Below are 72,089 nucleotides of genomic sequence, written 5' to 3' on the forward strand. Positions count from 1 at the left end.
TGTTCCCTGCCCAGTTTCATCAGGAGCCAGAGCGCAGTGGAGAGAGCTGAAGGATCACCCTGCAGGTTTACGGTATGTGCCCCATGCTTTCTGCATGCTGTCTGTATGCTGCCCAATTTTACTTTATGTGTTCCATGCTGTATGTATGTTGCCAAGTTTTACTTTTTTGTGCCCCATGCTGTGTGTATGCTGCCCAGGATTACCCAATGTTCCCCATGCTGTCTGTATGCTGCCCAGGAGAACCCAATGTGCCCCATGCGGTCTGTATGCTGCCCAGGAGTACCCAATGTGCCCCATGCTGTCTGTATGCTGCCCAGGATTACCTAATGTGCCCCATGCTTTCTGTATGCTCAGGATTACTTAATGCGGCCCATGCTGTCTGTATGCTGCCCAGGAGTACCCAATGTGCCCCATGCTGTCTGTATGCTGCCCAGGATTACCTAATGTGCCCCATGCTGTCTGTATGCTCCTCAGGATTACTTAATGTGCCCCATACTCTCCATATACTGCTCAGGATTACTTAATGTGCCCCATGCTCTCCTTATACTGCTCTGGATTACTTTATGTGCCCCATGCTTTCTGTATGCTCAGAATTACTTAATGTGGCCCATGCTCTCTGTATACTGCTCAGGAATACTGTATGTGGCCCACGCTCTCTGTATACTGCTCAGGAATACTGTATGTGGCCCACGCTCTCTGTATACAGCCAATGTTGGTCCTCAAACCTGCACACACGCAGATCCCCACAAATGCACTGCAGTATCTTGATCCACAAATAGCTTTGATTTTACTCCTGTCCTAATATATAGGACAGGAATAAAATCAATGCTATTTGTGGCTGATACAGCTGTGCACTTGTATGAGTCTGCATGCCAGGGGAGACTTCTGCTACAATACTTGTTTACTTTTTCATTTCAAAATTGGGGCTGTTGCAGCCTGAAGTATGTGGATTGGTGTTGGTCTGCCACTCATTGCTGCTAATCTGAGGTCTGCTGTGCATTGGTGGTGGTCTGAGGTCTGGTAAAAGGTTTGAGGCTGACGTGAGGTCTTTTGGTGATGCTGTAGGCCTGTTAGAAATTATTTTCTGTAAGTAATAATTATTTTGTATTTCTTCCAGTCTACCAGAAGAAAATACCTGCCAGTAACCTACAGTCAGAAGTCTACAGCTTGAACGCCTACAGCCCACACGCCTCCGGTCTTTTGTCTCAGCTCTCCATCAGGTAAGTAAAAACCCTGTGTTTTATGAAGGTGCAGTGTTTAGGGCTGATCTGAGGTCTTTTTGTAATGTGGAATAGAATTTCTCACTGCCTTAAAGGAGAACTATGAGGTGAGTGCTTTTCACTCACCTCATAGTTCTAGCCGACCTGTGACAATGAGACTGTCACAGGTCGGCTCAGTAGATCGGGAGGTGAGCTAACACATGCACATAGCTGTAGCTCGCGTTATACTGAGCTTAGGGTGATGGGAGGAAGTCTCCCCTGGCATGCAGACTCATACGCCAATGTTGGTCCTCAAACCTGCACACACGCAGATCCCCACAAATGCACAGCTGTATCAGCCACAAATAGCATTGATTTTATTCCGGTCCTATATAAGGACAGGAATAAAATCAAAGCTATTTGTGGATCAAGATACTGCAGTGCATTTGTGGGGATCTGCGTGTGTGCAGGTTTGAGGACCAACATTGGCTGTATACAGAGAGCATGGGCCACATAAAGCAATTCCTAATCTTTTCCTAACTCTTCCAGGCTCCGGAAGTCCTGACATAACCAGCTAGCCAGAACCTTAATACAGTACAAAAATGGCAGCCCAGTGCAGCAGTCGTTCTTTTCAAACTGCGTGGACAAATGACTTTGGTTTTGTTAAGAGGAGATCGAGCCATATGTTCTCTATGTTGTGAACATGTTGTGTGGCGAACATCGAGTGTGCGGCGTCACTTTGAAACAAAGCATGAGAAAAAGTTCAAAGATGAAGCAGACAGAGCAGAAAGTATCAGGAGAGCTGTGGCAAAATATGAAAAGCAAAGTGTTTTGTTTAAAGGCCTAAGCAACACTAGAACTCTGGCTACACAAGCCAGCTTTAAACCTTCTGAATGTATTGCCAAACATGGAAAACCATTTACAGATGGAGAGTACTTGAAAGATACCTTCCAAAGCAGTGCAGACATTTTATTTGATGGGTTACCAAACAAAGAGACAATTATTTCAAGAATTAAAGATTTGCCAGCTTCAGCAAGAACTGTAGAACGAAGGATTTCACTAATGGCAGAAAATATCTGTTCCCAGCAATCTGATGGACTGACAGATGCACCGGTGTTCAGTGTGGCTGTGGATGAAAGTGTTGACATCAATGACATCCCACGGTTAGCTGTTGTTGCACGATACTGTGGTGGAAACAGAATGCGAGAGGAACTCTTCTGCCTTAGGCCCATGTATGACACTACAAGAGGAGAAGATGTGGCAAGAGCATTTACTGACCATTTTAACAACAAAAAATATAGACATGAAGAAAATCTTTGCCATCACAACAGATGGTGCCCCTTCTATGGTGGGGAAGCAAAAGGGGTTTGTGAGTTAAATTGAAAGTCAGATCGGTCACCCAGTCATGAAATTTCATTGCATTATTCACCAAGAAAATTTATGTGCCAAAATATCTCATTCTGATTTGAGTGCTGTTATGAACACAGTAGTTAAAATTGTTAACCATCTTATTGCTCACTCATCATTAGTACACCGACAGTTTCGAACACTACTGGAGGAAATGGAGAGTGTTTATAAAGATTTGCCTCTACATTGCCCTGCAAGATGGCTCAGTGGCGGGAAGGTTTTGGAGCGGTTTGTAGAGTGTTTTGATGCGATCCACACATTTTTAATTCGGAGGCGTGTGTGCAGCTGAAAGTAACATCCTACAGGCCAGACATAGCACAACTGAGCCGTGAAATACAAGCACAGGGATCACACTAAAACTAAGTCCTGTTTACTTTTCAGCACATGTAAAAATGAACATGTTTTGTGTGTGCACCAGTTATTCAATTTTTTCACTTATAGCTGTGCTGCTAATGGCAAGGTAAACACCTTTAATTAATTAGTGAGTTTAACTTACTATTAGCAGTACAACTATGTACTTGTACTGTATAAAAATGAAAATCTAACTAACACTATGGAGCGCTGTTGTTCACTGGCACCCGGTTGTCTGATGGTTTCAAAAATGGCACTGTGTGTAAAAGGTTGCTGACCCCTGGTGTAGTTGGATGTTTTTCTCTTCCCCTAATAGGGCTTTTTAGGGAGTGTTAACAGGGTGAGGTTTCGGACGGAGGTTCAGGGCGATGACTCCGTATTAGGAGGTCATTAGGGCAAAATAGACCTGATAGGGCATTACACCGACAGGATACGTGCATTGTATCATACCCTTCTTCTCTGGCTACCCACCCCGCTGGTGTCAAGTACCTGACTATCTGGACACCAACCCAGCTAACAGCAGTGTCATCTATCTGGTTATCTGTATACCCACTAAATTAGCAGCATAATGGCAAGACCGTTCTATTATTTAGTGTGCTTTTTGATCCATTTTAAATTGAGTTTTACATTTTCAATTACCCCCTCATTTTTGGTGATATTTAGTTTCCAGGGAGTAGTACGAGTGATAAATTCATATGTTGTCTCATACATTGACACACAATTTTGAGTTAGGTTCTTGTCAAACTCACCTAAATCTTCACAATTGTCCATTTTTCCTGTTTCCAAAACATCGACGTCAAGAACTGTTCACTTGTTGCCTTATCTATACCACTCCATGGTGCCATTGTAAAATGATGATAGGAGGCGGTACTTTTATAGCCTTGTGTTAGGCACATGAGAAGGCACGCAAAATAAGATTATTACCTGTACGTCCTACTGTGTAGTGTTATGGATATTCCTAAACCACAGCGCATAAGGAGAAAGTATACATATAGATAACGCTCAAAAGAATTAGAACTCAAATTTAGTTTAACACTTTATTAAGAAATTCTATTATAGAATGTATCTTGTAGAAAATGAATCTTGCTGGTCTCCCTCCAAAGGATATTTCAGTGTATATTCAACTACCCTATTGTAGTTGAATATACACTGGATACTAATATACACCCGGTCTAGATGCATTTACCCTCACACTGACCATGCAGACAAGTAGACTACAGCTGCCACACTCTCCCATATGTCTCCAAAACATCAAAAGTGGAAACGTATCCATCTGGAATTGTGGGATTTCCATGGACCAACTCCAGTTTATTGATTTTCCAATGCCTTCCTCCGGGATGGTGATGCATCAGTGTTGAATACAATGTAGCTCGGACATGGCTGCTCTGCGTACCAGGACAATGAAGAGAACATGAATTGGTGTTGAACATGTCAATAAGCCACAGGGCTTGGCTACTGTAAGGCCCCCTTTGTAAGGGATTCTGGTGGTCTTTGTTTAGTAAATCCCATTCTATAAACAAGAATTGAGAGCAAATTTCACACGACTGATCTACGGCCATCGCTCTGCCTGCTCTGAAAATAATACAAATGCCCTAATGTGGCACATATAAAAGAATTGCCAGAAGGTTTGCACTACTGGTTAATGGCTGAGCCGGCACCTCGCCGCGTGGCTACCAGACAACTGTGCACGCCATTTTATGGAAGCTATGCAAGGACACCTTTTTCACATTAGCGTCACCTGATTGTACATGAGTGCTCTCTGCTCTGGGACATGTAGGAACGGTCAGGAGATTACAGCAAGTTGAAGTGAAATAATCCACAAGGCTTTGTTATTGAATTACTTGGGGCCCACCCATCATTCAGGTTCCACACAAAGGCTCCATTCACGGGTCCGCAAGTGTGCGACCCATTCATTCTCTATGGGGACTGAATGGATACGAAGAGCACCGCAAGAAAATAGACCATGTCCTGTAAGACACCTTCTTGCTGTAGAGCAGAGTTCATGTTTGTTTCAGTGATTTTATTTTAGCCAGGAACTTTTTAAACTCATCTGCATTGTTGTTCACAAAATCCCTTGTTCTTTGCCGGATTTTCTGTATTTCTTCACTTTGTTTTGTAGATTCAGCATCCTGAAAGGGAGAAATATAACAACTTAACAGAACCCTTAAAAAGTGAGACTGAAGGCCCGCTATCTGCATTTCACCCAAATATCAACAGCAGGAGGTGCAGTAACAGACAGGGCGGTCCGCCTGCCAGGTATACCTGGGATGTGAAGTCAGTGTGATAAAATAGTCAGAACTTGGGCTTGCAGACAGTCCTGACGTACACACTAATTGTGGAACATTTTGTCATATTTAGCTTAGTAAGTGTCCCAAGCAGACAGACCACTACTGATGTGAATGTATGGCTGCATTCTTCTTACCTCAAGAGGGACCTATAGTTATCTGCTTTCCGCCAATCCGTGGCTCCCAGCCCGTCTTCATTGCCCTTCAAATCCTCACATGTAAACACTGCGGACACATCACTGAAGCAGTGGCACCCTTAGGCCCTTTGCAGACGAGCGTTGGTCATGCAGCGAGTCAGCATTGCAGCACCCGGCCTGAACTCCTTGCATTGCCAGGGGTCACATAGCATTATATTGATTTATGATGCTATGTAACCCTTCTGGAATGTATTGGATAACACTGACAGAAAATACGTTTGTGTGCATGAGGCCTAAACAGCATGTACTGTGCTGTATTATTGAAATATCTAAAGTCCCATGGTGGGACAAAAAATAAAAAATAAAAAAATCTGCAAAAATGAGCCCCCACAAGACCATCAGCAGAAAAAAAAAAAAAAAAAAAAAAAATTTAATATGTCTCTCAGATGGAAATACATAGTGTCTGAAAACCGCCAACTGTGTGTGTGTGCGCGCGCGCGAGAGAGAAGGGAGGTCGTGCAGGTGTGCCGTGTCTGAGACTGGTGGTAGTGACACTGACTATCATCCACGGCAGTTTAAATTTTTTTATCTGCAACGCTAGTGTGAAAGTACCCTAATACAGTGTGTATTACTCACAGCTTTCTGCCTGTGAGATCCAGGGGGCTGGATCTCACAGGCTCTCGCCCGGAAGGCGGCCACGATGCCTAAGAAAGGCATCACGCTGCCATCTGGTTGGCATCACAGCAGCACGAGGACCCTGCACTTGCCCTGCACCCACCCGATCAGAGCGCCGTACATGTGCGGCGCCAGGCGTTAAGGGGATAAAGAAATACATTTTAGTTGGGCTTTGTGCCATTAAAAAAATAAAAATGTGAGCAAGGTTTTTTCCATTCAAAGAGTACCTGTCACCGCTCCTGACATGCCTGTTTTAATAGCGACATGCATTCCCCAAGTAATAACTGGAGCATCTATTCTTATAACTGTATGTTGTGCCATGCCTTTATTATTTCTACTAGAGGTTATGAATGAATTGCTAGCAGTCTGCAGTAAGGGTATAGAGGGGAGGAAATAAGTTGGGGGGTGTACCTGCACAAAGTTACTCTATCAAGTTAGAACTTCCATTCTCAGACTGTGCAGAGACACACACCCCCCCCCCCCCCCCCAACTGTACCCTTACTGCAGACTGCTAGCAATTCATTCTTAACTTCTAGTAGAAATAATAAAGTAATGGCACAACATACAGTTATAAGAATAGAACCGTTATCACAGGGGGAATGCAAGTAGCTATTAAAAACAGGCATGTCAGGAGCGGTGAAAGGTCCCCTTTAAATTTTAGAAAGGACAAAAATAGCATCACAAAAAAAAGGCACCAAAATGTACAAAACCGATGAGAATTAGAGTTACATCCTACCTCATCACTGGATTCAGAATACAGATACGATGCATAAACTTTCATCTTGCCGCATTCTACAAATTCTTTTAGGCTTTTTGCAATTAACTTCAGCTCTTCATTCCAATAAGCATAGACACATCCATCTTCTCCCACCAGTATGACCCACTGCTCACTGGGGCAGGGAGAAATGTCCACATAGTCCACCTCCAGAGTGCCAAACACCTCCATTCTTGTTATTTTTGGAAGATATGACTCTTCCCAGCCTTCTTTCAGATATGTCTGCCCCATGTAGATAGTGCCATTAAGATCATGAACAGTTATCTGTACTTGTGTGAACTTTATCAACTCGCCGTAATGTTTTTGGACAAATTCTGACACGGCTTTAAGGTTCTTTGCTGGTATGGAAAGAAAGAAAAAAAAGAGAAATTAAAATTCTATTTCTAAAGTGACTTCCCGTGAACGACTACAGGCTACTATAAAACTGAATTTGATATCATACACAGGAGAAACCCACCAAAGTTATAAAAAAAAAAAAAAAAAAAAAAAAAAAAAAAATCACCAGCTCCCGGTGATAGCAACACAAAAACACGCTCATGTACGGCTATGTCACACTGATCATATGCACATTACTTACCATTCATCTGCACAACCAATTCAGATAAGCTTGCTTTGGAACAAAGCTTCTGGTTTTCAAGAGCAGAGGGGACTCTTCCATGTACAGATGCACATGAGTGCAGGTGTGAGCTGAAAAGAAAATACATATACTTTAAATATAAAAAGATGTATACACACACACACTTTTTTTTACCCCTGGCCGAAAACCAGAAACTTGACACATCCCATTTTAGGGTTGTCGCGATGCCAAACTTTTGATTTGATTTCGATACCATAAAAAAGTACTGCTATACTCAATACCATGCAAAATAAATAAACCACTAAAAAAGCTGTGTGCAATCCACATTTTATGGGACGTCCGGCCCAAAACAGAACAGTCCTATTCTATTTTTGGGGGGACACTGACTAAAAATGGCGAATTGCGCCATTTTTATATATTTTTCTCTCTTACAGCGTTCATTGCATAGGAGATTTTATTTATATTTTAATAGTTCACACTTTTTCAGACATGAGGATACCCAATATGTTTTTTTCTGTTTGTTTTTTATATGTAAAATTGGCTCAGCAGGCATAGTGTCATCTGTCTCCTATAGGAGAAATATACATATCTATGAGAGAGGACACTATGCCCAGTGGCATCCCTTGGGAGGTATAAGCCAGGAAATCAAGACACTGCTTCCTAAGAACTGGAAACAGCAGGGCACGAGGCAGTCATCTTGCTCTTACCTTGGCATATCGTCCAATGGAGAGCAGAGAAAAGATTTTGTTACGGTGGTGCAAGACATCATTCCTCAGGGGTGGTTACACCACAATGTCTTTATCCACCTCTGTTAAAAGACAAAACAAATAAGTCAATTACTACACCGACTGGTATGGCCGTATTCCTCACAATGCTGGATGTCTGAGAACAATTTTTATAAGGATCTGTTCATGTCTCGTTTGGCCCCATGTTCTCGTTGGCTCCTGGCCTACATGCTCAAAGAGGACCTTTCACCTTTCCTGACATGCCTGTTTTGATAGCTACATGCATTCCCCCTGTAATAACTGTTCTGGAGCATATGTTCTTATGACTATGCTGTGCCATTCCTTTATTACTTCTACTAGAAGTTATGAATGAATTGCTAGCAGTCTGCAGTAAGGGTACAGAGGGGTGGTAACCAGTTGGGAGGTGTACCTGCACAGACTCACTATCCATTCAGTAGACTGTGCAGGTACACCCCCCCACAGAATTGGTATTACATGGGGGATGCAGTCAGGAGCGGTGACAGGTCTTATTTATAGAAGCAATACCTCATACCGTAGTCCATGTTCAGGACACGCCATCTCGCAGCGCCACCATGCAGTACTTGGCCATGTAAATTGGGTCATAGCCAAACTCGCCTTTAGCCATCAAGTATATATTAAAGCAACCAATCAGAAGCAGAACGGAAGAACACATGTGCGCAGAGACATGACTCCGGATACGGTCTATATTTCACAATGTCCGAGTACTTCCCTATGTGCCGTGTCTGAACAGGAGAAAACCAGACTAATGTCTTGATTCAACTCACAATCCGTCCTCTTTACAGATGTTATATTAGCCACAGACATTTAGGTATAAAACTTAAAAATGGAGAATACTTGACAATTAAGTACAATTAGCACAATTCATGTTCATTAACCACTTTATTTCTTTCACCTTTTCCTCCTCATGAACATAATTAGCTAATTGTCTGAAGAGAGTTTCCTCATTGAATACATTCAGGTTAAACTAGGGCCTATGGGCCATTCATCACCTGAGGCCCACGAGAGCCCCCTCTCCCTCCCAAATGCTGCTACTGCTCAACAGAGAGTCATACCTCGTCTGCCCATAAGGTGGCAGCACATGGTTTCCAACTTGTTCACCTTTCTTGAGAGGTTTTATTTTGTTTGTTTTTTCAAAAAAAAACACTGCGTTCCTCGTCCCAACCACCCTGGATTTCGGTGGCTGTCATGTGACAGCTGTGGCATGTCTCACTGTCAACTGTCTCTGCATCCTAAGGATCAACGCTCCATGCTTCAATGTTCAGCTGCCGGCACTCTACTGTGTGCGGGGAGGGGGGGCTCCCAACTAAAGGGGGGCACTCTACTGTGTGCAGGGAGGGGGAGCACTACTGTGTGTGCAGGTGCCACACTAAAGGGGGCATTTTACTGTGTGCAGGCGACCTAGAGGAAAATTATACCCCAATCTGCGGTTTTGTGTCTGGTCACCGAAACAAACCAGATCTATCACTAAATACATTGTAAGTCAATGGGGCCAGATCTGTTTCTTTTCTTCCAGATCCGTTACCATCTGACTTGCATTGTTTTAAGCGATGGATCTGGTTTGTTCCACTTCAATGCAACACAACCGACTCCTAACGGAACGGTTGTGTCTGCGTCTCCGCACCCTAAAAAAGTAAGGCATGCGGACCGTTGTCAAGTGAATGGGTCCGTGTCCGCAGGCAGAGGGTCAGTATATTAGGGCTGGTATTAAGAGGGGTTGCCCGGGTTCAGAGCTGAACCCCACATATCCCCGTTTTCACCCAGACTGCCCCCCTAATATGAGCACCATGCTCCGATGCTCTCCTTTTTTTCCTGCGTGATTCAGCATTTTCAGGAGAAGAGGTGACGCACCGGGCTCTCCACAGGTAAGGCCGGGAAGTGTTCCCGGTGATGTCACCGGCACTGATGGGTGGGCTTTAGCGCTGCACTGGCAGATTTACAGGCTAGGTCAGCGATAAAGCCCACCCATTAGTGCCGGTGACATACCGAGCTCTCCGTGGGGACTGCTAGGCGACTTCACCGGATCTCCATTAAATGCAGGGCAAAGGAGAGCACATGAAATCTCTGCTGCTCATATGGGGGCTGTCTGGGGGAAAATGGGGTTCAGCTCTGAACTCAGACAACCCCTTCAATACCAGAATATGTGAAACCAGTGACAAGTATACAGCGGAGGAGCAGGCTGCTGCTTTTATTATCACATTTAGGACAGGAAAACCGTTTTTACTTAAATACTAAAGTTAAGTTTGATAATAACTATTCCCCCTCCCCACGTCAGTGCCTGCCTCACTACCATCTATCTGCCTCAGTGTCAGGCGGCGCCGCCATCTTAGAGCTCTGAAGAAGGACAATAACAGCGTCACTCACCTCACTGAAGGGTGGCGGCTTTTCCAGCTGTAGTCCTGAAATACAAGGCCGTGCGTAAACGATATACTTGGGGGGAGAAAAGAACGAAGTGGGTAACCTCTGTGTACGCGTCCTCCGCAGCTACCGCTCCCTTTACTACTGGGGAGATATCTAAGATGGCGCCCGAAGCGATGTGCACCAATCACGTGACCCGGCCTGACACGAATAGTTTCGTTTCCCAGTTGTGACGCAGACGATATAAGTCTGAGGGCGGGCTGCGTGAGGGGAAGGAGCCATTACTGCCTGTGTGCTGTGGTAGTTCTAAGTGTCTGCAGTCACTGAGAGTCAGCCAGACGTGGCAACTCTCACTCTGCTTCTATACAGTGTGTTGGTGGGGGTCTGACTCCTGGCAGCCCCTGGAAACACACAGGCCATGTCCTCCATCTAGAGGCCATGTCAGCTCACACTGTACAGTGGACAGACCAGCCAGGTACATAAAGATCTGATGCTCTCAGCATTAGGGCCCATTCACAAGGCCGTATGAACGGGTCCGCACCCGTTCCACAGAGGGGCCACAAAAGATGCGGATCCTGTTCCGTTCTGCGGCCCCACAAAAAATATAGAGCATGCCCTATTCATGTCCGCAATTGCGGACAAGAATAGCCATGTTCTGTGAGAGCGGCAGCCGTGTGCGGTTCCCAAATTGTGGACCGTAAAACACATACCGCCGTCTGAATGAGCCCTTAAAGGGGTATTCCCATCTCAGCCAATGGGTGCATGTCGCTAGGATATGGCCCCATTGTCTGATGGTTGCGGGTCCCACCTGCCGCACCTATCTCAAAAACCGAGCCAGCAAAGTGAAGGAGGACGCACTGCGCTTGCGCAGCTACCGCTTCCATTCACTTCAAATCTGTAGACGTGCGTAGACTGGTGCCGACAGACATAGCCAGCACCAGTCTACGCAGTGTGCCCTCCTTCACTTTGCTGGCTTAGTTTATGAGATCGGTGCGGACTTGCACCTATCAGACAATGGGGGCATATTCTAGCAATAGGCCCCCATTGTCTGAGATGGGAATACCCCTTTAATTAATGTAGGAGCATCTGGCCAGCGTGCATAGGTGCCCTCCTGAAATCAACTGTATTGCTGTCCTCAGGATGATGACACGGTTTCCCACTAGAGCAGCAGTATTTTCTTCTGTACTACAGTATTGCTGGCCCCGCCTACTTCTGTTGCTCCACCTTCTGTCAATTTGGACCCACCTACAACATGGGGCCAATTTTTTATTTATGTTTTCCATGTCCACTTTAATTTCTCAGTCCGCTCCTGCCAATAACAGACAGAAAACAGCTGATCAGCCCAAAAATTTTATGTTGCATTCGCATAGCCGTGTGAGGACTTGTTTTTGGCCTATCCTCAGCATACGTCATCAATATGAGATCGGTGGAGGTCTGACTTCTGGCACCCCCTCCAATTAGCTGCTTATCCTTGCAGCTTACCAAGCACAGCGCCATACATCGTTTAGTGGCTGTGCTTGGAATTGCAGCTCAGCCCCATTGACTTGAATGACGTCACATAGCCACTGAATAAGCACTGACGGAGTTGGACTCCTGCCTATCTCATATTGATGACCTATCTATTCCTGAGCACAGTCCATTAATATGAAAATCACGGAAAACCCCTTTAATATAGAAGGCCTGAATATATTTAGCCATGTTCTTTTATATAAGCCATGTTCTTTAAAATAGATACTGCTATTTTACGCCAACCTGTTGGTAAAGGGTCACCCTATGGGGGTCTGATTTGAGGTGTGATATGGGGTTCTGATTTGAGGTCTGATATAGGGGGTGTGATATGGGGTTCTGATTTGAGGTCTGATATAGGGGGTCTGATTTGAGGTGTGATATGGGGTTCTGATCTGGGGTCTGATTTGAGGTGTGATATGGGGTTCTGATTTGAGGTCTGATATAGGGGGTCTGATTTGAGGTGTGATATGGGGTTCTGATTTGAGGTCTGATATAGGGGGTCTGTTTTGAGGTCTGCTATGGGGTTCTAATTTGAGTTCTGATATGGGGGGTCTGATCTGAGATGTGATATAGAGTTTTAATTTTAGGTCTGATATTGGGGTCTGATATGAAAGGTAAGAGGGTATTTTTTTGACCTGACGTACATTATGATAATGAGGATGAGGTGGGAGGATGATCAAAAAGTAGGAAACTAAGATGTCTGTTTGCAGGGTCGGGTCGAGGTATTTCGGTGACCTAGACGGAGCAGGCAAATTGCATTATCCCCCCCCCCCAATAAATTAAGAGTTACATTACTTCCTAATAAATATATTAAAACACATTTAAAAGAAGCAGTGAAGGGCAGACCCACTGACTTACAGGTGACATCTCCATGGATTTGAGTTCTTCACTTTCCTTTTCTTTTCCATTTGGTCCAGACCATAACAGGCAGGAGTCTTTGGTCAGGGGTGTGCAGCCCCCTCTGCCACATAAAAGTAAGAAGACACCTGTATTAGGCCTCATGCACACGGTCGTTGCCAGCTGTGGCCCATATTGCGGGCCGCAAACAGCGGGTCCGCAATATGCGTGCATCGGCCATGTGCTCCCCGCACATTCACTTGAATGGGTCCGCATCCGGCGCTGCGGCTCTGCACCACAATAGAACTTAGTGCGGTGCGGACGGATCACAGACCCATTCAAGTTGAATGGGTTTGGATCCATTGCGGCAGCCACACGGATGGTGGCCATGCACTGGGGACTGCAAATTGCGGTCCCCAATGCATGGAACGGCTGAACAACTGCCGCGTGCAAGAGGCATTACTATATGGTAGATGGGGGACTACTACAGATTTTGCCAATCAGCCTGCAAATTTATACAGACCACAAATAAGCCCCTATTTTTATACAGGCCACTATGATCCTGCTGCTACTCCCAATACTGTGCCCGCTGTGCTCCCACAAACACTATACTGTCAGAAATAACAGTGCCATACAGATTCCCCCATAGTAAGGCTACGTTGCGGATCCGCAAAACACGGATATCGGCCCATGTGCGTTCCGTTGAAACCACTTGATCTTACCGGATCTAACGAAGGCCTATTAGCCTGCATAAAATTTTACCTGAAAATTGCATTATGGGGGGCTAGCCCCCCTAACGTAATACCAAATATCCATTATATCTCTGTAATTATGAGATCTAACGTTGAAACCACTTGATCTTACCGGATCTAACGAAGGCCTATTAGCCTGAATCAAATTTTACCTGAAAATTGCATGTGGGGGGGCTAGCCCCCCCTCATTAATCACTTAATAAGTCTGTAATTATGTGAGATCTAACAAAACAACTAGTTGATCATACCTGATCTAACAAATATCTTCCAAAATAGCTAATTGTTTGGTAAATTTTTTGATAAGGGGGGGCTGATGACGGGTTAGCCCCCCCTGCAAATAACTGTTAATATCTCTACTTCTGTGTGAGATCTAACGCAAACAACAATTGATCTAACCTGATCTAACAAAGATCTAACCAATTGCATATGTTCTGTTAAAAAAATTTGATATGGGGGGCTAACACTGCTGAGGTCTTATACTCCTCTAAAGAGAGAGTACTAGCTAGTTAGAACCAGTTGAGTTTAGGCCCTCCATCTTGGAGAGAGGTCATGTTCCAGTCCCTCTCTGCTGGGAGAAGGAAACAAGCCAGCAGAGCACCCTTGGCTCTGCAGGATTTTGAGGCTAAAGCCTAGAGTCTCATTAGGCAGGAAGGAGTTGCCCTGGATTTACAGATAAAGAGACAGACTTACAAAGATAGAAGTTACAGCATCAAGCAGACAGGACAAATCCTATTTAATATTGCCAGCATAGCAGAGCTGACAGAGTACAGAGAGTTACAGCAGAGAGACGTTTGTCGCAGAAGTTGTTGCCTGCCACAGTATTAATGGCAAAACCTGCTGTAAACCAAGATAAAGTTTGGAAACTGATTGGATTATCGTTTATGCAAAGTAAAGCTGCAGTTGACCTCGATACAAGGTCTGAACTCAATTTCTTCACTATCCAAGTTAATTACCCCTTTTCATTGCTTCGGATGACATCGCCTGGGGATCCAAGGTATCCAGGTAGGAGCACCGTGACACTTGCAACACAACATCTCCAGGGACATTTAGGCTATCCTACACCACTCTGGCAGGCCTACATCTGGGTATCACGATAAAAACTAAAAGGGGACTCCATGTCCTTGTTGCTAGAATGCAACTGGCGTCACGACAAACAACAATTATAACCATCTTAAAACTGATTCCCTGGCCGTGTGTACGGTCTGTTGCAGTTTGTTCATTAGGCGGCTGAAGAAAACTGCTCATCATAGACTCCAGCTGCATATGGAGCTGGTTCTGCTCCTGCCCCCCCTCCCCTCCCCAGTTATGGCAGTGGAGCGTCACCACAGAGGATCCAGGCAATGTTGAGGAAAAGCATTTTGCCTTTGCAGTAAATCGCTGTACTGGTCCCAAAAGGCTATTCAATAACAACATGGTGCTTGTAACAAAATCCATCAAAATCTGCGCTGCAAAAGCCAAAAGATGGTCTTTCCCTTCTGAACCCTGCAGCACAGTCCGCTGTGAATAAATTTCTGCAAAATGTGGCATCAAAATGCTCACTTCAACCTATAGTATCTTGAGGGATGGAGTTTTCAAAATGGGGTCACTTCTCAGGGGTTTCATTTATTATTTCACACCAAAGCCTCTACAGTTGTCAACACAAGATTTGTAAATCACTATATTGGGCCTCAAATGCGCATGGTTCTCCTATTCCTGAGCCCTGCTGCATGTCCAGGCAAAAGATAAGGGCGACATGTAGGGTAATAAGGGGGCTAACTTTTCAGACTGGTACACGGTGGGCACAACATATTGGGAACTGAAATGGCAGGTCTGTAAAAATTGAAATTGTACCATCTGTTGTGAATGAATTTTTGCAAAACACCGCTGGGGTCAAAATGCTCACAACACCCCTTGGTTAATTCTTTGAGTAGTGTGATTTAAATAATGGGGTTTCTTTTTTTTTTAATTTCACCTCATAACCTCTTCATGTTGTCGGCCAGTGCTGTATAAATCACCAAACTAGGTGCAGGGTGTTCTTTCTCTTGTGAACCCTGCAGTGTGCCCAAACAGTAGTTTATGACCAGACAGTACTGCTGTACTTGGCGAAAAAAATATGTGAAAAAATTTGGGGTGCTTTTTCTCCTGTTACCCCTGGCGAAAATAAAAAAAATAAAAAAACAGGTCTAAAGCAACATTTTATTGGTAAAAAATGTCATTTTACATTTTTACAAAAAACTCGGTTTCCACGGGGTACCTTAGGGTCTCTTCAAATGTGATATGGCACCTGAAAACTATTCCAGCAAAATCTGCCCTCCAAAAGCCATATTGCGCTCCTTCTCTTCTGAGCCCTGTGGTGTGCCCATACTGCAGTTTACAACTCCAATTTTTCAACAGATATGGCTTTTCAGTGCCCAGTATGCTGTGCCCAGCTGGTGCTATCTGAGACTCATACCCACTCACCCACACTACTTGAATTGTTAGGCAGGTTCTACTGGGTACAGAAATTCTTTATGGGAACACAGGAGGGCTCCAAAGGGAAGGAGTGCCATTTGGCATTAGGAGCACACATTTTCCTGGAATGCAGTACATGAGTGTATTCCTATGGATTAGGGGGGTTATAGTTATATTTAATACCGGCATATAAGACTACACCCGGCGAATAAGACGACCCCCGACTTTTGAGAAGATTTTTATGTGTTAATTTGCATATGTATCAAATCGTTTTTTTGACAGCTGACCCACTGGGAGCAGAAACACTGGTCCAGGGCTCTGAAGGGTCAGACAAAATCGTAGTCAGGTATCAGGCCGAGTTCAGGACAGGCAGAGTACAAGCTATACAGTAAATGGTCCAAGGTCAGGGCAGGCAGCAAAGAGTCAATATGAAGATTGGGCACAGGTCAGGCAGCAGAGGGTCAGAATCCAGTAATCTGCCACAAAGTCAGTACATGAGCAGTCGGGAGATAAGGAGCCAGCCATGGAATGATGGTGACCGAACCCAGAGGTGGGGACCAGCTAAGTATGATCATCACCACCAGGGCCGTCTTTGCCGCAGGGCAAAAGGGGCAGCTGCCCCGGGCCCAGTTGCTCCTGGGGGCCCATGGGAGCTCCGTTTCCCGACTCCCATTCACTAGTGACTAGGTTGGGGCGTCGCTAGGTTAAAACATTCGGGGCCTGGGCCCCGGATGTTTTGTCCCAGGCCCCGAATGTCCTGCCTGCCTGCTAGATACAACTGTATTGCCGTACACAGAACGGCAATACAATTGAATCTTACACTGGGAAGAGGCGAAGGACCTGTGGTGACATCACAGGTCATGTGATCAGCAAAACAGGCTGTGATAGGATGACCTGGATGATGTCACCATCATGTGACCAGTGCAGGATTGGACCAGAGTGAAGAGGAGGAGCCTAATGCAGGACTGGAGAGGTAAGTGAAGGGAGAGGCAGAGCAATGCTGGGAGTTGTAGTTATTTAACTGGGATGTATGTTAGGGCTGAAGGGAGGGATGTTATTGACATGGGACTGTATGTTGAAAGTGGATGGTGGGGGGGAATAATGTTTATGTACATGGGTTTAGGCTACGTTCACACTTGCGTTTGGGGATCCGCTTGTGAGATCAGTTTCAAGGCTCTCACAAGCAGCCCCAAATGCATCAGTTTAACCCCAATGCATTCTGAATGGATGCGGATCCATTCAGAATGCATTCGTTCGGCTCCGTACAGCCCCCCGTTCCGTTTTGGAGACGGACCCCAAAATGCTGCAAGCAGCGTTTTTGTGTCCGCATGGCCTTGCAGAGCCAAACGGATCCGTCCTGACTTACAATGTAAGTAAATGGGGACGGATCCCTTTGCATTGACACAAAATGGTGCAATTGTAAACGGATCCGTCCCTCCATTGACTTTCAATGTAAGTCAGGACGGATCCGTATTGGGACTTAGAAATTCAAATCTAATACAAACGGATCGGTCCATACAAGTACAGGACATATCCGCACGAATGCAAGTGTGAAAGTAGCCATAGGGGGTGATGTTTGCATTGGATTATGCGTTGGAGGCGGCTGGGGAGGAGATGATGTTATTTACATGGGACTGTATGGTGGAGGGAGGAGTATGATTGCAGGGGGCACTGCAGATCCAGGGGACATTATAGGCATCTTATTACTACTGGGGGCTCTATAGGAGGGTCTTATAGATCCGCCTTATTTCTACTAAGCGCACTATGGGGGCCTTATTACTACTGAGGGGAACAATAGGGGGCCTTATTTCTACTGGGGACTCTGTGAGGGTATTATTAATATGGGAGGGCTCTTCTAATAATGGGGGGCATTGTTGAGGAGCATTATCACGGTTGGGGCAGTGTTACTAATGAGGGCATTCTAGAAGGGAATTACTATTGGTGGGACTATGGGGGGCAGTAATGTTTCTTCAGGATAGTATTTGGGGGTATTGGGGGGGGGGTAGGGGCGTAACTAAAGGCTCATGGGCTCCGGTGCAAGAGTTCATCTTGGGCCCCCCTTCCCTCAGTGCTTTGTGTGTCTTCTTATGCAGCACAAGTGTCTTTGGGCCCCTTCATGCTCCTGGGCCCGGTAGCGACTGCTACCTCTGCACCCTCTATAGCTACGCCCCTGGGGGGGGGGGGGGGGCACAGCAAGCAGCAGGATAACACTGTGAGGACTCCAGTTGGGGGATAATGATAGAAAGTGAGGAAGCTAAGATGTCTGTGTGTCACACTCTGCAGAGACGAGGCGGCTGTGAGAAGTTGTCCAGACCGAGTGGAGAAGATCTACAGAGAAGATGATGACAGAGAGGAGACGTCACCTGGAGGCCCTGGATGTGACAGGTAAGTGCTGCTGTATAGCAAGTACAGCAAAGTGCGGGGGGGGGGGGGGGGGGGGCGTTATCCAGGGGGCCCAAGTAAATTCTTGCCCAGGGTCCAATCAATATTAAAGACGGCCCTGATCACCACGAGTCAGCCACTTTGAGAGGTCTGTCATAGAAAAAGAAAAAGCTTCATAACTTGGGAATGGAGCCTCGGATCAACAAAAGAAAAACAGCATTTTAATCAGGTGAACCACAGCTATGTGGATAAGAATGTCGCTGGTGACAGATTCCCTTTAAGGCCTCCTTCACACTACCGTATGGCTATTTCAGTGTTTTACGGTCCGTTTTTCACGAATCTGTTGTACTGTTTTTTTGTTTCCGTTGTGTTTTTCCATTATGTTTTTCCATTACGTTTTTCCGTATGGCATATATAGTATACAGTAATTACATAGAAAAAATTGGGCTGGGCATAACATTTTCAATAGATGGTTCTGCAAAAACGGAACGGATACAGAAGACATACGGATGCATTTTCGTATGTGTTCCGTTTTTTTTTGCGGACCCATTGACTTGAATGTAGCCACGGAACGTTATCTGCGGGCAATAATAGGACATGTTCTATCTTTCAACGGAACGGAAACGGAATGCATACTGAGTACATTCAGTTTTTTTTGCGGAAATGAATGGTTCCGTATACAGACCGTGTATACGGAACGCAAAAAACGGCCCGCAAAACGGAAAAAGAAAAACGGTAGTGTGAAAGAGGCCTAAGGATGATTCTCAATTTTAATCTTTCTATTTTTTTTCAAGTTTTTTTTTTCTTCTGTTCTCCATCAGTCCCGTAGAGAATGAGTGGAATGGCATGATGCAGGCTCGACCAAATGGAAAATCCACAATATCTCTCTTCAGAAATGCTCATCGGGTAATACAATTGTTGGTGCGGTCACCTAAATCATCATTTGCCGGCAGCAGATTGTGCCGTATAAAGAGCCTCTGCTGCCAGCAAACAACAATTCAGTATGGGGATGAGTGATGGCATTAGTGATCACCCCTCTCCATACTGTGGAGGAGATCTCTGCATGTAAATACAGCAGTCTCTTTCAGTGATTAGCAGGCGATTGTCAGGAGGGAACACTTCCTTCCCAACAACCGTCTGCTCTATTGAGCAGTGTGAAGGCCCCCCCCCCCTCCACTTCAGTCAATGTCTATGGAACTGAGAGAAAAGCTGAGGACAGTGCTATCCTGTTTTTATCAGCTTCATAGACAAGCAGTGGTGCATGTGTGACCACCGCCTCATTCAGGCCCCGGTTCTAGTGATCATGGGGGGGTCCCAGCAATGGATGGTGTGAATAGGGGATAAATATTCTTTGTGATTATACTATTATATTATTTTAGTAGAAAAATTCATTTTGACAAATACGTAAAGCACCAAAATAAAAGTACAAGAACGGTAAAATGCCTTTATTATTTACAAAAATACAGTATTTCATACAAAATTTAAATAACTAAAGCCATATAAAAACATATAAAGAAGAGAATATAAAGAACAATAGGTTTGAGGTCAGAATGATTTAGATGATATAGGTAGACATCACAAAATCCTGCATTATAAAGTGCTGAATGTGAAAGCTGTTTTATTTCAGAGCATTTGTAGAAAACTGTATTATGCATATAACTGCATATAACTTATTCAGAAACCAAAGGCTAAATACCATTCATTGATACACAAGTATTACATTCAGGCTGGCCGTACACATTATATAGCTGTCAGCAGCTCTCTCTGCCGTCCCCTCCATGTGCGTGCATGCTGGGCTCTTCTAAACAGGGAAAAAGCTGCTGACAGATGCCTCCCCGAGAACAAAAAGATTGGGCAGTTAAAAGGGTAACATGCCCGATCCTTATCTTCCCCGGCGTTTGCCCATGCACATTAGATGGGAGACTGACCCCTGATGAAACTAGCTGGTTTGGGAAACATTTACCTAAGGCTGAGTTCACACGTCAGTTATTTGGTCAGTTATTTCCATCAGTTATTGTGAGCCAAAGCCAGGTACGGGTCAAAAACACAGAATAGGAGGACATCTTTCCATTATACCTTATCCTTGTGTAGGCTTTACTACTGGTTTTGGCTCACCATAACTGATGGAAATAATTGACCAAATAACTGAAGTGTGAACCTAATATGTATAGCCAACTTAAAGCTAAATAAAAATTTCTCTGCTCTTTTTTTTTTTTGTCATCTGTGGCTGTTTTCCTTCTTTCCTAAACAGACAAGGCTGAAAACAGAAGAGTGATGTGAGATACAATACCAGCATGCACATAGACACATCATCATTAATAAATCTTAACTACGCACCAAACGATATTAATGATCCTAAAAACAAAAAGATTTATCAGCTAGGAAAATTATGTTAAATTTTTAAGGCCCCTATTCACATAAGAGTAAAGTCGCCCTAACCTGTCAATTTCGGTTGGACCAGCCAACTGTCTTTTATATATGGTTGTGTCCCGACTCTCCCTTTACAAATTTCGTCGGGGAAAGAATTTTCAGGCTGTTGGATTTCAACATGCAAGATCCTTTTTTTTATGGGAGACAAGCTGCCAACAACACGTGTCTGGCAGCAACTAAGCTTCTCTCCCCAATGCACATGCATGCCTGGCCAAACCAACCAAGTGTATGTGCTGGGAGGAACGGTTGTTGCTTAAACTAGCGTTCGTCCGACAGCTATTGAAGCTGTATGGTAAGTCTACACAGGATGGATGCACTGAGTAAAATCTTCCCTGTGTAGCCATACCCTTAGGCTTCCATCAGCTTTCCAGAGGGGGTCTCAAGTAGGAGGCCTGTCCAAAAATGGACAAGACTATTAACTCTATCATTTCAGTTTTGTTTCTGGAAAAGTGATTAAAAACTGACCGAGAGGCACCCACACTGTAAAAGTATTGTTCTGCTCTTGCTCTGACTTTTCCTTACTATAGAAAATAAAATGTATCAGTGCGACAGAAATTCGTAGGATAGGTGATAGCTGGAGGTCCGACTGCTGGGACTTCCACCATTCATGAGGGTCCACCACCCGGAGTGAATAGAGCATTCACGTCTATGGCACTGGCGCAGATAGCCAAGCAATCATTTTTTCAATGTAATTGTTTTGTTAGCATTACAAACTAATAACGTAATCTTCAATAATGTAACTTAGACGAGAAACAGTGCCGCGGCTACATGTCCCTCATTCTAGTATGAAATCCATCACAAAGCTTTCACCAATCTATGAACTGGTGCAACGAATGCAATGCGAGTGTGGGCAGTTGCAGTCCAGCTGCTGTAGCCCATTGAACCACATTTGGGAACAACTTGAATCATCAAGAGTCCAAGGCACTTTGTATTCCAGAGACATACAGAGGCCTCATGCACAGTACACTATGGGGTGTAGGGAGTTAAGCTGGTTATACACATTTAGATTAATGTCGTCAAAACCCACCGATTTTGGTGGGACCGGCCATCCTTCAAATGTATATAGGAGCCTCCCAACTCTTACCCATCGGTAGATATTGGATAGGAGAGAGGGATCGAGCAGTTGGATTTCAACATGCTTGATCACTTATTTCTTGGCGATATAAGCTGCCGTCTGAGGTGCCTATCCCCTCTTTTCATTTAGAACACATGCATGTTTGGCACTTGTGCATGTGTACCCCGCATTGGGAAGAATGTAATCTATGGCCAGCTTTAAGTTAGCCACAGTAATTGGTATTTTTTAGAACAATACACAGGCCTCATATAAAAAGTTACTACCAAAAATTGTTCTATGTAGAACTTGATTTAGAACCATGTTGAGGGTGAACATTAGGAGTATACACTGGGAAAATCTCCCGGTGTACGTAGCCCGGTACATGTTTAGTATTTCATAACAGTCAATAGCAAATCGATGCAACTGTAGACAAATACAGCTGCATATACAGTATCTGGGGCATACGATGAGCGGTACATCTCAAACTGTTCTGCCGAATGTACACCTTGGAAATGATCAGATCGCTGCAGAGTGATTCTAACCATGTACGCCCAGTTTAAATTGATCAAAGTCAAGTTGTGTGATCCGTAAAGACAGATGGACGCACGTCATCGGCCAATAATTGGACATCTGGATTCTGTTACTGATCACGTTCTGAAGATCATATGAACTCAGGAAGGTCATCTCATCACAGATTTCCTTACAGAAGGTCATGAGCACCAACATCGATTACACAGATTACAGTTATATTTATATATGTATATGTATGTATATATATATTGTATACTGTATATATACACACACACTTTACTGCAAATATACCCACATACACACATTTCCCCACTTGTATTAAGCACCATACACATGATCCGGGAAAAATACACTTGTATACGTGGCCAAGCTAGGTTTAATCATGACAGTAAATCTTTAGATGTCCAAAGTAAGGCTGACCATACACATGAAATAACTGTTGGGCGATTTGGCAAATTGGGCGCCTATACACATGCATACTTGTCTTGTGAGCGGTTTATCTGCCTAAGAACAAAAGGACCAGGCAATTGAAATCCAGCAGCCCGATCCTTATCTTGCTTATGGGATGTCTGATTCCACAGAAATGAGCAAATTCAGACAACATAAATTTAATGTGTATGGCCAGCTTAATATATAGCATTTTATAGGTTACAGAGGACACCTGAGACAATACTTTAAAGTGAGTGAGAAGGGGTGAAGAACTTCCATTCTTCTGATTTGAGCTTAAACCTGCGAGATTTAAGGAGCTTTCTGACTTTTCTTTTCTTTTCATCCTCATACTCTTCTTTAAACTTATTCTCTATTTCCTCCCTATTCATCAGTATTTCCCTATTTTTCCCTACGATACATATGTTATTCCTAATGTCTTTGTCCATCTGCAGCAGCTTGTTGATCGACTCATTTTCAGCACAGTTTCCGTACGGCCATGGTTCTTCATCGTCGTGTTCTTGGTGTTCTGGGTCGTACTCCACATCATACATTTTGTTACATTTTGTACAGGGAGGGATTTTCTTATAGCTCCCTCGTTTTGGTTTGTACTTATAGGCGCTACATTGCACTTTTTCTGGGAACGTTATAGGAGGACTGTTCCCCTCACAACTCACTGCATACGAGATGGCCTTGTCCCACACATGCAGGGCAGATAGAGCAATCATTATTTCTCTTTGGGGCATTCCTTTACAGGACACTGAAGCTCCATAAGCCTTCTTGAGGACCTTTGCAGTGTTGGACTCTTTAACACAGCAGTATGAGATCACAGTAGCTAATAAGGCAAATTCATTGACAGTGGGTTTGTTTCCAACCCCATCAGAAATCTTCCACAGTGATTCATTGTTAGCCGCCAATTGATTCATAAATTCATCTGGATCTTCTGGGTTTAGATGTTCAACCATCTACAACAAGAAAAGTCAAGAAAAGAACATACATTTATCAGAAGGATCCATCTTTGTCATACATGCTTAATAGGTAAGGCGGGCCATAGTCTCATACTGAGAACTGGATAATGGATAGAGATTCCCCAACACCTTAGAAGGTTTGGTTGAACTAGACTGACACAGTAGAACCGGAAGCTGCCTCACTGAGCATAGGTATCTGAGACATCCCCTAAGCTTAGCTTTGGTTGAAGGGAACCTGTCATGTGGATATTTAATTATAATCTAACTAATTATATACAATCATTAACTACTTTAAAGTGCCTTAGATGTATTCACTTACTGGTGTGACAAATGGTTACCTCATAATATACACACAAAGATGCCACATGCTAATGAGCTGATTTGAGTCCAGTGTGATGTCAGTGAGTCCAGCGTTTATTTAATTCAGAGATATAGCCACTCCTCTGGCCACCTGCTGCTGATTCATATGGAAAATAACTGTCAATCAGCAGCAGGTAGGCGGGGAGAGTCAGGAGCTCATGAATATTCAGGACTCATCATTATAAGCTGGAGCTTTTCAATACAAGATGTTGGCAGATTGACTGGGTCAATTAAAGAAAGTAACCCAACATTTTGCTAAGAGAATCAGTCACTTATTTATGTTGCCCTTAGTTAGGACACCATAAAACTGGTGACAGGTTCTCTTTAAATGGGTTGTTCCACAAAAAATATTCTACAGTTTTCAAACTAGCACCTGGATCTGAATAGTTTTGTAATTGCATGTAATTAAAAATTTTGTATGGCCACTAAGTTATTCAATGAAATCTACTTGCATAGTGGCACCTGTAATTTCTCTGTCCACCTCACTGAGGTGGACACACATGCTCAGTTCTGTCCTTCAACTGCCACAAGCTGTAACAGAAAATACACTCCCCCTGAACTTCTAGATTGAAATAAATCTAGCAGAACAATTGGAGCAATGAAAGGGGAGCTCTTTGGATCAATATGAGGTACAAGGCTGGTTCTAGCTTTGTTAGAAATAGATTTTCATGTACTGTATGTATTGAAGGGCAGTGAGTGAAGATTCTGGGAGCAACGAGGTGCAACTGCACCAACCTTCATTACTCTTAGGTGCTTATTTGCATATTATAAAACATCAATTTCCATAAGAATGCGGGCACCTAGGAAGATGAGACCCAGACCATTATTATGACGTATCTTATGACAGAACCCCTTTGATTAAATGGTTTGTATTAGAGAAGAAGAACACGGCTGTTCTCTTCCAGAAGGTGTAAGAGTACAGCCACATAGTCAGGTTTTCTAATGCAGATTTGGAAGTCAAAATCAGGAGTGGATCATAAAAGCAGAGAAAGTATAAAGGACAGAGACGACGTCTCCTGTTTTTTTTATTTTTTATTCACTCCTTAGCTTCCAAAAACTTGCATCAGGAAACCTAACATTGTGTCCATACCCTAAGACTAGAGAGCAGCATCATGACAAAACCAGCAATAAGGGTTCCTTCACACACAGCAGATTTTGTTGCAAAAATTTTCCGCAACTGAAAATCAGTGCCATTTACCTGAAGAAGGCTTAAAGAAATCCATGTGCTTGCCACCAAAGCAACCCCATTCAGATGAATGGAACTGATTTTCAGTTGCAGTAATTTCTCCAACAAAATCTACTGTGTGTGAAGGCACCTTAAAGGTGTCCAACAGAAAAAAGGCATAAAAGTGACCATCAGGTGGATTTGTGTGGTTCTAAACCTTCTCTGAGTTTTGTACAAAGGGTTCTGACTAGAAATGGGCGAAGTTTTGGAAAATTTGATTCAGCAGCTTTGCAAGAAATTCGATTTGTTGCGACTTAGGCTACTTTCACACTTGCGTTCGGGGCTCCGCTTGTGAGTTCCGTTTGAAGGCTCTCACAAGTGGCCCCGAACGGATCCGTACTGCCCTAATGCATTCTGAGTGGATGCGGATCCGCTCAGAATGCATCAGTCTGGCACCGTTTGACCTCCGCTCAGCAGGCGGACACCCGAACGCTGCTTGCAGCGTTCGGATGTCTGCCTGGCCGTGCGTAGGCAAACGGATCCGTCCAGACTTACAATGTAAGTCAATGGGAACGGATCCGTTTGAAGTTGACACAGTATGGCTCAATTTTCAAACGGATCCGTCCCCCATTGACTTTCAATGTAAAGTCAAAACGGATCCTTTTGCACTATCATGAACAAAAAAAAAAAAAAAAGTTTTTTTTTGTTTTTTTTTGTTCATGGTAATGCAAACGGATCCGTTATGAACGGATCTAAGCGTTTGCATTATAGGTGCGGATCCGTCTGTGCAGATACCAGACGGATCCGCACCTAAACGCAGGTGTGAAAGTAGCCTTAATTTGTCACGAATCTCTATAAATCAGGTATACCCAGGTTACTCTGCCTTACGGTACGGCTGTGTTGCAGCCATGCTGCAGTGAAGAACTGCGTGGCCAATTAGCCTGTAGCTGCCTTTCATTTAATACTAAAGACCGCACTGTATAGTCCTTCTTCATTGTTAATGGCCACGCGGCACCTTTAAACAGGGGCTGTTGCTGGTGTGGGGTTTGACTGGTATAATAGGGGCACTGTAACAGGGTTCCGAAGGTGCACTCGGTCCCCCATTGTCACCACCAGACATCTGAGAAGCTCTGACAGACGTTCTTCAGAACCTCCTCCTTGAGGTTCCTTTTATTTTGCTTTCGTTTTCTCATCTCGTTAGCCTCTCTCAGCTGTCATGTAGTTGCACTGATTGCATCCCTTTAAATCCCTTCCCATACTGCATCACTTTGCGGTTTATACAACTTCCTGGAGTGTGTGCATGCTGGATGCTACTACTGAGTCTTCTACCGATAAGTTTTGTTCATTCATTTGTGTTTTCCTGTTTGCTGGATCCCAGGTGACCCTGACTCCCTCCGTATCAAGTGTAGGGAGCCGGTGGTCGTGTCTCCTCACTATTATAGGGTGTTCAGGTGTTATACAGTCGAGGTACGAGAATATGCGATCATCTACCATTGAGATTTTTGCATAGGCTGAGCAGTTAGGGAGAGAGCCAGGTCTGTTGCAGGGCCCTCCCTTTGGTTCCTTAGTTTTGGATCCAGTCAGTCAGATCTTCATTTTGTGTCTTCTAGTTTTCTGTACACCTTCTGTGACACCCATTAGCCGCAGACCTGCTGCTTAGCTTCGGGAGCGAGGATCTATGTTTGACCTCGTTCCCAGGGCGGCTTTTCTAGCTGGGTGGCTCCCTGCTCCTAAGTCTGCCTTGAGTGCCGAGCTGATCACTCGGTGCTCGACTGGTTGGTCTGTCGGTCATGTGACGCTGGCCATGTCACATGACCCTCACTCCTCACTATAAATACAGGCAGCTTGCTGGCCACAGGTTGCCTGTTAATTTAGGTTCCACCTGTGATTTGTCTTTCTGGCTTACTTACCTCCTGCTGAATTCCTGACCATCCTCTGCCTGCTCCTTGTGTACTTTGCTGCTCTCCTGGTATTCTGACCCCAGCCTCCTCCTAATGATCCTCTGCTGACTCCTTTGGTACTTCACGTCTCTCCTGGTATTTACAGTATGACCCCGGCTTCTCCTGACTATTCTCTGCTTGCTCCATTTGTACTTTGTAGCTTTCCTGGTATTGACTCCGTCTGTTCACGTTCTGTTGTTTGTCTGTCTGTCATCCCTGCACTTAGTCCAAGCTAGGGATTGCCGTCCAGTTGTCCCCTGTCATTAGGACTTGCGAGGCAAGTAGGCAGGGCCAGGGGTGAGGGTGGAGCGCAGTGGTCACTTCCCTTCCCCCTGTGTGTCTGTGTACGCGACCATTACAGGCACAATAGGCATATTATCGCTGTTCTTGCCTGCAATCTCCTGCAGGTTATTTGACGGTAAACACAGAATATTAGTCAGCTCTGGCATACCCACTTCTCCAACCCCAGCCCTACAGGTGGGAGCCCTTTTTCTGCCATCTGCTTTTCCTCCTTTTCCACATCATCTAATATCGATGAGAACATGTCATCAGGAACATCCAGCTCCTCTCTCTGCATCTTGATGATTTTTCTAGGACATGGAGACTTTGAAGCATGATTTGGAAGAAGTAAAGCCAGCAAAAGATGAGGATGGTCACCATTAAGACCTGGCTCCCCTAAAGGATGCAGACTGGATGGTATTGGTTGGCACACTGGCACCACAATAATAAAGGCTTTCATCTTATTGGTATTGAATTACATATCTTAGTTTACGGCTGATGTAGGAATAAATAAAACTGCCGCAGAATAAGTCTCACTGCATTCTGCCTACACTCTCCCTCGAATATTCTTCTATTAATTGTTTTCAGCAACATTAGCGCTTGCCACGTCTCTCCATAAGCTCAGCTTACAGGACAGTGGCGGAGACCTCGTGGGATGAGGGTTTTATAGGACTGTGACATCCATAACAGGGGATGGCTATTTGCGGATTGGCAGGCTGCATGGCATTATTTGTGATCTTGCTTTCCCAGGCTTGTCTTGTCTACACTTAGTTTTGCTTTGTAACATGTGCAGCTGCCATTTTAGATCCCCCACCATTCCAGTTCAGATGCTTTCTGGTCCCCCTGCCAGTCTTTACTTACCGTCCCCTCTTGACATAGGACATGTTACCATTCAGGCAGTCACTGGCCACAGCTGTGATTTGGTTCAATCAGTGATTGGCTGAGCAGTAGCATTTCTATGTTGAGAGGTACCAAGAAGTGGATACCAACTGGGAACCAGGGGGGGCAGTGGGGGACCACCAAGTCATTCTGCCCTTTTTTTTTTTAATATAATTTTACTCCCATTTAAACAACTTTTTAACAGGCATATCCACCTTTGCAGCAAATCCTTATTGCACCAATGCAATGTTTTCAAAGTGTTTGAAGCTGTCGTAGATTTGTCTTCATTTACACTAGAAAACTGGCGTAAATGAAGATAAATGTATGAGGCCCACTGGTCCAGTCCTGTCCTCACCCTTGCCAGGCCCCCTTTTTGGAAACTCACAAGGGCAGTATAGAAATGCCACCAGGGTTAGACTGGGAACCAAACTGATAGAGAGCAGGGCGACACAAGTAGGCAGTGCCAACACAAGTAGATGGGGCCGACACAAGTAGGCAGGGTCAGCAATACCATAGTGCAGAACAAAATACCGCTCCAGCACAACTAAGTACCACAATGCAGCACCAGATACTGACCTAGAAGCTGTCCCTCTGTGGTGGCCATCAAAAGCTGCATATTCTGTCTTCCTCCAGTTGTCTCTAATTAAGATATGGAGCCATCAGCTCCCATGTAACGCTGCAGTATTCAACCGTATCACTATTCTGAGGATAGGGAATCTGCAGCCACTGACCAGGTACATGAGTACCTGATGCTCCCAGCATTAATTACCACTGAGAGTATTAGATCATTATATACTTGGCCGTGGAAGTAAACAGGGCGTGGGAAGCCACCTGGGTATCGGCCCACCGGGATATTTCCCTGTGGGGTCTATAGCCAGTCCACCTCTTAATGCCACTTGCGACACTTGTCTCAATAGTGTTAAAAAGTTGCAAACACAGGGTTTTTACACCAGAAAACATAATAAATCTCTCCTATAATATTAAAAGATTTTTTTATTCAGATTACTTGCAAATTCTTCCATTTTTAGATGCATTGGAGAAATGATAAAATGATTAGAGAAGTGGACATAGCCTTTAATGGACACTCTCTCTTCATCTGGCACTGGTTGTCATTCTGTAAAATGAGCATCTAAAGCTATGTAGTAAAAGGAGGACACTTACATATTCCAGGAGAATGGAGTATGGGGTGTACGAAGGGAGATGGGTCTTGTACTCGCTGAAAGGCTTTGGGAACTGACTTCTAAATCCTTCAGTCAGTCGTCCAGGAAGGAATTTATCTGGTGAGATGGGCGGGTCGTGGATATGTCCAAAAAAGAAAATGGAATGTAGGACCTGGAGAGAGATCTATGAATAAGTGGTAGACACTTGGATATATTCATACTGTATGCACGTGTAGTGATTCATTCCCCTGTCCCCTCCTTGAACAGGTTTTATGGGATCAGAATACTGATGACCACAGCCTCATGATAGGTCACCAATATCTACTTGGGTCTCTTCACTGCTTATATTGATTTACCAAAGCATACATTTAGTAGCAGCGGTGAAAACTTGCTGTTACGGCAGTGGGTGTGGAACCACTGTGTTAACCAACAGATTTTTTGCTAAACCTAAGGGCATTATGCTGGGAGTCCCCTGGTAGTCACCCTTTAACCCCTATACAGGGATCTGGACTTCGCTGCAGGTTAGCCATCAGGCCGCTACCTCCTGGGGTAGTCTTTGTGTGGTTGACAGCTGACTAACAGGCTTTAGAGACTCCGATGCAGGGCACCAAGGGGCCAGGCAGAATTGTAGTCAGACAGGATGAGGTCAGGGCTGGCGGTGTAGGATCAATATGGGTAATAGGCCCAGGTCAGACAGTGAAGGGTCAATACGGGTAAATGGGCATAGTTTGGTACACAGGTACCAGGAAGCACAGCCTATTTAAACAGGTAATCTGCTGACCACAGATTGCCTGTGATTGGTGTTATTCTTCTGGATCGCCTCACTAGTCTTCTTCTGAGTATTTTTTCTTCTGGATTCTTGACCTCTGATTTGGAACTTGACGTTTCTTCCTGGTTTTAACCCTGGCTTGGTATTGTATTGTATTTGTCTATTTCTGATTTCTACTGTCTGCTCTCTTGGTATTGACTACTCTGTTTTTGACTCTGATTTACGGTTCCTGATTCGGCTTAGTTTTATCTCTCTTGGTCTGATCCGGCTTGTCTGTTTCAGTCTTATTCCTGTTTCCGAGGCTGCTGATCTGTCACTAGTTTATTATTTACTAGTTTATTATTTATGAGTTTATTATCTGACCAGTTGTGGGCTAGTGTCTAGGGTGGATTGTGCAAGTAGTAAGAGACAGTGGGAGTTCAGGGTACACTGCTCCCTACTGTGACACCCATGTAAAGAATAAAGCTCTGTGACCGCTTTAAACAGCTGATCAGTAGCGGCACGGTGAGGTGGACCCGAACTGATTATAACTAGTAAAAACCCTTTAACTAGTACTCATATACCTTCATTGACCAGTAAGTGATAGTATATCTTATCGATATGCCATTCATTACTATAGTGAGAAAACCTCTTTACTTTTCAGGGTCTATGGTTTCCCCAAAGCAGAAAGCCACAAACAAAAAGAGGCTTGTATGGACCATGTAATATCTCAATGGTTAGGCACTAGAATACTACATCAGATTGGTTGCGGCATCCAAAACCAGCTTTTTTCCTCACATAAGGCCTGCTGCTCACCATAGATTCTGACCCAAGACCCCTGGCAAACAGTTGGTTTTACCAGAGAAAGCCGCAGCCAGTCTGACATTTCCTCTGCAGGAAAAATGTAGTATTAAAGGGAACCTGTCACCAGGATTTTGGGTATAGAGCTGAGGACATGGGCTGCTAGATGGCCGCTAGCACATCCGCAATACCCAGTCCCCATAGCTCTGTGTGCTTTTATTGTGTAAGAAAAACGATTTGATAAATATGCAAATTAACCTGAGATGAGTCCTATCCCTGACTCATCTCACATACAGGACTCATCTCAGGTTAATTTGCATATGTATCAAATCGGTTTTTTTACACAATAAAAGCACACAGAGCTATGGGGACTGGGTATTGCGGATGTGCTAGCGGACATCTAGCAGGCCATGTCCTCTGCTCTATACCCAAAATCCCGGTGACAGGTTCCCTTTAAATGGCGGCCATTCATAGTATAGTGATCTCATGTATAAGAAAAAAAATAAAAATTCAACTGTTGACTATATCAAGCTATCAAATCACACTTATCCCTTTCTAAAATGCTCTGGCAATATAAAAAAAAACTGCAATCTAATTTTTTTATAACATTTTTCCTTTTTTAATAAATGTGTCTAATGATGTCTAGATGAAGGTTAGTATTTTTTGACCATTTAATACAGACACATACCCGTTCCATGTAGTGCTGCGCCTTACAAGCCTCTGTCTTCTTGAGCAGTTTATTAAAGGTCACAATGAAGGCGTTTCCACTTTTCACTATTTTTCTTATTGTTTTTTCATCAATCTGTCTACATTTTCTGTAGGAGACAATCCATATTGTAGATCACAGTGACTCTTGTGAGATGTCTGTTATACATACAGTTGGACAATTATTGGGAACAATGGGGGTCATTTATTAAGACTGGCGTTTTAGACGTTTAAGGTGGATCCCCTGGAGTTATGAAGAGGCACTGGCCTCTTTATAACTTCACGGATCCACCGCCGCTTCTGAGCTGTCTTACATTTAGACTTTCTTCTATGCCTGAAACTGACGTAGAAAATGGTAAATGAGTCCGGTGCGCCACAATCTGCACCTGAAATACGCCTAATGTAGGTGTATTTCAGCTTCATAAATTACCCCCAATGTTCCTACGAACACTTGTTCCTTACATGTGTGCCACTGATCACCACAAACGGAGCAAAATACTCATTCGTCACGTGATCCATAGCTTATGCAGTGCATTGTGTAAAAGTTTAAGGGGTTTTCCGACATTTTAATACTGATGACCTATCCTCTAGAAAGGTCATCAGGATCTAATCGATGGGGTCCAACAACCAGGACACCTGCCGAACAGCTGTTTGAGAAGGCACCGGTGCTTCTGTGAGTGTGCAGCCTGCTCCAGCAATTCTTAGGCCAGTGACGACACGTTCATCGGTCACGTGGCCTAGACACAGCTCAGCATCCATAGAAGCGAAGACGCTGGTGCCTTCTCAAAACAGCTGATCAGCAGGGGGTCCTCGGTGTCTGACCCCCACTGATCAAGTACTGATTACCTATTGTCAGTATTGGGCCCATGGCTGTGAAGGCAATGCACACTGCAGCGCCGTGGGTCCCAGCTGTGGCCTACCTCGCAGACGGAGCAGGCGCCCACCAGCATACCACCGCATCCGCCCTCACTGCCAGTTCCCGTCTTGTGCGCCTCTCCCTTAATTATAGAGGAGGAGAGCGTGCTTCCTGATTACTGTCCCCGCCTCGGGGTTACTGGTATTTAGGGCGACTTCACCATGAAGCCCCCAAGCATGGTTGTTAATACCTGTTAACCTCTGCTGAAGCTTCCTGCTCCTCTGCCCTCCTGTGTACTGATCTTTGGCCAATTAACCCTGATCCTTCCTGCCTGCCTGCCTCCAGTCTTGACCCCTGCATTGGCTGACTACGATTCTGCCTGCTGTCATCTGTAAGTTCATCTGGACCTCTGACCTTGCCTGACTACGAGTCCGTCTGACCCTGTATACCGTATTACTCTGAAATTTGTTTTGCCTTTGTCAGCAATATTGGGCTAATTCCTAGTCCACTATCAGCTAACCCAGAGGATCCACATCCTCCGTTCCTGACAACTATCCAGAGGATAGATCATCAATATTAAAAAGTCGGAAAACCATTTTAAAATCACTCCCTTTCCCCATTATACATACAAAACTAGTGAACCCTGAAATGGAAATAAACTAAACAAAATGACTTAATAGACGTTTTTTTTTTTTGTTTAGTTTTTTATTCGCCTCCCAAAAATTGAGTAAAGTGTAGTCACATACATACACCCCAAAAAAGTATCAATAAAAACTACAGATTGTCCCACAATAAAAAGCTCTTACACAGCTCTGTGAAGTACTGAAACAAAACAAAAACGATATATATTTGGTGTCGCTGTAATCATACTGACCCACTGAATAAAGTTAACATCTCACTTTTACCGTACAGTGAATGCTGTAAAAACAAACCCGTAAAACAATGGCACAGTTGTGTAGTTCCACATCATTAATATTACCAGTTTCCCAACACATCATATAGAATATTAATTGGTGCCATTAGAAAGTACAATTGGTCCTGCAAAAAACAAACCTACGGCTATGTGAATGGAAAAATAAAAAAGTTATGGCTCTTGATTTCAAAAAGTGCAGCATGTCAATTATGTTTGCGGTTTTAGCTGCGGATTTCACCCTCTTCATCTGCAGCAAAACCGCATCAAGTCCACACCAAAATCTGCAACTAGACATTGCAGTTTTTGGTGCGGATATGCTGCAGAAACATACATAAATCCACACGGAAATTTGTGCGGATCTTATGTGGGTTCACCCGCACCAGTGTGCAGATTCATATTGCCTGAACAGTGGGTAATATAAAATCATGGCAGGCTTTATGGTTACAAACAGCTATGGGTCAGTGTGATTACAGATATATCAAAATTATATAGTTTAAGTTTTACCACTTTTGCACAGTGTAACCCCATTTTTTAGGTGTTTATTGTCACCATATTCTGAAAGCTAGAAAATTTTTACTTTCTCGTCAATGGAGCAGGTCAGCCTGAAGTTGTCATTTGTAGCATTTTGGGGTACTTACAAATTTCTGATCACTTTTTACTCAATTTTCTTCAGAGACTAGTTGAACAAAAACTGCAACTTTACCATTCTAGATAACATGATAATTTGGGCAGGTGGTTATGGACATAGAAAAACCAATTTTTTTCCCCCACTGATAAAATGAAGGTTTTTGTGTTTTTTAAACTACAAAACTTTTTGGGTGACAACTAATTGGTTAAACTACCAGGATTGCAGCTAGATTCTATGGAGCAGAACTCCATGTGCCACCAGCCTTGAACCGGTAGGTGCAGATAGGTGAAGAGAATACAATGTAAAAAAACTATCTTGCTGATCATGCTCCTCGAATAACTGGAAATATTTGGTCTTATTCACCCTTTAAGATGCCAAGTGTCTGGTGGGCAGTGAAGAGTACTTTTTACCCCCCCCCCCCCAAGCCCTTTCTGTCCACTATTGAGTGACAGCCAGGGGCGTTGCTAGGCTAAAACATTCAGCGCCTAGGCCCCGGATGTTTTGTCCCAGGCCCTGAATGTACTGCCTACCAGATAGATACAACTGTATTGTCTTCCTCAGGATGGCAATACAATTAAATCTAATGCACTGGAATAGCTGAAGGACCTGTGATGACATCAGAGTCCATGTGATCAGTGCAAAAGGCAGTGGTTGAGGACCTGCAATGATGTCACCATCATGTGACCAGAGGATGGAGCTCAGCAGTGAAGGGGAGAAGTTCTGGGAAAGAAGCTGTGGTGAGGTGTGTGTCAGCGGTAAGTGAAGGGATAGATTGTCAGTGTGAGAGGCAGAGCAATGCTGGGAGTTGTTATTTAACTGGGACTGTATGTTATGGCTGAAGGGAGGGATATTATTTACATGGGACTGTATTTTGGAGTGGGGTGGAGTGATGTTATTTACATGGGCGAGCATTATAACAGTAGGGAGCAGTATAAATACTTGGGGAACTGTAGGGGCATTTTAAATCCAGTGGACATTAGGCGTTTGTATTACTACCGGGGGCTCTATAGGAGTGACTTATAGATCTGCCTTATTTCTACTAAGATCACTATGGGGGCCTTATTACTACTGAGGGGTCTGTAAAGAGCTTTATTACCACTGGGGAACAATAGGTGGCCTTATTTCTACTGGGGGCTCTGTGAGGGCGTTATTAATACTGGAGGGCTCTTCTGTTAATGGAGGCACTCTTGTGCAGCATTTTCGCAGTTGTTGACACTGTATGGGGCAGTTTTACTAATAAGGGCATTCTAGAAGGAAATAACTATTGGTGGGACTTGGAGGAGCACTATTACTATGGGGGAACTATCTATATGGCACTCATTTTTCCTCAGGATAGTATTTGGGGGTATTGGGGAGCACAGCGAGCAGCAGGATTTCATTTTTCCTATTATGCGAGGAGCATGATCATCAATATAGGCATCTTTAAACTGTATTTTGGTCTATTAGGGTGGGAGCACTTCAAAACAGGGGATGGATAGCTCTTACTGCTAGGATTTCCTTCACCCAGGGCACAAATGTAGTTGCCTGTCCTAACCCTGTGTCTAAATACCCTGGCAGGGTATATCCGGGTACATGTCCCATCCTCCCATTACTAGTGCCCCATATATAAAGAAAACTTACTTTCTCTTTCTCAATTTCTCTTCAGCATTCAAATTATTATTCTGCTATAATGGGGAAAAAAATGAAAGACATAAAAAAAATTGCAATGAAGGTGTGTATGTGTCTGCAATACACTTCCTAAATACTGTGCACCAATGGTTTGGCCAAATTGTAACATTAGGATCAAACTTCTTGCAGCTGCTTTTTCCAGTGGGGGTTTGCATTTTTATATATTTACAATGTATGTATTCCCTAAGGGCCTGGTGACCTATACAGAGCAAATTCTATGGACGGCCCTTAAAGGGGCTGGTCCATGAAGACAACTCCATTAAATGAAGCTAGATCTGGCTTCCCTCACCCCCTACATTCAGCTGTGTTTGAAGGGAAACCTCATATAGACATACATTGTAACATATATATATATATATGTACACAGTCGAGTCACATTATTAAGACCACCAGCTAATATCAAGAGTAACCGCCACATGCAGCACAGTAAGGTCCTGGTAGATTATCACAGGTATTTGGAGCCATGCTGACTGCAGTGCGTCCCCCAGCTGCTGGAGGGGACGAGGATCCATACAGCGAACACGACCATCGAGGTGGCCCCATAGATGCTCAACTGGGTCCTAGTCTGGGGAATTAGAGGAATAAGTCTTGGTCATGCTTTTCCAACCAATGTCAGACATTTCTAGCCATGTGACATGTCACATTTCTTTGCTGAATGATTCCATCCCCCTAGGGTAGACAATCAGCATTTATGGGTTTACGTGATCTGCAAGGATGGATTTATACCCAAATCGGTTTAGAGTGCCTTCTGCATGGATGAGTGGCCCTGAGAATGCCATGAAAACTTTCCCCAGACCATAATGTTGTGTTCTTCCAGCAATGGTTGCAGGGGGCTTGACCTCCGATGTTTCTTGCCTGGCACGTCAATGTCCATCTGTTCCATGTAGCAGAAAACGTGATTCATCGCAGAAGACAACCCTCTGCCAGTCAGCGGAGGTACACTTCCAAACTGCAGTCAAAATTGAAGCCATTTCTGCCATTACAACTTTGTTAGAAAAGGTGCAGTGACCATCCATCTGCTTCTGAGCCCCATACACAGTAGGGTTCAATGAACTGTTGTGTTGTCTGGTAGCCCCTGGCTCATTTTGGCAGTGAGCTGCTCCACTGTAGGATGTCGGTCCGCCCTTGTGCACCTTCATAGCCAATGTTCACCTCACATCAGTGGTGCTCTGCAGTTTCCACGTCGCTTATTCATAATGGTGCCATTTGTCCACTCACGATACACTTTCACCACAGCAGCACGAGAACAGTTTACAAACAGCGCAGTGTCAGAAATAGGGCCACCCTTGGCCCGAAAGCCAATAATTATCCCTTTTGCAACTCTGATAAATCGTCCCTTTTACAGCAATGAGGGATCTGTGTGCAGACAGCCTATCATACACCTTATATACCCGCCGAGCCAGGTCACCACACGGGACTACACGCTGCTAACATCAAAAGTAGGAAGTGGTCAAAATAATGTGACTTGACTGTTTATATATAAGGACATCAATATTATACATTAAAGTAAATTATTAAAATCACATAACATAATCATACAACTTTTTGGTCAATAGGAGGCACTACTTACATTATCAGGTTGGTTCTGATTTGACTCCTCACTCTCCATAGGAGGAGGATCTGTATCACGTCTTTCCATAGTGGTGTACCACTGGTTACTCCTGGTGAAGAAAACCAGGATACGGTAGTATGAATATAGGATACCTTCACATAATGTATGGAATATATACAGTAAGTTATGGCCCTTTAATTCCCAGAACAAACAAAAGCTTAATTTCCTGAAGTGCTTAATCTCCTTAAAGGGGTTGTCTAGGTTCAGAGCGGAACCCGGACGTACATCCATTTTCACCCCGGCAGCTCCCTTGACATGAGCATCGGAGCAATTCATGCTCCGATGCTCTCCTTTGCCCTGCGCTAAATCGCGCAGGGAAAAGGCATTTTTTGAAGATCTGGTGACGTACCGGGCTCTACATGGGGCTGCCAGGAACCCCGGTGATGCCACTGGCACTGATGGGCGGGATTTAGCGCTGCCCTAGCCAGTAAAAGCTAGGGCAGCGCTAAAGCCCGCCCATCAGAGCCGGTGACGTCACTGAAGTTTCCGCCCAGCAGTGTGTTATTGAAAACAAAAGAGACCGTGCCCTGCGCGATTTAGCGCAGGGCAACGGAGTGCATCGGAGCATGAGATGCTCCAATGCCAACATCGGGGGGGCTGCCAGGGTGAAAATAAGGGTATGTCCGGGTTCAGCTCTAAACCCGGACAAACCCTTTAAGCCACCATGACGTAACTGTACATCATGGACTAACTTGTACTCATGACCTTCTTGACCAGACACATTTTAGATCTTTTTTAGTACATACTTCTTTAAAATACATAACGTATTTCCATTCGGTTACTGTATTTCAATAATTTTGGCATTTTTTGGGACTTTATTTGATTACATTTTCACATTTTTAAATTTTTGCTTTATTAATGCAAAGTGCATGTAAAATCTATATTTATTCCATTTCAGTAGTTCTGGATATATAGGTTACGGTCGCCGGGGCAGGGCTAGAATCTGCTATGTGGGCTAGTAGAGGTGTTTATCTTTTTTTTGTGTGTGTCCCCATCCCCCTTACTCAAGATCATAAAATACCTTTGGGGGCATAATAACATTACATATTATTATTATTGCTGTTATTATTATTATTATTGCTGAATTTTGCTGTAGTTGGGGCTGACATATTAGCTCCACTTACAGGAGGAATACAGTCCTGGGAGGTTTCAACAAGGTTGTCCAGGCTCACTGCAGAGCTCATCTGGGTCATGCACCTGGCGATTACATGATCACTAGGACGGGAATGACGCTCCCAGATTTATATACACAGTGCTCATTGAGTGCTGTGTATACAATGATGGAGAAGGCAGGGATGGAGAAAAGCCATTTCTGCCTTCTCTATGGGGAGCCTGACTGTCACTCACATCTCCCTGCTCCTGCACAGTCTCCGTACAACTGCTAACTCTGCCGATACATTCATAGATGTCTTTGTAGAATTAAATGTAGACCAGCCAGATGTATATAGTCAGCAGGCAGTTAACAAGTGGGTAAAGAGGTTTTCTATTACTTTGATACCTTAAGGCCCCTTTACACTCTTCCAGAGGTTCGGTAAGCTTATTGGTAATGAGCGTTCATACAAACGGTCAAAGATGCAACCGATTACCCAATGAATGAGCGAAATGCTCGTTCATCAGGTAATAGGATCGTTGGTGCGCACACCTAAATCATCATTTGCCGGCAGAAGATTGTGACGTCTAAACAGCCTCTGCTGCCGGCAAACAATAGGGGCTCATTCAGACGGCCGTATGTTATTTTGCGATCCATAATAATGCGAATCCGTTTTTTTGTGGACAGTTCAGTCTGTCCGCAAAAAACAGAATGTATGTTTTAGTGGTTAAGTATGTCTTCTGTTTTTTGCTGATCCATAGACTTGAATGGGCCAATGGAGCTGAGTTTTACTGACAAACATAGGACATGATCTATAATATTTGTGGAACAATGGATGTGGACAGCACACGGTGTGATGTCCTCATCTTTTGCGGTCCCATTGAAATGAATGGGTCAGCACCCATTGCGCAAAAATGCGGAACGGGTACGGAATAAAACCTACGGCCGTCTAAATGAGCCCTAATTCTGTATGGGGATGAGCGATGGCATTAGTGCTCACCCCTCCCCATACTGTGAAGCAGATTGCTGCATGTAAATGTAGAGGTCTCCTCCACTGATGAGCAGGAGGTTCTTGGGAAGGAACGCTTCCTTCCAGACAATCACTTGCTACCTTGGGCCACGTAAAGCAGCCTTTAGGAAAGGTCATCAATATCAGCAAAAATAATTTATTTTTTCCATGACGTTTCATCGCGCAAATATAGGAAAAGCATAAAAAAAAACAATATTTCATGTTGCTGTAACTGTACCAACCTGTAGAATAAAACTATAGCAAAACTTATATCACATGATAAACAGTACTATATTTAAAATTCCAAATGAATTCATTACGCTAAGCACATAAAAGAACATAAACAGAAAAATAAATACTATGGCTGTCTGAATGCAAAGATGAATTTTTTTTAAACATTTCTACGGGCGTGAAGCTAAAATAGGCTTTGAACTTTAGGGGTTAAGCTAAAAGTTGATATTCAAGTGGGCAGACTTAACAATACCAAACAAGACCACTACAGGACTCGGTAGCTCTATTTGTGGTTATACCCCTTGAAAAGAGTTCTCAGCAGAACTTTTCTGTAAATGTTTTTAAGAAGGCGCTAAAGACATTTTTGCCCGAATGCTGCTTGTTATGTCCCTTACCTTCACTCTAGTCTACAAGCCTCCGGTCCACCGGTATTCTTTTCAGACACTCCGGGCTGATGCCAGTGAATAAATGCACTTAAAGTGAAATGGAAACTGAACCTCTAGGAGGGAGGGAGGGATCGCACGAGAAGTGGAAGCTGAAACAGGAAGAGCAAGTCCTATTTACTCACTGTACATCCCAACCAAACCGACGTCACAGGGAGAAGCCTACACCTACCAATGACTTGTGTAGGGGATTTCCTTGTCTTCATAGACAATTCTATACTTTTTCACACTCAATATTGTTGCAAAGTGCAGACCTTTCCAGTATGCTGTTTGTTTTTTATCGATCCTGGATTAGTTAAGGGTACTTTCACACTAGCGTTTTTCTTTTCCAGCACTTAGTTCCGTCCTAGGGGCTCTATACCGGAAAAGAACTGATCAGTTTTATCCCTATGCATTCTGAATAGAGAGCAATCTGTTCAGGATGCATCAGGATGTCTTCAGTTCAGTCTTTTTGACTGATCAGAACAGAGATAAAACTGCAGCATGCTACCAAAACTCCTGCCAAAAAAAACTGAAGACTTGCCTGAATGCCGGATCCAGCATTTATTTTCCATAGGAATGTATTAATGCAGACCGAAAAAAAGGGGAAAAAAATAAATGCCGGATCTGTTTTTCCAGATGACACCGGAAAGACGGATCCGGCATTTGAATGCATTTGTAAGATGGATAAGGATCCTGATCAGTCTTACAAACGCCATCAGCTGGCATACGTTTTGACGGATCCAGCAGGCAGTTCCGGCGATGGAATTGCCTGCCGGATCACTCTGCCACAAGTGTGAAAGTATCCTAATAAGGGGTGATCTCCCAGAAAAGCCACTAAATCTTCCAGGCAAAGGGTCTTTGTAATTTGCTTAAAGAATAACTGTCACACTTAGATCCTAATTTCTATTTTCATATATGTAGTTACTAATAACATGATATTCCAGAATCAGTTACTATTAGACTGACTTACCCCATATTTAATAAGATTCAGCCCTTAGCAACCAGTCTGCATAAAACTGCAATTTCACTATTCAGTTAGGATGGCCACCACTGCCCTCACCCTGAGGCTAATCCCGCCTGCCCTCACTAGCCAGTAACAATAGCCCCCCAAAAGTGTCAGTAACCAGAGCCCTCCCCCTAAAGGGTTAATCTTCTGCAGCACAAAGGGGTCCTCTTGCTTTCATTTATACACTGAGCAGATGGCAGATCTCCCTTCCCTGCTCTGCGCTGCTTCGGCTCTGCATTGTCCAGCTCTGCTGAGTGAGGGAGCGTCTGCCAAGTGCAGGGACAGGGAGAAGTGCACACAGCCCAGGCACAGTTATCAGCTGCTGGCGAGGACCTGGCTTTAATCATTTTCTTACAGTCCCTGGCTGTCAGTAATCTGACCTTGCACGCTGCGTGCTTCTGCGTCCTCCGTCCTTCAACACATAGACGGACCATGCCTAGCAACCCTATTTTAAGCACAGGTAAAAGCAGGCAGTACAGGCAACAAAACCGTGGAATTAAGAGGTAATTAAATACACAGTGAAAAGTTTAAATAGGGCCACCAAGGAGATATTATTCACCACAATCCAATACTCCAAAAAAATAAAAATACGACAGTTATACTTTAACTTTCCCCATTTCTGCAGTTCTACTCATTACTGGGAGAGTATTATCAGCTGTATTATTATAGTACAGGGACTGAAATTAAAGGTACTGTATTCAGAGATATAAATCAGCAGAACATAAGGCTAAACCTTTTTTTGGCACTGTAGGAAAGCTGACAGATCTTCTATACTACACCACACAGGAGAGCTGACAGATCTTCTAAACTACACCACACAGGAGAGCTGACAGATCCTCTATACTACACCACACAGGAGAGCCGACAGATCCTCTATACTACACCACACAGGAGAGCTGACAGATCCTCTATACTACACCACACAGGAGAGCTGACAGATCCTCTATACTACACCACACAGGAGAGCCGACAGATCCTCTATACTACACCACACAGGAGAGCTGACAGATCCTCTATACTACACCACACAGGAGAGCCGACAGATCCTCTATACTACACCACACAGGAGAGCCGACAGATCCTCTATACTACACCACACAGGAGAACTGACAGATCCTCTATACTACACCACACAGGAGAGCCGACAGATCCTCTATACTACACCACACAGGAGACTGACAGATCCTCTATACTACACCACACAGGAGAGCTGACAGATCCTCTATACTACACCACACAGGAGAGCCGACAGATCCTCTATACTACACCACACAGGAGAGCTGACAGATCCTCTATACTACACCACACAGGAGAGATGACAGATCCTCTATACTACACCACACAGGAGAGCTGACAGATCCTCTATACTACACCACACAGGAGAGATGACAGATCCTCTATACTACACCACACAGGAGAGATGACAGATCCTCTATACTACACCACACAGGAGAGATGACAGATCCTCTATACTACACCACACAGGAGAGCTGACAGATCTTCTATACTACACCACACAGGAGAGCTGACAGATCCTCTATACTACACCACACAGGAGAGCTGACAGATCCTCTATACTACACCACACAGGAGAGATGACAGATCCTCTATACTACATCACACAGGAGAGCTGACGTATCCTCTATAATACACCACACAGGAGAGCCGACAGATCCTCTATACTACACCACACAGGAGAGCTGACAGATCCTCTATACTACACCACACAGGAGAGCCGACAGATCCTCTATACTACACCACACAGGAGAGCTGACAGATCCTCTATACTACACCACACAGGAGAGCCAACAGATCCTCTAAACTACACCACACAGGAGAGCCGACAGATCCTATATACTATACCACACAGGAGAGCCGACAGATCCTCTAAACTACACCACACAGGAGAGCTGACAGATCCTCTATACTACACCACACAGGAGAGCTGACAGATCCTCTATATTACAGTGCAAAGGAGAGCTGATAGATCCTCTATACTACACCACACAGGAGAGCTGACAGATCCTCAATACTACACCACCGTACCTCCTAACCATCCGAGGTCGGATGGGACAGTCCCAGATTTCAGTGGCTGTCCTGGTATGAGGGAGGTATATCCCGCTCTCAGGCAGCTGTCCCTGCAGCAGCAGGGACAGTTGCCTGTAATGTTGAAGCAGAGAGCAATTGGCTCCTTGCTCCATCATTCCTCTCCTGCTGACACTCCACACTGCAGGTCTGGGCAGGGGGCGGGGCCAGCGGCAGTCAGCCTCTTTTCCTCCTCTTACACAGACTAGAGCAGCCGATGTGTATCCTGTTGCTGCTGGGGAACAAGGTGAGTATGTGGAGTTTTTTTTACTTTCTGTGAAGGGGGCACAATCCTGGGCATATTACTGCAAAAGGGCACAATCCTGGCCATATTACTGTGAGTGGGCACAATCCTGGGCATATTACAGTGAGGGGCACAATCCTTGGCATATTACTTTGAGGGGGCACAATTCTAGGCATATTTCTGCGAGGGGGCGCAATCCTGGACATATTATTTTGAGGGGGCACAATCTTGGGCATATTACTGTGAGAGGGCGCAATCTAGGGCATATTACTGTGAGGGGGGATATATCAGGGCACATAACTGTGCATATTACTGTGAGAGGGCACCTATCTGGGAATCACTACTGTGTGGGTGCACATATCAGAGCATAACTACTGTGAGGTGGCACATATCTGTGCATAGCTACTGTGAAGGGGGCACATATCTGGACATACGTACTGTGAGGGGCACATATCTGGGCATAACTACTGTGAGGGGGCACATATCTGGACATAATTACTGTGAAAGGGGCACAATATTTACTATGTGGGGGCCGTTAGGGGACTGGGTGGGATAAGGTGTTTAGTAATGTTTTGGGTGGAGTTAGAGGCGTGACCTAGTGCAGAAAAAAGTTGCCGCAGCGTTTGCCGCTCATACTCTCCCTCTTCCTTCCTCACAGCCGAGATGACAGATCCTCTATACTAAACCTCACAGGAGTGCCAACAGATCCTCTATACTACACCACACATAAAGGCGGACTGGGAACTTAAAGTGGCCCTGGAAAAAAAAACTAAAAGTGGCCCAATGTTGTAAGTGGGTCCAAATTGATACGAGGAAGGGCAACGGAAGTAGGTGGGGTGAGAAATACCATAAGACAAAATACTGTCTCATCAGAACCATATATCACAGTGAGTGAAGCACGATATATTGCCTAAAAACCTGCCCTTTTGTGGTGTCATTCAATAGATGCAATTTTCTTTCCACTTCCAGCAGTTGTCTCTGATTAAGATATAGAGCAGGGGGCTAGGGGATGACATGTGGGCCACAGCAGTTGAATTCAGGAGGTCCTGTGCCGTCACTGGCCAGGTATATGAGTACCCGATTCTCACAGCTTTAATTACAGCTGAGAGCTCACTATGTCCTCAGCCAGAGGCAGAGAGGAGGGCTTGGGCGGCCCCTTGGGCATCGGCCCAGTGGGAAATTTCCCACACATGACCCTCCATCAGCAGCCATCTTATGGACAAGACCTCTTTGTGGACAGCACAAAAGAGTTTGTGAACATAGAAGCAAACCTTATGACATATAGAAAATGGTGCAAAAACAGGTGCAAAGGCTATATTAGTAAGTTCCATATAATCCTCTCACAAATATTGGTCAACATAAACAGAAAGTGGCCAACCCCTTTAAGGCTGTGCACAGCCAGATGTGGAAGATGATTGCCGCAGCATGGGGAGCAGCCTGCAAACAATCTGCCGCCTGCAAACAAATTGTATGTCTGCTGAGCACATTTACACACCATGATGACTGTAAACGAGCGTTCATAGGATACTTTATTGAGGATTTTGTTGGCACTATTGTTTATGGGGGCACTCTGCTGGAGGGTTTGCCCTGTAGAAAAAAAATATTCTGCGGCATACAAAGTGTCACATTTGAAACTCAGGTGAGGGTCATTGATCCAGGGAGTTAGGGCTCATGCACATGAACGTATTTTCTTTCCGCTTTCGTTCCGTTTTTTTGCGGACCATATGCGGAACCATTCACTTCAATGGGTTTGTAAAAACAAAGGAAGGTACTCCGTGTGCATTCCGTTTCCATATTTCCGTTCCGCAAAAAAGTAGTGCATGTCCTATTATTGTCCGCAAATCACGATCCGAGGCCCCATTCAAGTCAATGAGTCCGCAAAAAAATTCGGAACGCACACGGAACACATCTGTATTTCATCTGTATTTTGCAGATCCATACTGTAGAAATGCTATGCCCATCCCATATTGCTCATGTGTTTGGTGATTAATAAGTTACTGTTTCCGTTTCTGATTCGCAAAAAACAGATTGCATACAGAAACCATACAGATATGTTTTGTGGAATAACGGAAGAGGACTTAAATCAGAGAAAAAAAAACCTCAGATATGGAACAACGGATCCGTGAAAAACGGACCGCAAAACAACAACGGTTGTGTGCAGGAACCCTTATTCTGATTTCCTGACTGGAGTTCGTAAGGAATTTTTTTCCCCTAAAATGAGGAAAATTGTCTTGGACTTCATGAGGGTTTTTTGCCTTCCTCTGTATCAACTTGCAGGATAACAGGCCGACCTGAATGGACGGAGGGCTTTTTTTTTAGCCTTATAAACTCTGTTACTATGTATGAGCAAAGTTTATTATAAAAAGTACACAATTTGTTCCATGCTTGTAATGTGTTATGGGTTGACATTTCGTCCCTGAACCTTGACAGTGTTCGGTGTGATTGCGTAGTTATTTGTTACAAATATATTGTGTTCCTCAAGATCCTGAGGACTTATGTCCTAGGACTTTATGCTGTATACCAGCGGTCCCCAACCGCCGGGCCACGACCCAGGACCGGGCCCTGGAAGATTGTTTGCCGGGCCGTGGCAATCAGGGCAGTCTTTAACGCGATACTAATGAAGCGCTTCGCTTCATTAGTACCGGAGGACCAGGAAGCGGTGAAGGATCTGTAATCATCGCTTACTGGTCCTCGACTTGGTTGTCGGCTGTGCAGGGCTGTGCACAGCGTGAGGGCGCACAGCGTGAGGGCGCACTGTGACCTCACACTGTGCACCGCGCCCGCGATACACAGCTGACCACAGGATGAAGAGGATCGCAATGGTGAGGAGCTGTGGCGTCCAGGAGCAAGAGAGGTAAGTGGTTTTTTTTAAGTTTATTTACGCTGATGGCTGGCTGACATGGGGGATGATAGAAGGCTGAAGGGTTGATCTGAGGCATTTTTGGTCTAACCTGAGTTGTAATGGAAAATACTTTTTTCTTATTGTTCTCCTCTAAAACCTAGGTGCGTCTTATGGGCAGGAGCGTCTTATAGGGCAAAACATACGGTACAGTGCAGCAGAGACCCTAGTCAGTTTATATAGTCGTTATATATTTTAAAATGCACCTTGTGTTTTGTTATGCGCGTGAATCAGTCAGCGCCGACCAGCACCCCCTAAGCCCCACCCCAGAACCCCCCACCCGGTCCTGGGAAAATTGTCTTGCATGAAACTGGTCCTTGGTGCAAAAAAGGTGGGGACCACTGCTGTATAGGAAATAGTTAAAGTGAGCATGCTGGTTGGAATCCTGTGAATTCCCGTGAGATTGAAAAAACCCACCTCCTTCTGTGTGTTAATCTGTGAGCAGCAGAATTAATTACCATCTACAAAAATAAGAATACATTTTTTTTTTAAATAAAGTCTAGCCCTGTAAAATGATGCAGAAGGTAAGTGCAGTGCAATAGGCAAGAAAGTGTAGTTGGAGATATGCAGAGTGCTTCCACTCATATAACATGGTATGATCCATGAGCTCGGCACGCTGGGTGCGGCAAGAGATAGTTTCATTTCTATGAAAATGAAACCTAGCGTTAGCATGTTCTTACATAAAGCAGCCAGTAGGGGGAGATTTCTACAGCGTTCTGATAGCACTAGTTGTTGGTGATGATTCTGATGAAGGCTTGGGCTTTACCGCCGTCACAGGTTTTGATTCATTTCAGGTTCTCTCTCCATTAAGATAGGGAGGGTGCCTGTTTATCCCAGACAGGTAGATGTCCTACCTACTGTACATCAACTGGAAGTTTGTTCCAAGTGTCTACCACTCTTTCAGTAAAATAATATTTTCTGAAATTGCTTCTGATCTTCCTTCCATCCCATTTCAGATTGCGCCCCTCGTTCTCGTCTTAAAGTTCTGAACCTTTTTAAAGTAAAGGTTTTGATTATAAGCTCTAGCGAGTGTGGCCATCACTCCTATTGTCTTGTCCGTCTAGTTACTGATTTTGATGTTTAACTAAAAAAAAAATAGACACCCAAAGTCCTGGGAGCCTATGCGCTTTAGATTCCCGACTTGTTAGCGCACTACTGGAGTATGGATTGCACTGCACTGTATGGGCAGGAGCACACATCGTTGCTCCTGCCTGCAACCCCTCGGCTAAATGCTGGCACAGCACATGGCTACCCTGTATAGATGTGAGAATTAGAGGAGCAGAGCAGGCTCAGGATAGGTCATCAGTACCTAATAAGTGGGGGTCTTCTCTCAGCTTACCAAGCATAGCGATGTACATTATACAGTATAGCGGCTGTGGTTGGCATCGCAGCTCAGCCCCATTCACCTCAATGGGGCTGAGCTGCGCCTAGGTCACATGACCGATGAACGTGTTGTCATTGGCCTAGACTAAGCTGAGAGAAGGCCGCGGTTCCTTCTCAAACTGCTGATCGGCGGGGATCCCTGGTGTCGGACCACCACTGATCAGATACTGATGACCACATGACCCTCCTGGTCAACCAGTCCATGGCTCCAAATCACCTCTTATTGTAATCTTATTAGGATCAGTTTGAATCATGTGATTGTAAAGCACCAATCAGAGATCAAGGATCTTTGGGTTGTCACTTAATTACATGGTATTGACCAATGAGGGTATCATCTGCTGCCTCTATACCGCCATGACCAACTTCACCCGCACCTACTGTGTCCTTCTCCCATACCATGTAGATTGTGGGTCCTCTCTCCTTCTGTACCAGTCTGTAACTCGTCTTGTTCATGCTTAGTGCAAATGTCTGTATTATGTATGTGCACCCCTTATAATATGTACAGCGCTATGGAATGAATGGCGCTTTAATAAATAATAAGACAGAACAAGCAGTGATGGGAACCAGTTTCATCAAGCTGGACAGTGTCACCCATTGTTAGAGTATAGTGTTTGTTCAGCGGACTGCTCTCGTGACACCCCCATACACGCATTTGTGTTGTAGGGGGAGAGCAGGGAAAGTTGCTGTCTGTGGTATCTCTCACTGGAGAAGAGGACAGGGAAAGAATATTAATTTTACCCAACCCTTGTCTCCTGACATCTGTTGGATCCTCTATACTACACCACACAGGAGAGCTGACAGATCCTCTATACTACACCACACAGGAGAGCCGACAGATCCTCTATACTACACCACACAGGAGAGCTGACAGATACTCTATACTACACCACACAGGAGAGCTGACAGATCCTCTATACTACACCACACAGGAGAGCCGACAGATCCTCTATACTACACCACACAGGAGAGCTGACAGATCCTCTATAATACACCACACAGGAGAGCTGACAGATCCTCTACACTACACCACACAGAAGAGCCGACAGATCCTCTATACTACAGCACACAGGAGAGCTAACAGATCATCTATACTACACCACACAGGAGAGCTGACAGATCCTCTATAATACACCACACAGGAGAGCTGACAGATCCTCTATACTACACCACACAGGAGAGCTGACAGATCCTCTATAATACACCACACAGGAGAGCTGACAGATCCTCTATACTACACCACACAGGAGAGCTGACAGATCCTCTATACTACACCACACAGGAGAGCTGACAGATCCTCTATAATACACCACACAGGAGAGCTGACAGATCCTCTATACTACACCACACAGGAGAGCTGACAGATCCTCTATACTACACCACACAGAAGAGCCGACAGATCCTCTATACTACAGCACACAGGAGAGCTGACAGATCATCTATACTACACCACACAGGAGAGCTGACAGATCCTCTATAATACACCACACAGGAGAGCTGACAGATCCTCTATACTACACCACACAGGAGAGCCGACAGATCCTCTATACTACACCACACAGGAGAGCTGACAGATCCTCTATACTACACCACACAGGAGAGCTGACGGATCCTCTGTACTACACCACACAGGAGAGCTGACGGATCCTCTATACTACACCACACAGGAGAGCCGACAGATCCTCTATACTACACCACACAGAAGAGCCGACAGATCCTCTATACTACACCACTCAGGAGAGATGACAGATCCTCTATACTACACCACACAGGAGAGCTGACAGATCCTCTATACTACACCACACAGGAGAGCCGACAGATCCTCTATACTACACCACACAGGAGAGCTGACAGATCCTCTATACTACACCACACAGGAGAGCTGACAGATCCTCTATACTACACCACACAGGAGAGCTGACAGATCCTCTATACTACACCACACAGGAGAGCTGACAGATCCTCTATACTACACCACACAGGAGAGCTGACAGATCCTCTATACTACACCACACAGGAGAGCTGACAGATCCTCTATACTACACCACACAGGAGAGCTGACAGATCCTCTATACTACACCACACAGGAGAGCTGACAGATCCTCTATACTACACCACACAGGAGAGCTGACAGATCCTCTATACTACACCACACAGGAGAGCTGACAGATCCTCTATACTACACCACACAGGAGAGCTGACAGATCCTCTATACTACACCACACAGGAGAGCTGACAGATCCTCTATACTACACCACACAGGAGAGCTGACAGATCCTCTATACTACACCACACAGGAGAGCTGACAGATCCTCTATACTACACCACACAGGAGAGCTGACAGATCCTCTATACTACACCACACAGGAGAGCTGACAGATCCTCTATACTACACCACACAGGAGAGCTGACAGATCCTCTATACTACACCACACAGGAGAGCTGACAGATCCTCTATACTACACCACACAGGAGAGCTGACAGATCCTCTATACTACACCACACAGGAGAGCTGACAGATCCTCTATACTACACCACACAGGAGAGCTGACAGATCCTCTATACTACACCACACAGGAGAGCTGACAGATCCTCTATACTACACCACACAGGAGAGCTGACAGATCCTCTATACTACACCACACAGGAGAGCTGACAGATCCTCTATACTACACCACACAGGAGAGCTGACAGATCCTCTATACTACACCACACAGGAGAGCTGACAGATCCTCTATACTACACCACACAGGAGAGCTGACAGATCCTCTATACTACACCACACAGGAGAGCTGACAGATCCTCTATACTACACCACACAGGAGAGCTGACAGATCCTCTATACTACACCACACAGGAGAGCTGACAGATCCTCTATACTACACCACACAGGAGAGCTGACAGATCCTCTATACTACACCACACAGGAGAGCTGACAGATCCTCTATACTACACCACACAGGAGAGCTGACAGATCCTCTATACTACACCACACAGGAGAGCTGACAGATCCTCTATACTACACCACACAGGAGAGCTGACAGATCCTCTATACTACACCACACAGGAGAGCTGACAGATCCTCTATACTACACCACACAGGAGAGCTGACAGATCCTCTATACTACACCACACAGGAGAGCTGACAGATCCTCTATACTACACCACACAGGAGAGCTGACAGATCCTCTATACTACACCACACAGGAGAGCTGACAGATCCTCTATACTACACCACACAGGAGAGCTGACAGATCCTCTATACTACACCACACAGGAGAGCTGACAGATCCTCTATACTACACCACACAGGAGAGCTGACAGATCCTCTATACTACACCACACAGGAGAGCTGACAGATCCTCTATACTACACCACACAGGAGAGCTGACAGATCCTCTATACTACACCACACAGGAGAGCTGACAGATCCTCTATACTACACCACACAGGAGAGCTGACAGATCCTCTATACTACACCACACAGGAGAGCTGACAGATCCTCTATACTACACCACACAGGAGAGCTGACAGATCCTCTATACTACACCACACAGGAGAGCTGACAGATCCTCTATACTACACCACACAGGAGAGCTGACAGATCCTCTATACTACACCACACAGGAGAGCTGACAGATCCTCTATACTACACCACACAGGAGAGCTGACAGATCCTCTATACTACACCACACAGGAGAGCTGACAGATCCTCTATACTACACCACACAGGAGAGCTGACAGATCCTCTATACTACACCACACAGGAGAGCTGACAGATCCTCTATACTACACCACACAGGAGAGCTGACAGATCCTCTATACTACACCACACAGGAGAGCTGACAGATCCTCTATACTACACCACACAGGAGAGCTGACAGATCCTCTATACTACACCACACAGGAGAGCTGACAGATCCTCTATACTACACCACACAGGAGAGCTGACAGATCCTCTATACTACACCACACAGGAGAGCTGACAGATCCTCTATACTACACCACACAGGAGAGCTGACAGATCCTCTATACTACACCACACAGGAGAGCTGACAGATCCTCTATACTACACCACACAGGAGAGCTGACAGATCCTCTATACTACACCACACAGGAGAGCTGACAGATCCTCTATACTACACCACACAGGAGAGCTGACAGATCCTCTATACTACACCACACAGGAGAGCTGACAGATCCTCTATACTACACCACACAGGAGAGCTGACAGATCCTCTATACTACACCACACAGGAGAGCTGACAGATCCTCTATACTACACCACACAGGAGAGCTGACAGATCCTCTATACTACACCACACAGGAGAGCTGACAGATCCTCTATACTACACCACACAGGAGAGCTGACAGATCCTCTATACTACACCACACAGGAGAGCTGACAGATCCTCTATACTACACCACACAGGAGAGCTGACAGATCCTCTATACTACACCACACAGGAGAGCTGACAGATCCTCTATACTACACCACACAGGAGAGCTGACAGATCCTCTATACTACACCACACAGGAGAGCTGACAGATCCTCTATACTACACCACACAGGAGAGCTGACAGATCCTCTATACTACACCACACAGGAGAGCTGACAGATCCTCTATACTACACCACACAGGAGAGCTGACAGATCCTCTATACTACACCACACAGGAGAGCTGACAGATCCTCTATACTACACCACACAGGAGAGCTGACAGATCCTCTATACTACACCACACAGGAGAGCTGACAGATCCTCTATACTACACCACACAGGAGAGCTGACAGATCCTCTATACTACACCACACAGGAGAGCTGACAGATCCTCTATACTACACCACACAGGAGAGCTGACAGATCCTCTATACTACACCACACAGGAGAGCTGACAGATCCTCTATACTACACCACACAGGAGAGCTGACAGATCCTCTATACTACACCACACAGGAGAGCTGACAGATCCTCTATACTACACCACACAGGAGAGCTGACAGATCCTCTATACTACACCACACAGGAGAGCTGACAGATCCTCTATACTACACCACACAGGAGAGCTGACAGATCCTCTATACTACACCTCACAGGAGAGCTGACAGATCCTCTATACTACACCACGCAGGAGAGCTGACAGATCCTCTACACTACACCACACAGGAGAGCTGACAGATCCTCTATACTACACCACACAGGAGAGCTGACAGATCCTCTATACTACACCACACAGGAGAGCTGACGGATCCTCTGTACTACACCACACAGGAGAGCCGACAGATCCTCTATACTACACCACACAGAAGAGCCGACAGATCCTCTATACTACACCACTCAGGAGAGATGACAGATCCTCTATACTACACCACACAGGAGAGCTGACAGATCCTCTATACTACACCACACAGGAGAGCCGACAGATCCTCTATACTACACCACACAGGAGAGCTGACAGATCCTCTACACTACACCGCATAGGAGAACTGACAGATCCTCTATCCTACACCACACAGGAGAGCTGACAGATCCTCTATACTACACCACGCAGGAGAGCTGACAGATCCTCTATACTACACCACACAGGAGAGCTAACAGATCCTCTATACTACACCACACAGGAGAGCTGACAGATCCTCTATACTACACCACACAGGAGAGCTGACGGATCCTCTATACTACACCACACAGGAGAGCCGACAGATCCTCTATACTACACCATACAGCAGAGCTGATAGATCCTCTATACTACACCACACAAGAGAGCTGACAGATGCTCTATAATACACCACACAGGAGACTGACAGATCCTCTATACTACACCACACAGGAGACTGACAGATCCTCTATACTACACCACACAGGAGAGCTGACAGATCCTCTATACTACACCACACAGGAGAGCCGACAGATCCTCTATACTACACCACACAGGAGAGCCGAGAGATCCTCTATACTACACCACACAGGAGAGCTGACAGATCCTCTATATTATACCTCACAGGAGAGCTGACAGATCCTCTATACTACACCTCACAGGAGAGCTGACAGATCCTCTATATTACACCTCACAGGAGAGCTGACAGATCCTCTATACTACACCTCACAGGAGAGCTGACAGATCCTCTATATTACACCTCACAGGAGAGCTGACAGATCCTCTATACTACACCACACAGGAGAGCTGACAGATCCTCTATACTACACCACACAGGAGAGCCGAAAAATCCTCTATACTACACCACACAGGAGAGCTGACAGATCCTCTATATTACAGTGCACAAGAAAGCTGACAGATCCTCTGTATTACAGTGCACAGGAGAGCTGTCAGATCCTCAATACTACACCACCATACCTCCTAACCATCCCAGGTCCGATGGGACAGTCCCAGATTTCAGTGGCTGTCCTGAGGTCCTGGTATGAGGGAGGTATGTCCTGCTCTCAGGCAGCTGTCCCTGCAGCAGCAGGGACAGTTGCCTGTAATGTTGAAGCAGAGAGCAATTGGCTCCTTGCTCCATCATTCCTCCCCTGCTGACACTCCACACTGCAGGTCTGGGCAGGGGGCGGGGCCAGCCGGCAGTCAGCCTCTTTTCCTCCTCCTACACAGACTAGAGCAGCCGATGTGTATCCTGTTGCTGCTGGGGAACAAGGTGAGTATGTGGAGTTTTTTTACTTTCTGTGGAGGGGGCACAATCCTGGGCATATTACTGCAAAATAAAAGGTTAGTATATAAAATGAGAACGCTTGGACTGGGAGAAAACTTCTGTAAGTGGGTAAGTAACTGGCTCAATGATAGAAAACAGAGGGTGGTTATTAACGGTACACACTCAGATTGGGTCACTGTCACTAGTGGAGTACCACAGGGGTCAGTATTGACCCTATTCTCTTTAATATATTTATTAATGATCTGGTAGAAGGCTTGCATAGTAAAATATAAATTTTCGCAGATGACACTAAACTGTGTAAAGTAATTAACACTGAAGAGGACAGTATACTACTACAGAGCGATCTGGATAGATTGGAGGTTTGGGCAGATAAGTGGCAGATGAGGTTTAACACTGACAAATGTAAAGTTATGCACATGGGAAGGAATAATGCAAGTCACCCGTACATACTAAATGGTAAAACACTCGGTAACACTGACATGGAAAAGGATCTAGGAATTTTAATAAACAGCAAACTAAGCTGCAAAAACCAGTGTCAGGCAGCTGATGCCAAGGCCAATAAGATAATGGGTTGCATCAAAAGGGGCATGCCCGTGATGAGAACATAGTCCTACAACTTTAAAAATCATTAGTCAGACCACACATGGAGTACTGTGTACAGTTCTGGGCTCCTGTGAACAAGGCAGACATAGCAGAGCTGGAGAGGGTCCAGAGGAGGGCAACTAAAGTAATAACTGGAATGGGGCAACTACAGTACCCTGAAAGATTATCAACATTAGGGTTATTCACTTTAGAAAAAAGACGACTGAGGGGAGATCTAATTAATATGTATAAATATATCAGGGGTCAGTACAGAGATCTATCCCATCATCTATTTATCCCCAGGACTGTGACGAGGGGACATCCTCTGCGTCTGGAGGAAAGAAGGTTTGTACACAAACATAGAAGAGGATTCTTTACGGTAAGAGCAGTGAGACTATGGAACTCTCTGCCTGAGGAGGTGGTGATGGTGAGTACAATAAAGGAATTCAAGAGGGGCCTGGATGTATTTCTGGAGCGTAATAATATTACAGGCTATAGCTACTAGAGAGAGATCGTTGATCCAGGGAGTTATTCTGAATACCTGATTGGAGTCGGGAAGGAATTTTTTATTCCCCTAAAGTGAGGAAAATTGGCTTCTATCTCACAGTTTTTTTTTGCCTTCCTCTGGATCAACTTGCAGGATGACAGGTCGAACTGGATGGACAGATGTCTTTTTTCGGCCTTATGTACTATGTTACTATGTTAAAAGGGCACAATCCTGGGCATATTACTGTGAGTGGGCACAATCCTGGGCATATTACAGTGAGGGGGCACAATCCTTGGCATATTACTCCGAGGGAGCACAATTCTAGGCATATTTCTGCGAGGGGGCGCGGGCACAATCTTGGGCATATTACTGTGAGGGGGCGCAATCCAGGGCATATTACTGTGAGGGGGCATATATCAGGGCACATAACTGTGCATATTACTGTGAGGGGGCACCTATCTGGGAATCACTACTGTGAGGGTGCACATATCAGGGCATATTACTGTAAGAGGGCACATATCAGGGCATAGCTACTGTGAAGGGGGCACATATCTGGCCATAACTACTGTGATGGGACACATATCTGGACATACGTACTGTGAGGGGGCACATATCTGGACATTATTAATGTGAAAGGGGCACAATATTTACTATGTGGGGGCCATTAGGGGACTGGGTGGGATAAGGTGTTTAGTAATGTTTTGGGCGGAGTTAGAGGCGTGACCTAGTACAGAAAAAAGTTGCCGCAGCGTTTGCCGCTCATACTCTCCCTCTTCCTTCCTCACTCCTCCGAGATGACAGATCCTCTATACTAAACCTCACAGGAGTGCCAACAGATCCTCTATACTACACCACACATAAAGGCGGACTGGGAACTTAAAGTGGCCCTGGAAAAAAAACTAAAAGTGGCCCAATGTTGTAAGTGGGTCCAAATTGATACGAGGAAGGGCAACGGAAGTAGGTGGGGTGAGCAATACCATAAGACAGTGAACCATATATAACAGTGAGTGCAGCACAATATATTGCCCAAAAATCTGCCCTTTTGTGGTGTCATTCAATAGATGCCATTTTCTTTCCACTTCCAGCAGTTGTCTCTGATTAAGATATAGAGCAGGGGGCTAGGGGATGAGATGTGGGCCACAGCAGTTGAATTCAGGAGGTCCTGTGCCGTCACTGGCCAGGTATATGAGTACCCGATTCTCACAGCTTTAATTACCGCTGAGAGCTCACTATGTCCTCAGCCAGAGGCAGAGAGGAGGGCTTGGGCGGCCCCTTGGGCATCAGCCTAGTGGGAAATTTCCCTCACATGACCCTCCATCAGCAGCCATCTTATGGACAAGACCTCTTTGTGGACAGCACAAAAGAGTTTGTGAACATAGAAGCAAACCTTATGACATATAGAAAATGGTGCAAAAACAGGTGCAAAGGCTATATTAGTAAGTGCCATCTAATCCTCTCACAAACATTGGTCAACATAAACAGAAAGTGGCCAACCCCTTTAAGGCTGTGCACAGCCAGATGTGGAAGATGATTGCCGCAGCATGGGGAGCAGCGTGCGCTATGCCAGCGCTCGTCCCCATGCTGTATAGTGGTTTCCCGACGGCAGATCGTTACTATACACCACAATCTGCCGCCTGCAAACAGATTGTATGTCTGCTGAGCACATTTACACACCATGATGATTGGTAACGAGCGTTCATAGGATACTTTATTGAGGATTTTGTTGGCACTATTGTTTATGGGGGCACTCTGCTGGAGGGTTTGCCCTGTAGAAAAAAAATATTCTGCGGCATACAAAGTGTCACATTTGAAACTCAGGTGAGGGTCATTGATCCAGGGAGTTAGGGCTCATGCACATGAACGTATTTTCTTTCCGCTTCCGTTCCGTTTTTTTGCGGACCATATGTGGACTATTCACTTCAATGGGTTTGCAAAAACAAAGGAAGGTACTCCATGTGCATTCCGTTTCCATATTTCCGTTCTGCAAAATAGTAGTGCATGTCCTATTATCACGGTCCGAGGCCCCATTCAAGTCAATGGGTCCGCAAAAAAATTCGGAACGCACACGGAACACATCCGTATTTCATCCGTATTTTGCAGATCCATACTGTAGAAATGCTATGCCCATCCCATATTGCTCATGTGTTTGGTGATTAATAAGTTACTGTTTCCGTTTCTGATCCGCAAAAAACGGATCGCATATGGAAACCATACGGATATGTTTTGTGGAATAATGAAACGGAAGAGGGCTTAAATCAGAGGGGGAAAAACTCAGATATGGAACAACGGATCCGTGAAAAACAGACCGCAAAACAACAACGGTCGTGTGCAGGAGCCCTTATTCTGATTTCTTGACTGGAGTTCGGAAGGAATTTTTTTCCCCTAAAATGAGGAAAATTGTCTTGGACTTCATGAGGGTTTTTTGCCTTCCTCTGTATCAACTTGCAGGATAACAGGCCGACCTGAATGGACGGAGGGCTTTTTTTTTTAGCCTTATAAACTCTGTTACTATGTATGAGCAAAGTTTATTATAAAAAGTACACAATTTGTTCCATGTTTGTAATGTGTTATGGGTTGACATTTCGTCCCTGAACCTTGACAGTGTTCGGTGTGATTGCGTAGTTATTTGTTAAAAATATATTGTGTTCCTCAAGATCCTGAGGACTTATGTCCTAGGACAGTGATGGCGAACCTTTTAAAGACCGAGTGCCCAAATCGCAACCCAAAACCCACTTACTTATCGCAAAGTGCCAATGCCAATTTAACCTTAAAGGGAACCTGTCACCGGGATTTTGTGTATAGAGCTGAGGACATGGGTTGCTAGATGGCCGGTAGCACATCCACAATACCCAGTCCCCATAGCTCTGTGTGCTTTTATTGTGTAAAAAAACGATTTGATGCATATGCAAATTAACCTGAGATGAGTCCTGTATGTGAGATGAGTCAGGGACAGGACTCATCCCAGGTTAATTTGCATACGTATCAAATCGTTTTCTTTACACAATAAAAGCACACAGAGCTATGGGGACTAGGTATTGCAGATGTGCTAGCGGCCATCTAGCAACCCATGTCCTCAGCTCTATACACAAAATCCTGGTGACAGGTTCCCTTTAATGTTGAGGTTTTATTTTAGAAAAACTCATACATTCACATCTTTTGCTTTAAAAGAAAAATACAATAACAGACCTTTCAATGATACACATGTAGGACCCCAGCTTTAATAATGGCCTCCATAGTGTAGGATTTTTTTTTACTGTCCCCAGCTTTAATAATGTCCCCCATAGTGTGTGTGTTTTTTAGCACCCTCAGCTTTAATAATGCCCCCAATGTAGGTCCCCATCTTAAATAATGGCCCCCCGTAGGGTATGAATGATTTTTTTTTAATGCCCCATCTTAATTTCCTCCATGCTTTAAACAATGCCCCCATAATGGTCCACCGTTGTTTCTGTTTTCTTGATTTTACACGAAAAAACCCCCCACACCTTATCTACTTGCTCGCTCTGCAGCAGTCTCTTCTATCTTCACTGAACAGGACCTGCGATGTACATGATGACGTCACTGCGCGCTCCCACGTGGTTACGTCACCACAAAAATCGCAGGTAATTCGGCAGGTCCTGCTCAATGAAGAGAGAAGAGACTGCCGCACCGCGAGCAAGTGGATGAGGTGATTTTTTTAATTTTTTTTTGCTGCGGGTCACCATGGGGGCATTATTTAAACCATGGGGGACACTTTTTTTAAACCCCTAATTAAAGTGTACTCGTCAATTGGCTGTTAAAAACGGTCTTATTGATTTCAGTGGGGTCCGCATGGCTGTGGAAATGGACAAAAATAGGACATGTCCTGTTTTTGGACAGATGCTCTTCACTGGCTGTTAAAAGAATGGCCGTGTGAATAGCCCCATAGACTTTCATTGGTGCTAAAAATGGCTGTGTGACGGGTGTTACTTAGACGGCAGTCACACGGCCATTATTCATTGGGATTTATTTTTTAACAGGATTCTTTTTTTTTTTTTCTTTATTCAGAATGGAAAAATAATGGTAACTTGAACACTTCCCAACTTAAGCTACTTTCACACTAGCGGCAGCCTTCTCCGGCAGGCTTTTCCGGTGGGGGAACAGCCTGCTGGATCCGTAACTACCACGTGCACTGCCGGAAGTTCATCTGGCCCTGTTCGCTATAATTGGGGACCTGCGGAGATCCGTTTTTTTCATTAAAATAACGTGAGCGGACCAGATATCCCGGACTGGCATTGATTGCGTACAGGGGAGCACACAACATCATAGGATACTGTGATGCTGTGCATGTTGGGCTGCCGGCGGGACTAATGTCCCACAATCATAAGATCTTATGATGTTGTGTGCTCCCCTGAACATGATCAATACCAGTCAGGGACATATGGCCCACTCAGGCTAGTTATGCTTCTACCTGAAACCCACAAGCAGTCACTGACTGAATACTGAAGGGTAGTGAGCTCCCCTGCAATGTTCAGTTCGGTCCTCTGGTTCTGCCTCTGCCCCTCCCATATCACATGTTGCGCCCTCTCTGCTTCCTGATTGCAGAAGGAGCGCAGTGATGTGAGTCCCTCCCCTCTCACTCCTATCTGTGTTCGCAGCGCTGATGCCAGTCCCTCCCCTCTGTGTTCGGCGCACATGATGTAAGTCCGCTGGAGTCCGGGACGGCGATCCTCCTCTTTATACATATGGGCTAGAGCGCACGTGCCGGCAGAGAAGGCTCTGCGTGCCCTCTCTGGCACGCGTGCCATAGGTTCGCCATCACGGTCCTAGGACTACACTCACCTAAAGAATTTTTAGAAACACCATATTAATATGGTGTTGGACCCCCTTTTGCCTTCAGAACTGCCTTAATTCTACGTGGCATTGATTCAACAAGGTGCTGATAGCATTCTTTAGAAATGTTGGCCCATATTGATAGGATAGCATCTTGCAGTTGATGGAGATTTGAGGGATGCACATCCAGGGTACAAAGCTCCCGTTCCACCACATCCCAAAGATGCTCTATTGGTTTGAGATCTGGTGACTGTGGGGGCCATTTTAGTACAGTGAACTCATTGTCATGTTCAAGAAACCATTTTTCCAGTCTTCAACAGTCCAGTTTTGGTGAGCTCGTGCAAATTGTAGCCTCTTTTTCCTATTTGTAGTGGAGATGAGTGGTACCCGGTGGGGTCTTCTGCTGTTGTAGCCCATCTGCCTCAAGGTCGTGCGTGTTGTGGCTTCACAAATGCTTTGCTGGCACCAAAAACCATGCCACGCTCAAAATGGCTTAAATCACCTTTCTTTCCCATTCTGACATTCAGTTTGGAGTTCAGGAGATTGCCTTGACCAGGACCACAACCCTACATGCTATGAAGCAACTGCCATGTGATTGGTTGACTAGATAATCGCATTAATGAGAAATAGAACAGGTGTTCCTAATAATTCTTTAGGTGAGTGTATATGCTGTATAGCAGCGGTCCCCAACCACCGGGCCGCGACCCAGGACCGGACCCTGGAAGATTGTTTGCTGGGCCGCGGCAATCAGGGCAGTCTTTAATGCGATACTAATGAAGCGCTTCCAAGATGCAAAAGGTGTAAATTTTTTTGTGCGTTTAAAATTCAATGCAAGACATCACAGGTTACAGTAACGCGTTTCAGACCGCAAGTAAATCAGGGTCCTTCATCATGACAAAAAACTTGTGTACAAAACTCAGTTTAAAAAGGCTAGTCAACACCTGACACCCCAATCATCGAGTCACATGTCCTGATTAGACTGACTCAGAACATGTGTCAACCATGAAGGGAGGGGAGGGAGGAAAAGATACACATGAAAAATATAGATAACATGATAACAATGCATAAAAATAGCATGGTATAAAAGACATCAATGGCAGGCAAACAAGTTAATATTGTAATATGAGATCATGTCTCTTGTTCAGACCTTCAGGATAGCGGGTGGCAAGTAAAAACATCCAATAAGCCTCTCTATTAAGCAGCTTTCTTCCCAGGTCACCACCTTTAGCTGGAATAAAGACCCTTTCTATGCCTTGAGCTCTCAAATGGGTCACTTCACCGCCATGTATGACTGCAAAATGTTCACTCACTGCAGATACGTTGCGATTTCGGTAATGGGGATATATGCTTACGGATTCGCGATTTTATTTGGTTGGAAGTGCAACCTACATATTGCAACTTGCACATTTGGCAGGTCACTAAGTAGATGGCATTTTTTGTGTTGCAATTCAAGTAGCTATTTGTGACGGTATCATCCCTGTCACTGTCTAGTATTCCCTTCTTCCCTTGAAATAGCACAGCCAAATAATCCACAGAGCAATAAATCGCTATTATCGCTAGTATCGCTGGTATCGCCAAATAAGTCCATACATGAGCCCAAGCTAAATGCTGGAAATACTTTACAGGAAGGCAACACAGGTATTCAGAACTACACTTTCTTTTATGCCCTGCTCCCATGCAAGGGAGACACCCACAACAAATATACATTAACCAATAACACAAAGGTTACAACCCACATAGAATCCTCCCCTCTGCCTGTGATATAATCATGGTACACCATGGTTAACATAATCATCACAGGCAGGAGAATACACAATGTCCTCTGTCCTGGAGACAACAGAGTTGTAATTCAATTATCTCTCAGGACAGAGGGCAATCGCCAATACACACAGAGAGACAATGGAACAGACCTCACTACTCAACTTATACAATGTCCCACCCTTTACAATACACATAGACATTTAACATCCCAACATGGCACGAATTAGACCAGGGGTTAAAAGTTAGTAAAAGTCTCTTGGGCCTGGCTGTACTCATGGCTTTTCTGTCCAAAAACGGTTCTACACAGTCTTTTGTCCTAGAGACAATTGAAAAGTGATCCACTTATCTCCCAAGGACAGAGGCAAGACTCCATTAGCCACACGGTAGCAAAAGACAGCAAAATACATGAACCCACATAACTATGCAGCCATTGCACAAAACCGGTGCATTCAACATGGGACCGTAATCACATGGTAAGAGGCTGGCAAGTAGTCCTCTCCAAGCACTCGTGGCAACCTCAAAAGAGGGGAGTTTGTCACACTATAAATACAGAATTTTTTGCCAATAGCCATGGAATAAAAATACTGGCTTACTTGAAAATAATCACAACAAATGCACCTACTATGCCCGCACTTATAGCTCCCCTTCGTTGAAAGCCAGGCCGGTGTCACATTGCTTTTCTCTTTGTATAAACTGGGACTGATGAGACTGCCTAATGTGGGAGCTTTTTTTGCAGCACATCTAATGCCTCCCGCTATTATTTGCGACCACTTTTCATCAAAGCTGAGGACTGGTAGATGTTTTTTTAATGATTTTGCATATTTCCCTGTATTCGACACTCAATTTTAAATCCAAAAAGGAAACCGACCTGGTGTCAAAATGCAACGTTAAAGAAATAGAGGGCACACATGAAGCCATGTATTCGCCAAACAGCTGTATGGACGCCACATCACCAGACCATATGAACAGCAGGTAATCGATGTAGCGCCCATACCACTGCAGGCGATCGCAGAAAGGGTGGGTGTCGATGAGGAGGAAGCTCCTCTCCCACCATGCCATAAAAATATTAGCAATGGAGGGAGAGAACTTAGCCCCCATCGACACCCCAGACACCTGCAAATAACATCCATTGAACATTAAAAAATTATGTTTCAAAAGAAAGCTGACCAACATCCCTAAAAATTCTTGCAATTCACAGGTATAATTACTATAGGTATTAAGGAACCAACGCAGAGATCCCAGTGCAAATTCATGTGGTATATTCGTATAAAGTGACACCACGTCTGCAGCAATCCAAACATAATCCTCTCTCCATTGGAAAGACGACATGGCCTGTAACACAGATCCAGTGTCTTTTATGAAACCAGGGATGAGAGGTTGCAATAGCGAATCTACCCATTCAGACAAACGTTCTGAAAAGCTGCCTATACCCGCCACAATGGGCCGCATTGCTGGAGGAAATACATCTTTGTGGATTTTCAGCAGAGCATGAAAAATAGGGATGACCAGGCAGGTAACATAAATATAATCCTTTTCTTTTTGCAATAAACAGCCAGAAATAAGGCCAATGGATAATAGATCGGCAAGTTTCTTCTGAAAAGAGGGGAGTGGGTTGTCCTGGAGTGCCCTGTATACAGTACAGACCAAAAGTTTGGACACACCTTCTCATTCAAAGAGTTTTCTTTATTTTTCATGACTATGAAAATTGTAGATTCACACTGAAGGCATCAAAACTATGAATTAACACATGTGGAATTATATACATAACAAAAAAGTGTGAAACAACTGAAAATATGTCATATTCTAGGTTCTTCAAAGTAGCCACCTTTTGCTTTGATTACTGCTTTGCACACTCTTGGCATTCTCTTGATGAGCTTCAAGAGGTAGTCAACTGAAATGGTTTTCACTTCACAGGTGTGCCCTGTCAGGTTTAATAAGTGGGATTTCTTGCCTTATCAATGGGGTTGGGACCATCAGTTGCGTTGTGGAGAAGTCAGGTGGATACACAGCTGATAGTCCTACTGAATAGACTGTTAGAATTTGTATTATGGCAAGAAAAAAGCAGCTAAGTAAAGAAAAACGAGTGCCCATCATTACTTTAAGAAATTAAGGTCAGTCAGTCCGAAAAATTTTGAAAACTTTGAAAGTGTCCCCAAGTGCAGTCACAAAAACCATCAAGCGCTACAAAGAAACTGGCTCACATGCGGACCACCCCAGGAAAGGAAGACCAAGAGTCACCTCTGCTGCGGAGGATAAGTTCATCCGAGTCACCAGCCTCAGAAATCGCAGGTTAACAGCAGCTCAGATTAGAGACCAGGTCAATGCCACACAGAGTTCTAGCAGCAGACACATCTCTAGAACAACTGTTAAGAGTGGCGTCGCCAGGGGGGGGGGGGCCCCCCAACTAAAATGCGCCCCCTTCCCCCAAGTGAGCCGCCGCCGGGCACAGGGAGATGAGCGCTTCCATTGCGCTCATCTCCTTAGTAATCTGCCTGTAACAGCGGCGGTGCAGGGTAGGGAGAGGCATGTCCCTTCCCCTTGCTCTGATAGGCTGCAGGCACTAGGCTGGCAGCCTATCAGAGGCCGGCGCAGGCGGTGCAATGACGTCATCGCGCCGCCTGAGCCATACAGCGTGGGACACAGGCCAGAGGAGGCCTGCATCGCATCGCTGACACTGAGGTAAGTATAAGTGTTATTTTTTTTTTTTTTACAATAGTTATACTGGGGGGGGGGAAGGGGACAACTTACTTAATGGCACATGATGGGGGGGACTTACTTAATAATGGCACATGATGGGGGGGCTTACTTAATACTGGCACATGATGGAGGGGCCTTAATACTGGCACATGATGGGGGGCCTTAATACTGGCACATGATGGGGGGCCTTAATACTGGCACATGATGGGGGGCCTTAATACTGGCACATGATGGGGGCCTTAATACTGGCACATGATGGGGGGCCTTAATACTGGCACATGATGGGGGGGCTTAATACTGGCATATGATGGGGGGGACCTAATACTGGCACATGATGGGGGGACCTAATACTGGCACATGATGGGGGACCTAATACTGGCACATGATGGGGGGCTTAATACTGGCACATGATGGGGGGGCTTAATACTGGCACATGATGGGGGGGCTTAATACTGGCACATGATGGGGGGGCTTATTACTGGCGCGTAATGGGGGGCTTATTACTGGCGCGTAATGGGGGGCTTATTACTGGCACGTAATGGGGGGCTTATTACTGGCACGTAATGGGGGGCTTATTACTAGCACGTAATGGGGGTCTTATTACTGGCACGTAATGGGGGCTTATTACTGGCACATTGGTGGGCACTATAGGGGCATCTACTGAGGCAACACAAAGAAGGGGTGTTTTATATGGGGGGCTCTGTACAGTAGCATTTTATACTGGGATACATTATTGTGGGTACTATGGGGAAGGGGGAGAGGAGTACTATGGAGTCATCTACGGGGGCACTAAGAAGGGGTAATTTATACTTGCAAAGATAATGGGGACACTGAGGGCATCTACTGGGGCATTTTATACTGGTACATTATGGGGGGTACTAGGAGGAAGGGGGAGAGGAGCACTATGGGGGCATTTACTGGGGGCACTATATAGGGGTATTTTATACTGGCACATTATGGGGGACATTAGCTCAACTGGGGGCATAAGGGAGTATTTTTTGCATTGTCACATTATAAGGAGAAATATTTCTACTGGGGGGCATAATGGTGGGCTTTATTACTCCCCCATGGTATGACCCCCTAGCAGCACCAGCCTCTCCCTGCTCTGCTATCCCTCTGCCCCTTCTCCAAATCCTTATTATGAAATCTTTCTCATTAGGATAAAACACAACATCAGCTCCGCCGAGCCCCCGGCCAAAGTGTAGAAGTGGTGACCGAGACCCCCAAGGGCCAAGCCAAGTAATTGTTCATGTGAAATATGTTTATGTTATAGACATATAGCCTACACTGTGCCCCACAATATACAGTATACTGCTACACTGTGCCCCACAATATAAAGTATACCTCTACACTGTGCCACACAGTATACCTCTACACTGTGCCACACAGTATACCTCTACACTGTGCCATACAGTATACCTCTACACTGTGCCACACAGTATACCTCTACACTGTGCCACACAGTATACCTCTACACTGTGCCACACAGTATACCTCTACACTGTGCCACACAGTATACCTCTACACTGTGCCACACAGTATACCTCTACACTGTGCCACACAATATACAGTATGCCTCTACACTGTGTAGTCTGTTCTATAAGCACCCTTGTTCTGTGGCCGCAGATAAAAAATAATCTGGAAGTGCCCCTCCCGAGACCAGGCTCTGGATCCACCACTGGTCTGGACCGCTCCGAGGAGTGTACATTTGTTCTAAACTGTAATCCGTATCCTCTGACCTGCAGAAATCAGCACTCGCTCTGTAACAACTAACAGGCAGTGTCTGTAGGCTGTAGCCTGGCCCTGTTACCGAAGCTAGCCGAGTGGTGTAAGGTTAAGGCACTAGTAGAGATGAGCGGCCGCTTAATCCTGATTTAAAGTTAAGGTTACTGCAGGATATGGATTACAGTTTAGAAATGTCAAATGTACACTCCTGTGAGAGGCAGGGAGGGAGATATGTGGATGACACTGTTATAGGGAGGGGGATCTGTGGATGGCACTGTTATGGGGAGGGGGATCTGTGGATGACACTGTTATAGGGAGGGGGATCTGTGGATGACACTGTTATAGGGAGGGAGATCTGTGAATGACACTGTTATAGGGAGGGGGATCTGTGGATGGCACTGTTATGGGGAGGGGGATCTGTGGATGACACTGTTATAGGGAGGGGGATCTGTGGATGACACTGTTATAGGGAGGGAGATCTGTGGATGACACTGTTATAGGGAGGGGGATCTGCGGATGGCACTGTTATGGGGAGGGGGATTTGTGGATGACACTGTTATGGGGAGGGGGATCTGTGGATCACACTGTCATGGAGGGGGAAATGGGGATGACACTGTCATGGGGTGGATCTGTGGATGACACATACAGCATAAGATGTTATACACGGTATGTGGCATCCACAGATCCCCCCCATAGCAGTGTCATCCACAGATCCCCCTCTCTATAAAAGTGTCATCCACAGACAGCTGGACTTTTCTTCCCTGTTGCGGTTTTAGGTATTGGGTAAAGTATCGCAGCATTTCTAAGCATATTTGTGTAAATGTATCGTTGTTATAGCTGCCCCCCCTACTTTTGTCCTGGCCCCCAGTGTGCCCCCCAAAATTTGAAAGCTAGAGACGCCACTGTGAATCAGGCCTTCATGGTAGAATATCTGCTAGGAAACCACTGCTAAGGACAGGCAACAAGCAGAAGAGACTTGTTTGGGCTAAAGAACACAAGGAATGGACATTAGACCAGTGGAAATCTGTGCTTTGCTCTGATGAGTCCAAATTTAAGATCTTTGGTTCCAACCACCGTGTCTTTGTGCGACGCAGAAAAGGTGAACGGATGGACTCTACATGCCTGGTTCCCACCGTGAAGCATGGAGGAGGAGGTGTGATGGTGTGGGGGTGCTTTGCTGGTGACACTGTTGGGGACTTATTCTAAATTGAAGGCATACTGAACCAGCATGGCTACCACAGCATCTTGCAGCGGCATGCTATTCCATCCGGTTTAGTTGGACCATCATTTATTTTCCAACAGGACAATGACCCCAAACACACCTCCAGGCTGTGTAAGGGCTATTTGACCATGAAGGAGAGTGATGGGGTGCTGCGCCGGACCTGAACCCAATGGAGATGGTTTGGGGTGAGCTGGACCGCAGAGTGAAGGCAAAAGGGCCAACAAGTGCTAAGCATCTCTGGGATTATTTACATTAGGTCACTAGGACCATAATTGTCCCTGGGTTAACATATGTTACTAATATATTAAATATAAAATGTAACGTTTATTACTTGTCTCTAAAAACTTTCTACCTATAACTGACACTCTAAAATTATCAACTCCGTCTGCAATGTTATTGTATATCGCTATTTCCAGCTGTGGTGCTATTAGCAGGGCTCCCACTAGTTCCTGCCTAGTATGTTCTTTATGGATTGCACACTCCGCTCGTGCTGTATTGTAGCCGCACTGTTAGTCTCACAGTGCGCTCCTGCTGAGCAGGCTGGGGTGGGATTCCCCTGCTTTCACCTAATCGCTCAGTGCTGTTCAATAGTAACTACCATGCTGACAGTAGCTGCTTAAAACACATATAGATCACACGCTGCCCCCCGACATGTTTCGCCAAAGCTGTTGGCGTCTTCAGGGGTTTGGGCAGTTTGCTCGTGAATGGGGCGGGACCAGACCTTTTTAAACCAGTATTGTTACTAGGTGGATTCCTTAGCCTATCAGTGATCGCCTCTTTGCTAGTTCGTCCTTGATATTACCTACTACATTACCTCCATCCAATCACTAACCGGCTGGGCTGTGCATGTATCAGGACTTTATTCCGTCGTCTTGCATCTCAGATTCCACTGCGCATGTCTGAATGCTTCTGTCTGCAGCCCGATCCTTTCAGTCTACTGCGCATGCGCTAGGTGTTGGAGTTGAAGACGATGGTCCGCTCAGACTACGCCTGCGTATAGTCTTTGGCATATTTCCAGCCGTTTCCAAGCTACTGCGCATGCGCCAGGACTTAGTAATTCTAGAGGCTTTGCCACTATTTCTATTTGCAGCCAGATCCTCTTAGGTTACTGCGCATGCGCTAGATGTTAGAATTCAAGATGATTAGCCGCTCAGACTGCGCCTGCGTGCAGTCTCTGGCATTTTCATCCGTCTCCAGCCTACTGCGCTTGCGCCGGGACTTTATAAATTTCGGGACTTGCAACTTGATATGCGCATATCCAGGACTTTCATGTATAGTGTGCCTATCCTGCGCTCGTTCCGCTTCCCACTACTTTTCGCTTGCCCTCAGTCTTACAGTTATTCTCAACTCCCCCTGCACAGGTACTGGGATTAAGACATCTTATGGTCTGCGATTTAATGTGCGTATACCTTGGGCCTATTTATATAATACTATCTCGCCGCTTATTTGTGCATGCGTATCGTATTATGACTAGATCGATTTCCCATTCTTGCATTGTACGTATTAGGCCTTTGATAGTATAGTCCTATTAAGTGGTGGTCTTTTTTTCCGGATGTCTGAACCTCCAGTGCTCTTGTGCTTAGTGTTCGGGTGTCAGATACGGTTCTGCTTATGTTTCTCGGTCTTAAAGCAGATTTCACTTTTTATCCAACTTTCCTTACATGACCATGGAACTGGCCAATTTGATGGCTTGGTCCTTGTTGCGCATATATATATATAATTAATATTTACAACTTATTTTACTGTTTTACTACCTGAGATTTTTACACTCCCATATGATGGCTGGGCTATTTGACTTCCCAACTCTAACCCCATATGCTTTGTCTGTTTTTCAGATTGTCCTAGTGTCATCCCTCGAGGATACCTCTCACCTTCCTATATTCCATGGGTAAGTAATGGTTTTGTATATTATTCTATTTATTTATTTCATTTACTTATACTTTCCTCTACCCAAAGTAGAAAGGGGGGGGGGGGGGGTTGCAACTCCTTTTGTGTGTTAACTCGCAACATTATAACACAATTGGCATATAGGGGTATTAACGGGTCTATAGCTGGTTTTTTGGTTTGACTGGATTTCAAAGCTGGTATACCGCCCACTTGTTAGTTAATTTTATTATTCAGTTTGATAGACTATTTACCATAGATTTGTTATAATTTGTTATTTTATTTCAGGAATCTCTTTCAGAGGAATGATGCGAAAGTGAAGCCTTCATTTAGCCCATGTGGAGCCAGGCTACCAAGACGGTATATCCATCTGGTTTCCTCTTGTTGTAATCTTTTATCCAGATTGCCCATCCTCGGGCCAAGCTTAAATTTTTGAATACCCCATACTTTTAGGGTCTGGGTATTTCCTTTGTGTATAGTTTGTATATGTCTTGAGAGAGGTGTATCACCTGTTGTATTTATAGTACTGAGGTGTTTGGAGATATGCCTCCTCAGTTCTTGTGTCGTTTTGCCCACGTATATTTTGGGGCAACCACACTGGATGGCATATATTACTCCCATGGATTTGCAGTTTATGTATTCTTTAATCTGATATTTTTTATTGTCTACAGGATTCACAAATTCCTTTTTTGGTGTCATCATTTTACAGAATATACAATCGCCACATGGGTAGGACCCCTGATTGCTCAGCCAGGTAGGTTTGGATTGTTTGTCAGCATATGTGAAGTGACTATGCACCAACTTGTCTTTAATGTTCTGTCCTCTCCTGTATGTGACGGCTGGGTTTGGGGAAATTATCTCTTTCAATTCCTCATCCACGAGTAGTATATGCCAATGGCGTCTCAGTATTTGGCGTATCCTATCATGTTGCCCATTGAAGTTTCCTATGCAACGTCCTACTTTGTTATTTTCTGTTTGTTGTGTATTACTAGAGAGTAGGGTAGTTCTATTGCTCTTTTTGGCCTGATTGTATGCTAAATGTAGCGTTTTTTTTGGGGTACCCTCTAGAAAGGAACCTGTCGTATAGTAACTTACACTCTTTTTCAAACTCTTCATTCGTAGAACAATTCCTTTTTGCTCGGAGGTACTGTCCAATAGGGATACCCTTTTTCAGGGTAGTGGGATGATGACTACCCCAATGCAGCAAGCTGTTTGTAGAGGTGGGTTTTCTGTAGATGGTTGTTTTAGACACTGCCATCCTCTTCCAGGTCAATAGTGAGGTCTAAAAAATTAATTGTTCTTTGATCTATTTCTGCAGTAAATTTGAGGCCTAGTGGATTCTTATTAAGTTTCTTGACAAAATCAAGAAAAAGTGTTGCTGTGCTATCCCATAGTATTAAGACGTCGTCTATGAAACGACCCCAATATAGTATGTGCCTAGTAAATTGTTGATATTCTTCAGTGAAAACTATTCGTTCCTCCCACCATCCTAAAAATAAATTTGCTAAATTTGGTGCACAAATCGTCCCCATTGCTGTCCCAGTGATCTGTAAATAATACTTCCCATCAAAAATAAAATAATTATGTGTAAGTAAAAATTCCAATAGTGACAAAACAAACTCATTGTGCTCCTGGTATTGTGTACCTTTTGTGCTTAAATAATATCTAATCGCTTCTAGGCCTCGATCGTGTCTAATGCTGGTGTAGAGTGCTTCTACATCCAGACTCGCAATCATAGTAGTTTTATTGACCTCAATGTCCTGGAGTTTGGTCAATGCGTCTTTTGTATCCTTTAGATACGATGACAGGCTGGGGACAAATGGGGATATCATCTGGTCCACATAGCCGCTCATCCCCTCACACAGGCTCTGATTCCCCGATACTATGGGTCTCCCAGGTATGGGGTCTCGTTTTTTGTGTACCTTTTGGACGGCGTAAAACATGGCTATGGTTGGTTTAGGATTATATAGTACTCCAAACTCTTCCTTAGTGATGAGGTTCTTTTCTTTAGCTCGATCTAGCATATTTTTTAGATCTTGTTTAAACTTCTCTGTTGGATTATCTTTAAGCAGTTTGTAGGTCTTAACATCCTTCAACAGGGCCATCACCATTTCTAAGTAGTAATCTTTGTTCAGGATTACTATATTACCACCCTTGTCTGAGGGCTTAATTTCTATATTTTTTTCCTTCATCAGATGGTCCAGAGCTTTTGTTTCTGGTGTAGTTAGATTAGATCCAAGAGTTGTTTTCCTGGATCTAATTTTTTGAAGATCTTTTGTTACGAGATCTACAAAGGACTCTATTTTCCCATACTTAGTGAATGGTGGGGTGAATTTGGATTGTGGAG

General features: G+C 44.8%; 2 protein-coding genes across 3 annotated transcripts; both read right to left on the reverse strand.

Moving 5' to 3' along the window:
• Nucleotides 1–3,980: 3,980 nt before the first annotated feature.
• On the reverse strand, nucleotides 3,981–10,690 carry LOC122941592. The gene is made up of 5 exons (XM_044298950.1): nucleotides 10,535–10,690; nucleotides 8,114–8,214; nucleotides 7,407–7,516; nucleotides 6,791–7,167; nucleotides 3,981–5,086 (listed from the first exon to the last, which is right to left on the reverse strand). The coding sequence occupies exons 2-5, from the start codon at nucleotides 8,173–8,175 to the stop codon at nucleotides 4,958–4,960; spliced, it is 678 nt and encodes a 225-aa protein (XP_044154885.1). The 5' UTR covers nucleotides 8,176–8,214; nucleotides 10,535–10,690; the 3' UTR covers nucleotides 3,981–4,957.
• Nucleotides 10,691–20,536: 9,846 nt separating this feature from the next.
• Nucleotides 20,537–40,414, reverse strand: LOC122941497. Of its 2 annotated transcripts, none has more exons than XM_044298805.1 (6): nucleotides 40,287–40,414; nucleotides 37,520–37,610; nucleotides 35,902–35,942; nucleotides 31,868–31,994; nucleotides 29,632–29,802; nucleotides 20,537–23,844 (listed from the first exon to the last, which is right to left on the reverse strand). In XM_044298805.1, the coding sequence occupies exons 2-6, from the start codon at nucleotides 37,586–37,588 to the stop codon at nucleotides 23,128–23,130; spliced, it is 1,125 nt and encodes a 374-aa protein (XP_044154740.1). In that variant the 5' UTR covers nucleotides 37,589–37,610; nucleotides 40,287–40,414; the 3' UTR covers nucleotides 20,537–23,127. The 2 variants fall into 2 exon arrangements, with proteins under 2 accessions (XP_044154740.1, XP_044154739.1); XM_044298804.1 differs by having other exon boundaries at nucleotides 35,902–35,945.
• Nucleotides 40,415–72,089: the final 31,675 nt, after the last annotated feature.

The sequence above is a fragment of the Bufo gargarizans genome, chromosome 6 (genome assembly GCF_014858855.1).
Source record: "Bufo gargarizans isolate SCDJY-AF-19 chromosome 6, ASM1485885v1, whole genome shotgun sequence".
NCBI lineage: Eukaryota > Metazoa > Chordata > Amphibia > Anura > Bufonidae > Bufo > Bufo gargarizans.

What these genes read in the sequence shown, in the direction of transcription:
- LOC122941497 (XM_044298804.1), bottom strand. Translation starts at nt 37,588, where the DNA reads ATGGAAAGACGTGATACAGATCCTCCTCCTATGGAGAGTGAGGAGTCA. An exon ending in ATCAGAACCAACCTGATAAT is followed by an intron (nt 35,946 to 37,519) that starts GTAAGTAGTGCC and finishes TCCCCATTATAG; the next exon opens with CAGAATAATAATTTGAATGC. An exon ending in ACTCCATTCTCCTGGAATAT is followed by an intron (nt 23,845 to 29,631) that starts GTAAGTGTCCTC and finishes TTCTTGTTGTAG; the next exon opens with ATGGTTGAACATCTAAACCC.
- LOC122941592 (XM_044298950.1), bottom strand. Translation starts at nt 8,175, where the DNA reads ATGATGTCTTGCACCACCGTAACAAAATCTTTTCTCTGCTCTCCATTG. An exon ending in ATTGGTTGTGCAGATGAATG is followed by an intron (nt 7,168 to 7,406) that starts GTAAGTAATGTG and finishes TTTCCATACCAG; the next exon opens with CAAAGAACCTTAAAGCCGTG. An exon ending in ATTCTGAATCCAGTGATGAG is followed by an intron (nt 5,087 to 6,790) that starts GTAGGATGTAAC and finishes TCTCCCTTTCAG; the next exon opens with GATGCTGAATCTACAAAACA.